Genomic DNA, 62,031 nt, shown 5'->3' with positions numbered 1-62,031 from the left:
ATTGCTTGTTTAGCTTTGCTTTTGGCTCATATTTAGGCAGGTTTAGTTCATATAAAATTCGTGGCTTTACGTAGCGAGACAACTATTGTCATTATTGACGCCATAGTGCTCGCTCTGTAGATTCATTTCGCTCAACTGGGCTCTCTGCTGTGTGCTGAAATTTAGCTGATGACTTTAGCTGTGCTTAGCTGATATGTTTACATTGCTTGTTTAGCTTTGCTTTTAGCTCATACTTAGGCAGGTTTAGTTCATATAAAATTCGTGGCTTTACATAGCGAGACAACTATTGTCATTATTGACGCCATAGTGCTCGCTCTGTGGATTCATTTCGCTCACCTGGGGCTCTCTGCTGTGTGCTGAAATTTAGCTGATGACTTTAGCTGTGCTTAGCTGATATGTTTACATTGCTTGTTTAGCTTTGCTTTTAGCTCATACTTAGGCAGGTTTAGTTCATATAAAATTCGTGGCTTTACATAGCGAGACAACTATTGTCATTATTGACGCCATAGTGCTCGCTCTGTGGATTCATTTCGCTCACCTGGGGCTCTCTGCTGTGTGCTGAAATTTAGCTGATGACTTTAGCTGTGCTTAGCTGATATGTTTACATTGCTTGTTTAGCTTTGCTTTTAGCTCATACTTAGGCAGGTTTAGTTCATATAAAATTCGTGGCTTTACATAGCGAGACAACTATTGTCATTATTGACGCCATAGTGCTCGCTCTGTGGATTCATTTCGCTCACCTGGGGCTCTCTGCTGTGTGCTGAAATTTAGCTGATGACTTTAGCTGTGCTTAGCTGATATGTTTACATTGCTTGTTTAGCTTTGCTTTTAGCTCATACTTAGGCAGGTTTAGTTCATATAAAATTCGTGGCTTTACATAGCGAGACAACTATTGTCATTATTGACGCCATAGTGCTCGCTCTGTAGATTCATTTCGCTCACCTGGGTCTCTCTGCTGTGTGCTGAAATTTAGCTGATGACTTTAGCTGTGCTTAGCTGATATGTTTACATTGCTTGTTTAGCTTTGCTTTTGGCTCATATTTAGGCAGGTTTAGTTCATATAAAATTCGTGGCTTTACGTAGCGAGACAACTATTGTCATTATTGACGCCATAGTGCTCGCTCTGTAGATTCATTTCGCTCACCTTGGGCTCTCTGCTGTGTGCTGAAATTTAGCTGATGACTTTAGCTGTGCTTAGCTGATATGTTTACATTGCTTGTTTAGCTTTGCTTTTGGCTCATATTTAGGCAGGCTTAGTTCATATAAAATTCGTGGCTTTACGTAGCGAGACAACTATTGTCATTATTGACGCCATAGTGCTCGCTCTGTAGATTCATTTCGCTCACCTGGGGCTCTCTGCTGTGTACTGAAATTTAGCTGATGACTTTAGCTATGTTTAGCTCATATGTTTACATTCCATGTTTAGCTTTGGTTTTGGCTCATATTTAGGAAGGTGTAGTTCATATAAAATGTGTGCCTTTATGTAGCGAGACAACTATTGTCATGATGGACGCCACAGTGCTCGGTCTGTCGATTAATTTTGCTAACATAGTGCTCTTTGTTGTGTGCTGAAATTTAGCTGATAGCTTTAGCTATGTTTAGCTGATATGTTTACATTACATGTTTAGCTTTGGTTTTGGCTCATATTTAGGCAGATTTAGTTCATATAAAATTCGTGGCTTTACATAGCGAGACATCTATTGTCATTATTGACGCCACAGTGCTCGGATCGCAGGAAGGTGTTGGTGCGGAGAGCGGAAGGTTGCATTAGACGATTCGAATACGTACATACATTGACACATATCTCTTCTCATGAATGAAGCAGCAGAAATATGTATACACAGTTTGTGCACTACTTTTTGAGTCGTTCTCTCTAGTCACGTTTTATTTTGGGTTTTGGGGCAGTTAGATTTTAACACTTTCACAAAGAGACATTCTTGCAGTCCGTGTCGACTTGTTGTAATAAGAAGACAGGCACGTAAAATTTATCGATGTGATCTGTGCTGATAAATTTCGAGCACAGTTGACTGCCTGTACTGTCAGTGTGTAAGTCTTGATTTGGTTCAGTCTGGACAAGTTATAATATAGCTTTCAAAGTTGTGTGACCGTTCCGTGGTGCAACTGCTGATAAGAAACCGGATCACGCTCTTGTGTGGAGTTGGTCACGCCGTCGACGTCACCGCGGCTGGAGGCTTGTTGTTTTTGGCTTTGGGAAAGCATAGAGTGCGGAGCGCAGTAACGTACAGGAAGACGTGCGGATTCCCTGTACCTGCATGTAAGCAAACAAACTTATTATCTGTTGTTAGTTGACCAGCGGGGTGTGTTCATCGGGGTTAGGGTTGTTGTCGGCGGGTCGTAGTTCGAACCACCCGCGGTTTCTGGGTCGTAATTTCCACAAAACTGGAGCCCAACAGTGATGGTTTCTACAAGTCACGCCCCTTCCCCAGACAGCACAGCATATAGTTGTAGGGATTTTGCGTTTGTCTGTTTGCTTCCCCATGTTTGTTTTTCGCTCTCCCGCAGACAGCGTTTCGGTAGCGCAGACACTTATGACGGTGATGCCTCCAAGAAGACGCCTGAACGTGGCCCTGACGAGGACGAACCTGAGGCTCTGGCTGAGGACTCGCCTCGGCAGATGGCATTCCTCTGTAGGTACCGACGCACCAGCTTTGTCTCAGCACACCCGCCGCCCAGTCATCCCCGGCACATTGCTGTGCCTGAATTTGTGGGTACCGACATTTTCAGGAAAAGGCGATACCAAGTCAGCGGAAGATTTACTCGACGACGTGGATGCCTAGCAGACGGTCGTTGGGGTAACCGAAGACGTCATCTTGCGTCGAGTACTTCATGCAGCACTGGCAGACTTGTACGTATTTAGAGTACTGTATTTAAAATACTGTATTTTAAATACAATTTGCCGTATTTTGGTACTCTACTCAATACTTTTTGTTTTGTGTATTTGTACTCTATTTAAAATACATTTTATGGTATTTTCTACTCAGTACTCTAATTACATATTTTGGATCTCCCTCTCAACCTTTCTGTGTCTCGTATTTCCATTATCTTGCTTGTTCAGTGGAAATTTCCTGAGTCCCTCGGACTTGAACCGGACATTGGCCCTTCTTGGAAGTCTCCATTTAGAGATCTTGCCCCGTGTCTACTAATCCTTGGCGAGTGAGGGTTCTATTATGTGTGCCCTGACGCGGTAACGCCATGTTCTGACCTCGCCGAGCAGGGACCTGCTAGAAGTTTGCTTTGTTCTGGGTCACACATACTTAATGGAGTTATGCGGTATCACTTTGTCATCTTTTTGGGACTTGTGTTTAGATGACTCCTATCACACAGGAACGACTTGTGTAGTACGCGGGGTTTAGGTGATTCATGTCACATAGCGGCGACTTGCCGCATTGACCAGTTACTGGTGACCTTTTGCATTCAAGGATAAATAGTATATTAATTGTATTTCAAACACTTTTTGAAGTATTTCGTACTCTATCTTAATTACTTTAATTTTCATGTATTTATACTCTATCTTAATTACATTCTAACGTCAGTATTTATTATCTTATCTTAAATAGATTTTTGAGTATCTTGTACATGTCTGAGTACTGGTAAGTGCAACTGCATTATGGTGCAAGTCTGGTGGTCAGGTATGGTGCATGTATGGTCAGGTATAGTGCAGGTGCACCTGTGTTTCTATGAGCGTATTCAAGCAACTGCTTCGAGAAGAGCTCCTCCACCCAGACTATGTAATGCGTTAGCGCGATTAGCTTACTGCTCGAAAGCATCATGGTGAGGAGGTTCTTTTAGAATGCACTCGAGCAATGCAGGAGTTGTCCTGGAGAGCGGAATTCCTCGCTGACGAAAAGGACAAGGTGGCACGAGCTTAGCCGCCAGTGTCAGCCTCGCTTCAAGCCATACTTACGTGGTGGAAGTTTTTATTCCCTGTCTGATTTAACCAAGGAAGCCCAGAGCGTCCGGACCATATAAGCATCCTTTTGGCGGAATTGCGGTACCACCCACCACATGGACCGGTGGAACTCCTGTGCCTATTTGCGCATGGCGTAGACCGGTAAAGGTGTCGGACCTGTAGCTCCGCTGGCCTGCAGGACTGAGTAGCGGAGTTGTCAGCAGGTCGTTATTACAGCGCATTAGACCATTTTCCGTAGGGGCAAACGAATCGGCGAGACTTGCTGAACATAATTGAAGCGACCGATAATGGGAATCGTGCAATGCCGAACCACCGAAGCGATTGGAGATCAACCTGAAGGAACAACCCCGCCGCGCTCGAATGGACGAAATGTTTGAGAGAATACGTTATTACGGATACGGGGAGCGCGGACACATCCTGCCCGCACCGTACTCCAGCCATCCCCCGGACAAACGCATCGTGGAAACTTGGAACGGCGAAAGTGGTAATCGTAAACTACGCTATCTCATCGCCGGCCGGAGCGAACATACATAAGAGGCAAGATACTTCTAGCTACCATGTATAATATACAGTAACCCAGAGAGTTCCGGCCCCACTTGCACGCCAATCGCAAGATGACATCTGCAACAGTGTACCCTTTAGTGTTGTGCGCGTTCTGGGCAAAGGCGATGCAGTTGGACACCGGAACAGCTGTTTCCTGATCGGTGACACCATGCACTGTTCGTGACCGCAACGGAAGATCTCGGTACGAAAGAGCAGGACTTACCAAGAGTTCGCCCGTGACGTGGTCGTACCTACTGGTGGAGCTGTACACATTACCTTGACCGTCGCTGAACGACGGGTTATTCAAGGCTTTGTTTACCCTCCTGGACTAACAGGAGCAATGATCCTGGGACGCGACTTTACCATCCGGATGGGATTCTTCGTGGACTTTCCAGCCGCGGTGACTTTCCGGCTTGCGTACAGTAGGACCTCCTATGCTAATTCATGGAGTGGACAACCACTGATACGGATCGACGGCGGACTGGTGTGGGAAACCCAGGACGTCCGCCCAAGGCGAGACCAGGGACCCGCTGGCAACAACGATGATCCGTTGCAGCATGCAGCTGGAATCCTTGGCAGCGCTGGGCAATCACTGTCCTGTGAAGAGGCATCACGGAACAAAATACAAAACACGTGTAGTTGTGTTGTAGGTGTTGCCTTACTCGAGGTTCTGACAGCATTTCCAGGTACCTCGGAGCAAAAAGAAATGCATGAACACGCATCGCCACCCTTTTCCAGGATGCTTCCGGAGAAGCCTGGTATGCCCGATATCTTAGGACACGGTATAGAAACCGGCGACGCAAGGCCTTGGAGATGCAATCCTTGGCTACTGTAGGGTTTGAAACCCTTTATTTAATTTTCAAGAATCCAATAAGAATCCTTAATTTAATTTTTAAAGAATCCAGCAATAAGGATACGTTCGCAGCTACTAAATTTCGTGAGCTGCTCGCGCTCCTCCTTTCTCGATTCCGCGAAATTTGCGTAAACGAAGGGCTCCCGAAATAAAAGCGTTTTGGAGCATGTCATCCGCAGGAGACTCCACCGTCGCTACCACATTTGCCGTCGTAACGTAGGTCCAAAGGTTTTGACTCTCCGGACCTTCAGCCACATCGCATTCAGTGTACATCAGGTGTTTCAAAGTTAGTGTACCGGGTGACCAATATTTCCACTACAATCCATGTAATTTCCATGTTTTGAACGTTATGAACCTTCTAAACACCGTGTGCCAGTGCATGAAAAGCGAACCAAACTTGGAGGAACCCACATAATCGCGGTGGCCTTTTCGAGCGCAGTGCCTTCTAGAGAGCGCTGAATGACGTCAGTTAATCAACTCTATTTTTAAGCGAAGACACTTGCAATCGAGGAAACAATATTTAAAAAACGAAGAAAGAGTGCCAGTATGACATCTTTAGACAGATGGTCAAGCCAAGTTCGCGTAAGCCGAAATCCCTGTGGGAACGCCTTATGCGATGGTGAGGGGAAAGAGAGACGGAAATTAACGAAGGCCGCGTAGTACGGGCTGCGTAAAACGGATGGGGAAAGTTCTCGAAGCCTGCACTTTGTGTTCACGCAGCTGGGAGCCAGGAAAATATATTGCCCTGCCAATTGAAAACGAATCGCACCTAAAAGCTGCCAGCAGCCAAACAAACCCCAGCCGTGTCTGTTGCGGGCATATGAATCACATAAATAGTTCCAACGCATTCGTATCTGTTTTGTGTTATTTGCTTGCGTCACGTACCTGGGGTCGCTCATGATCTCAGTTGTCTCGCGACGTAAACGCCCAATTATTATTAGTACCTGGGGCCCCGTATGTGTCAGGAAATATCCTTCGACTTCCTCGGTCCCCGATATGCGCTCTTTACACGAAAAGAGAATGTTGTAAAGCTGGGCAGGAGAGATGCGTCGCGCGGCCGCTGTGGTTTTACCTGCACTCGTCGCTGTTTTTTTCCTCGTTGTTCCGTCGTTGTAGATCACGCATCAGCGGGATCAGCGGAAAAAAAAAAGAGGGATCAGCTTTGCACACATTCGGGAGTGATGCCACATGGTACACTGTGTGTCTCAAACTCACCAGCCAGACAGCCTGAATTTGTTAGGCATCTCCAACTAGAGGAACGTTTATGGCGACGCTTTTGCTCTTCTCTCAATACAGTATAGTTTCTGCTCTTGTGCTTCACATAAAGGAACGTGCGCAAGACATGGACGGACAGGGACAGCGTTCGTCTAGCTGCTACAAGTGAAGCGCCAAGGGACAGCGACGGAGGAGACAGAAGACAACACAAGAGCAGTACTAGTGTGTACTAGTGAGCTCGAATCTCTGCCTCGTTCATCTAGCGGGTTTATTCAAATGGTGTACACAAGCACGAGACTAGCCTTAAATTTCCCGAGACACGATGCGACCTCTAGTGGAGCAATTCCACAGGTCTCCGGCCAATATTGTCGGAAGGCCTTTCAATGAGACCACCTTCTACGGTTTCGCGCCCTGACTAAACAGGCACATGCAGGTAGCATTCTCCCTGTTGAACAGGGGTAAACAATTAGGGCAAGCGCTCACTTGTGCTTCTATGCGTAAAGGAATATCACCCGAGAACAACCGAATTCTTGGTCTCCGCTGGCGAAGGCGATCATTTATGCCCTAAAATGTGATGCCGATATATTTTTGCCGCGCGTTAAGAGAATGATATACAGGATGTGCGCGTATAAACCTTAGTGGCCTTGGGGCAGTTAGCTTGTGTCTACTCAAGTGACGCACTTCCAGTGGCGCATGATGGCGCATTTATCCGTGTGAAAGCTATAGAAAGATCGTGTTAATCATACTCGGCGGAAAAAAAATAAATAGGGCGACGAAAACATAGGCTACCGTGTGGTATAATATAGGGACAACACGGCCGTCTCAGGCGAGTTGTATGGAGGTACCGCTAGGGGCACTACCGATGAACATCCATGTGGGACATCGTTTTTAGTTTCTGAACCGATAGCTCCCCTAGTGGTACATATAAGCACAACTCTGCAGAGGCCGCCATGTTACGCTAGTCTAATGCACGGGAACCGATGTCTTCGTCGCTCAGCTCATTTTATACGCCCAGTATGACTTCCACAATTTGTCTGTAGATTCCGTACGCATAAATGCGCCACCAGAAGTTCGTAGGGTAAGTAGGCAACAAGATAAGTGTGTAAATGCCACTTCGGCTTATCTGCACAAACCCCATATATACACCGTTTTCCAGACAGGGCACGTACATATTTTAGTGTTTAATCTCGCGCCTATGCTTGCACGTGACCGTCCGTGTCTTCTGTTCGTCCCATCGTTGAAGTACATTGCGCTGTTCGTGTACAAGTCGCATCTCAAGTCGCATGTCAGTAAAACTATCGTGGTATGCCGTCCAGTTTTAAGCTACCTGCTCTGCGCCCTCTAGCGCTTTCGATTTCATGCTACTAATCTTGAAATACTTGTTCTGAGAGCAAGCGTTCAAATCTGAATGAGATACGTTTGCCCTGCCAGGTTTCATTCTCATTTACTAAGTCCTCTAAGGTTCTTGAGTACATTACATGGGGGAAAGAGACGGTACAGTCATCTCAACGACACTCTCAAGAAACTACTTCTATCGGATTACACATCGGAGAGAAAAAAAAATGTAACTAATATCTAAGCCACGCAACTCTGCAGGAGACTCCAAAGTGTTTTCATGAGGAAAACCAGGTCCATATATAATCAGATCGGTGTCTGTTGTACGTATTATGACCTGTGATAACGGCGTTTCGCATGACAAGACAGGTCCAACAAACCATGCGGAGAACCAAAACGTTAACCTTATAAAAATATATACGGAATATAAAATAAAAAATATAATATTGTATAATATAATAATTCTAATAATCATAAAAATATAAAATGGAACCCGAAAAACCTGCGGTAAAACTTCTGCCGATCGTAAGGAGGAGGAGGAGGAGGAAACAGACAGGGAAGTTAGTGAAGGCTGCGTGAACAGAGGGTACGAGAAAGTTCTCGAAGCCGATACTTTGTGTTGCCGCAGCTGCAAACCAGCAGCATATATGACCCTGCCAACGGAAAAGGCGTCGGGTCTTAAAGCTGTCGAACGGCGAACAAACGTCAGCCCCAGTGAAATTTAGCTGATGACTTTAGCTGTGCTTAGCTGATATGTTTACATTGCTTGTTTAGCTTTGCTTTTGGCTCATATTTAGGCAGGTTTAGTTCATATAAAATCCGTGGCTTTACGTATCGAGACAACTATCGTCATTATTGACGTCATAGTGCTCGCTCTGTAGATTCATTACGCTCACCTGGGGCTCTCTGCTGTGTGCTGAAATTTAGCTGATGACTTTAGCTGTGCTTAGCTGATATGTTTACATTGCTTGTTTAGCTTTGCTTTTGGCTCATATTTAGGCAGGTTTAGTTCATATAAAATTCGTGGCTTTACGTAGCGAGACAACTATTGTCATTATTGACGCCATAGTGCTCGCTCTGTAGATTCATTTCGCTCACCTGGGGCTCTCTGCTGTGTGCTGAAATTTAGCTGATGACTTTAGCTGTGCTTAGCTGATATGTTTACATTGCTTGTTTAGCTTTGCTTTTGGCTCATATTTAGGCAGGTTTAGTTCATATAAAATTCGTGGCTTTACGTAGCGAGACAACTATTGTCATTATTGACGCCATAGTGCTCGCTCTGTAGATTCATTACGCTCACCTGGGGCTCTCTGCTGTGTGCTGAAATTTAGCTGATGACTTTAGCTGTGCTTAGCTGATATGTTTACATTGCTTGTTTAGCTTTGCTTTTGGCTCATATTTAGGCAGGTTTAGTTCATATAAAATTCGTGGCTTTACGTAGCGGGACAACTATTGTCATTATTGACGCCATAGTGCTCGCTCTGTAGATTCATTTCGCTCACCTGGGGCTCTCTGCTGTGTGCTGAAATTTAGCTGATGACTTTAGCTGTGCTTAGCTGATATGTTTACATTGCTTGATTAGCTTTGCTTTTGGCTCATATTTAGGCAGGTTTAGTTCATATAAAATTCGTGGCTTTACGTAGCGGGACAACTATTGTCATTATTGACGCCATAGTGCTTGCTCTGTAGATTCATTTCGCTCACCTGGGGCTCTCTGCTGTGTGCTGAAATTTAGCTAATGACTTTAGCTGTGCTTAGCTGATATGTTTACATTGCTTGATTAGCTTTGCTTTTGGCTCATATTTAGGCAGGTTTAGTTCATATAAAATTCGTGGCTTTACGTAGCGAGACAACTATTGTCATTATTGACGCCATAGTGCTCGCTCTGTAGATTCATTTCGCTCACCTTGGGCTCTGTGCTGTGTGCTGAAATTTAGCTGATGACTTTAGCTGTGCTTAGCTGATATGTTTACATTGCTTGTTTAGCTTTCCTTTTGGCTCATATTTAGGCAGGTTTAGTTCATATAAAATTCGTGGCTTTACGTAGCGGGACAACTATTGTCATTATTAACGCCATAGTGCTTGCTCTGTAGATTCATTTCGCTCACCTGGGGCTCTCTGCTGTGTGCTGAAATTTAGCTGATGACTTTAGCTGTGCGTAGCTGATATGTTTACATTGCTTGTTTAGCTTTGCTTTTGGCTAATATTTAGGCAGGTTTAGTTCATATAAAATTCGTGACTTTACGTAGCGAGACAACTATTGTCATTATTGACGCCATAGTGCTCGCTCTGTAGATTCATTTCGCTCAACTGGGGCTCTCTGCTGTGTGCTGAAATTTAGCTGATGACTTTAGCTGTGCTTAGCTGATATGTTTACATTGCTTGTTTAGCTTTGCTTTTGGCTCATATTTAGGCAGGTTTAGTTCATATAAAATTCGTGGCTTTACGTAGCGAGACAACTATTGTCATTATTGACGCCATAGTGCTCGCTCTGTAGATTCATCTCGCTCACCTGGGGCTCTCTGCTGTGTGCTGAAATTTAGCTGATGACTTTAGCTGTGCTTAGCTGATATGTTTACATTGCTTGTTTAGCTTTGCTTTTGGCTCATATTCAGGCAGGTTTAGTTCATATAAAATTCGTGGCTTTACGTAGCGAGACAACTATTGTCATTATTGACGCCATAGTGCTCGCTCTGTAGATTCATTTCGCTCACCTGGGGCTCTCTGCTGTGTGCTGAAATTTAGCTGATGACTTTAGCTGTGCTTAGCTGATATGTTTACATTGCTTGTTTAGCTTTGCTTTTGGCTCATATTTAGGCAGGTTTAGTTCATATAAAATTCGTGGCTTTACGTAGCGGGACAACTATTGTCATTATTGACGCCATAGTGCTCGCTCTGTAGATTCATTTCGCTCAACTGGGGCTCTCTGCTGTGTGCTGAAATTTAGCTGATGACTTTAGCTGTGCTTAGCTGATATGTTTACATTGCTTGTTTAGCTTTGCTTTTGGCTCATATTTAGGCAGGTTTAGTTCATATAAAATTCGTGGCTTTACGTAGCGAGACAACTATTGTCATTATTGACGCCATAGTGCTCGCTCTGTAGATTCATCTCGCTCACCTGGGGCTCTCTGCTGTGTGCTGAAATTTAGCTGATGACTTTAGCTGTGCTTAGCTGATATGTTTACATTGCTTGTTTAGCTTTGCTTTTGGCTCATATTTAGGCAGGTTTAGTTCATATAAAATTCGTGGCTTTACGTAGCGGGACAACTATTGTCATTATTGACGCCATAGTGCTCGCTCTGTAGATTCATTTCGCTCACCTGGGGCTCTCTGCTGTGTGCTGAAATTTAGCTGATGACTTTAGCTGTGCTTAGCTGATATGTTTACATTGCTCGTTTAGCTTTGCTTTTGGCTCATATTTAGGCAGGTTTAGTTCATATAAAATTCGTGGCTTTACGTAGCGGGACAACTATTGTCATTATTGACGCCATAGTGCTCGCTCTGTAGATTCATTTCGCTCACCTGGGGCTCTCTGCTGTGTGCTGAAATTTAGCTGATGACTTTAGCTGTGCTTAGCTGATATGTTTACATTGCTTGTTTAGCTTTGCTTTTGGCTCATATTTAGGCAGATTTAGTTCATATAAAATTCGTGGCTTTACGTAGCGAGACAACTATTGTCATTATTGACGCCATAGTGCTCGCTCTGTAGATTCATTTCGCTCACCTTGGGCTCTCTGCTGTGTGCTGAAATTTAGCTGATGACTTTAGCTGTGCTTAGCTGATATGTTTACATTGCTTGTTTAGCTTTGCTTTTGGCTCATATTTAGGCAGGTTTAGTTCATATAAAATTCGTGACTTTACGTAGCGAGACAACTATTGTCATTATTGACGCCATAGTGCTCGCTCTGTAGATTCATTTCGCTCAACTGGGGCTCTCTGCTGTGTGCTGAAATTTAGCTGATGACTTTAGCTGTGCTTAGCTGATATGTTTACATTGCTTGTTTAGCTTTGCTTTTGGCTCATATTAGGCAGGTTTAGTTCATATAAAATTCGTGGCTTTACGTAGCGAGACAACTATTGTCATTATTGACGCCATAGTGCTCGCTCTGTAGATTCATTTCGCTCACCTGGGGCTCTCTGCTGTGTGCTGAAATTTAGCTGATGACTTTAGCTGTGCTTAGCTGATATGTTTACATTGCTTGTTTAGCTTTGCTTTTGGCTCATACTTAGGCAGGTTTAGTTCATATAAAATTCGTGGCTTTACGTAGCGGGACAACTATTGTCATTATTGACGCCATAGTGCTCGCTCTGTAGATTCATTTCGCTCACCTGGGGCTCTCTGCTGTGTGCTGAAATTTAGCTGATGACTTTAGCTGTGCTTAGCTGATATGTTTACATTGCTCGTTTAGCTTTGCTTTTGGCTCATATTTAGGCAGGTTTAGTTCATATAAAATTCGTGGCTTTACGTAGCGGGACAACTATTGTCATTATTGACGCCATAGTGCTCGCTCTGTAGATTCATTTCGCTCACCTGGGGCTCTCTGCTGTGTGCTGAAATTTAGCTGATGACTTTAGCTGTGCTTAGCTGATATGTTTACATTGCTTGTTTAGCTTTGCTTTTGGCTCATATTTAGGCAGGTTTAGTTCATATAAAATTCGTGGCTTTACGTAGCGAGACAACTATTGTCATTATTGACGCCATAGTGCTCGCTCTGTAGATTCATCTCGCTCACCTGGGGCTCTCTGCTGTGTGCTGAAATTTAGCTGATGACTTTAGCTGTGCTTAGCTGATATGTTTACATTGCTTGTTTAGCTTTGCTTTTGGCTCATATTCAGGCAGGTTTAGTTCATATAAAATTCGTGGCTTTACGTAGCGAGACAACTATTGTCATTATTGACGCCATAGTGCTCGCTCTGTAGATTCATTTCGCTCGCCTGGGGCTCTCTGCTGTGTGCTGAAATTTAGCTGATGACTTTAGCTGTGCTTAGCTGATATGTTTACATTGCTTGTTTAGCTTTGCTTTTGGCTCATATTTAGGCAGGTTTAGTTCATATAAAATTCGTGGCTTTACGTAGCGGGACAACTATTGTCATTATTGACGCCATAGTGCTCGCTCTGTAGATTCATTTCGCTCACCTGGGGCTCTCTGCTGTGTGCTGAAATTTAGCTGATGACTTTAGCTGTGCTTAGCTGATATGTTTACATTGCTCGTTTAGCTTTGCTTTTGGCTCATATTTAGGCAGGTTTAGTTCATATAAAATTCGTGGCTTTACGTAGCGGGACAACTATTGTCATTATTGACGCCATAGTGCTCGCTCTGTAGATTCATTTCGCTCACCTGGGGCTCTCTGCTGTGTGCTGAAATTTAGCTGATGACTTTAGCTGTGCTTAGCTGATATGTTTACATTGCTTGTTTAGCTTTGCTTTTGGCTCATATTTAGGCAGGTTTAGTTCATATAAAATTCGTGGCTTTACGTAGCGAGACAACTATTGTCATTATTGACGCCATAGTGCTCGCTCTGTAGATTCATCTCGCTCACCTGGGGCTCTCTGCTGTGTGCTGAAATTTAGCTGATGACTTTAGCTGTGCTTAGCTGATATGTTTACATTGCTCGTTTAGCTTTGCTTTTGGCTCATATTTAGGCAGGTTTAGTTCATATAAAATTCGTGGCTTTACGTAGCGGGACAACTATTGTCATTATCGACGCCATAGTGCTCGCTCTGTAGATTCATTTCGCTCACCTGGGGCTCTCTGCTGTGTGCTGAAATTTAGCTGATGACTTTAGCTGTGCTTAGCTGATATGTTTACATTGCTCGTTTAGCTTTGCTTTTGGCTCATATTTAGGCAGGTTTAGTTGATATAAAATTCGTGGCTTTACGTAGCGAGACAACTATTGTCATTATTGACGCCATAGTGCTCGCTCTGTAGATTCATTTCGCTCACCTGGGGCTCTCTGCTGTGTGCTGAAATTTAGCTGATGACTTTAGCTGTGCTTAGCTGATATGTTTACATTGCTTGTTTAGCTTTGCTTTTGGCTCATATTTAGGCAGGTTTAGTTCATATAAAATTCGTGGCTTTACGTAGAGAGACAACTATTGTCATTATTGACGCCATAGTGCTCGCTCTGTAGATTCATTTCGCTCAACTGGGGCTCTCTGCTGTGTGCTGAAATTTAGCTGATGACTTTAGCTGTGCTTAGCTGATATGTTGACATTGCTTTTTTAGCTGTGCTTTTGGCTCATATTTAGGCAGGTTTAGTTCATATAAAATTCGTGGCTTTACGTAGCGAGACAACTATTGTCATTATTGACGCCATAGTGCTCGCTCTGTAGATTCATTTCGCTCACCTGGGGCTCTCTGCTGTGTGCTGAAATTTAGCTGATGACTTTAGCTGTGCTTAGCTGATATGTTTACATTGCATGTTTAGCTTTGCTTTTGGCTCATATTTAGGCAGGTTTAGTTCATTTAAAATTCGTGGCTTTACGTAGCGAGACAACTATTGCATTATTGACGCCATAGTGCTCGCTCTGTAGATTCATTTCGCTCAACTGGGCCTCTCTGCTGTGTGCTGAAATTTAGCTGATGACTTTAGCTGTGCTTAGCTGATATGTTTACATTGCTTGTTTAGCTTTGCTTTTGGCTCATATTTAGGCAGGTTTAGTTCATATAAAATTCGTGGCTTTACGTAGCGAGACAACTATTGTCATTATTGACGCCATAGTGCTCGCTCTGTAGATTCATTTCGCTCACCTGGGGCTCTCTGCTGTGTGCTGAAATTTAGCTAATGACTTTAGCTGTGCTTAGCTGATATGTTTACATTGCTTGTTTAGCTTTGCTTTTGGCTCATATTGAGGCAGATTTAGTTCATATAAAATTCGTGGCTTTACGTAGCGAGACAACTATTGTCATTATTGACGTCATAGTGCTCGGTCTGTCGATTAATTTTGCTAACATGGTGCTCTTTGTTGTGTGCTGAAATTTAGCTGATAGCTTTAGGTATGTTTAGCTGATATGTTTACATTACATGTTTAGCTTTGGTTTTGGCTCGTATTTAGGCAGGCTTAGTTCATATAAAATTCGTGGCTTTACATAGCGAGACAACTATTGCCATTATTGACGCCACAGTGCTCGGATCGCAGGAAGGTGTTGGTGCGGAGAGCGGAATGTTGCATTAGACGATTCGAATACGTACATACATTGACACATATCTCTTCTCATGAATGAAGCAGCAGAAATATGTATACACAGTTTGTGCACTACTTTTTGAGTCGTTCTCCCTAGTCACGTTTTATTTTGGGTTTTGGGGCAGGTAGATTTTAACACTTTCACAAAGAGACATTCTTGCAGTCCGTGTCGACTTGTTGTAATAAGAAGACAGGCACGTAAAATTTATCGATGTGATCTGTGCTGATACATTTGGAGCACAGTTGACTGCCTGTACTGTCAGTGTGTAAGTCTTGATTTGGTTCAGTCTGGACAAGTTATAATATAGCTTTCAAAGTTCTGTGACCGTTCCGTGGTGCAACTGCTGATAAGAAACCGGATCACGCTCTTGTGTGGAGTTGGTCACGCCCTCGACGTCACCGCGGCTGGAGGCTTTATTGTTTTTGGCTTTGGGAAAGCATAGAGTGCGGAGCGCAGTAACGTACAGGAAAACGTGCGGATTCCCTCTACCTGCATGTAAGCAAATAAACTTATTCTCTGTTGTTAGTTGACCAGCGGGGTGTGTTCATCGGGGTTAGGGTTGTTGTCGGCGGGTCGTAGTTCGAACCACCCGCGGTTTCTGGGTCGTAATTTCCACAAAACTGGAGCCCAACAGTGATGGTTTCTACAAGTCACGCCCCTTCCCCAGACAGCACAGCATATAGTTGTAGGGATTTTGCGTTTGTCTGTTTGCTTCCCCATGTTTTGTTTTTCGCTCTCCCGCAGACAGCGTTTGGGTAGCGCAGACACTTATGACGGTGATGCCTCCAAGAAGACGCCTGAACGTGGCACTGACGAGGACGAACCTGAGGCTCTGGCTGAGGACTCGCTTCGGCAGATGGCATTCCTCTATAGGTACCGACGCACCAGCTTTGTCGCAGCACACCCGCCGCCCAGCCATCCCCGGACACATTGCTGTGCCTGAATTTGTGGGTACCGACATTTTCAGGAAAAAGCGATACCAAGTCAGCGGAAGATTTACTCGACGACGTGGATGCCTAGCAGACGGTCGTTGGGGTAACCGAAGACGTCATCTTGCGTCGAGTACTTCATGCAGCACTGGTAAGTGCAGCTGCATTATGGTGCAAGTCTGGTGGTCAGGTATGGTGCATGTATGGTCAGGTATAGTGCAGGTGCACCTGTGTTTCTATGAGCGTATTCAAGCAACTGCTTCGAGAAGAGCTCCTCCACCCAGACTATGTAATGCGTTAGCGCGATTAGCTTACTGCTCGAAAGCATCATGGTGAGGAGGTTCTTTTAGAATACACTCGAGCAATGCAGGAGTTGTCGTGGAGAGCGGACTTCCTCGCTGACGAAAAGGACAAGGTGGCACGAGCTTAGCCGCCAGTGTCAGCCTCGCTTCAAGCCATACTTACGTGGTGGAAGTTTTTATTCCCTGTCTGATTTAACCAAGGAAGCCCAGAGCGTCCGGACCATATAAGCACCCTTTTGGCGGAATTGCGGTACCACCCACCACATGGACCGGTGGAACTCCTGTGCCTATTTGCGCATGGCGTAGACCGGTAAAGGTGTCGGACCTGTAGCTCCGCTGGCCTGCAGGACTGAGTAGCGGAGTTGTCAGCAGGTCGTTCGTACAGCGCATTAGACCATTTTCCGTAGGGGCAAACGAATCGGCGAGACTTGCTGAACATAATTGAAGCGACCGATAATGGGAATCGTGCAATGCCGAACCACCGAAGCGATTGGAGATCAACCTGAAGGAACAACCCCGCCGCGCTCGAATGGACGAAATGTTTGAGAGAATACGTTATTACGGATACGGGGAGCGCGGACACATCCTGCCCGCACCGTACTCCAGCCATCCCCCGGACAAACGCATCGTGGAAACTTGGAACGGCGAAAGTGGTAATCGTAAACTACGCTATCTCATCGCCGGCCGGAGCGAACATACACAAGAGGCAAGATACTTCTAGCTACCATGTATAATATACAGTAACCCAGAGAGTTTCGGCCCCACTTGCACGCCAATCGCAAGATGACATCTGCAACAGTGTACCCTTTAGTGTTGTGCGCGTTCTGGGCAAAGACGATGCAGTTGGACACCGGAACAGCTGTTTCCTGATCGGTGACACCATGCACTGTTCGTGACTGTAACGGAAGATCTCGGTACGAAAGAGCAGGACTTACCAAGAGTTCGCCCGTGATGTGGTCGTACCTACTGGTGGTGCTGCACACATTACCTTGACCGTCGCTGAACGACGGGTTATTCAAGGCTTTGTTTACCCTCCTGGACTAACAGGAGCAATGATCCTGGGACGCGACTTTACCATCCGATGGGATTCTTCGTGGACTTTCCAGCCGCGGTGACTTTCCGGCTTGCGTACAGTAGGACCTCATATGCTAATTCATGGAGTGGACAACCACTGATACGGATCGACGGCGGACTGGTGTGGGAAACCCAGGACGTCCGCCCAAGGCGAGACCAGGGACCCGCTGGCAACAACGATGATCCGTTGCAGCATGCAGCTGGAATCCTTGGCAGCGCTGGGCAATCACTGTCCTGTGAAGAGGCATCACGGAACAGAATACAAAACACGTGTAGTTGTGTTGTAGGTGTTGCCTTAGTCGAGGTTCTGACAGCATTTCCAGGTACCTCGGAGCAACAAGAAATGCATGAACACGCATCGCCACCCTTTTCCAGGATGCTTCCGGAGAAGCCTGGTATGCCCGATATCTTAGGACACGGTATAGAAACCGGCGACGCAAGGCCTTGGAGATGCAATCCTTGGCTACTGTAGGGTTCGAAACCCTTTATTTAATTTTCAAGAATCCAGGAAGAATCCTTAATTTAATTTTTAAAGAATCCAGGAATATAGGATTTGTTCGCAGCTACTAAATTTCGTGAGCTGCTCGCGCTCCTCCTTTCTCGATTCCGCGAAATTTGCGAAAATGAAGGGCTCCCGAAATAAAAGCGTTTTGGAGCATGTCATCCACAGGAGACTCCACCGTCGCTACCACATTTGCCGTCGTAACGTAGGTCCAAAGGTTTTCACTCTCCGGACCTTCACCCACATCGCATTCAGTGTACATCAGGTGTTTCAAAGTAAGTGTACCGGGTGGCCAATATTACCACCACAATCCATGTTTTGAACGTTATGAACCTTCTAAACACCAGTGATGGCCACTAACTACTTCTACAGTAGTTTAACTATAACTACTAACTACTTTGTGATTGAGTAGTTTAACTGGTAGTTCAACTACTTTTCAGGGGAGTAGTTAAAACTACTTTTTAACTACTGCAATGTAGTTTAACTACATCTATAACTACTTAACGTTGTCCACCAACACCGATCCCTTGTAGTGTTCTTGTCACCTAAATATGAATCAGAAGCAATAACAAACTTTGGCTCAAGCCACTGCTACGATCGTCAAATACAAAGCTTGCGGCGGGATTCTTTCTGTGCCTACTCGATAAACTAAGTTGCAGAATTATTTCACAGCAAATCAAATAAGGCTTCACTAGACAAGCATTAAGAGTGAAGATTTAGTACACATGCACGACACAATTGCTCTGCACCGCCGTTCTCATCAAACAAGTAGCTCAAGGTAAAAGTCAGTAACCTAACTACTGTAGTTAACTACTTAAAATAGTAGTTTAACTAGTAATTGCCACTACATTTCTGCCAGTAGTTGATAACTACTTTTTAACTACAACCAGGTAGTTTAACTAGTAGCTTAACTACATGTAGTTAACTACTGGCCATCACTGCTAAACACCGTGTGCCAGTGCATGAAAACCGAACCAAACTTGGAGGAACCCACATAATCGCGGTGGCCTTTTCGAGGGCAGTGCCTTCTAGAGAGCGCTGAATGACGTCAGTTAATAAACTCTATTTGTAAGCGAAGACACTTGCGATCAAGAAAACAATATTTAAAAACGAAGAAAGAGTGCCAGTATGACAGCTTTAGACAGATGGTCAAGCCAAGTTCGCGTAAGCCGAAATCCCTGTGGGAACGCCTTATGCGATGGTGAGGGGAAAGAGAGACGGAAATTAACGAAGGCCGCGTAGTACGGGCTGCGTAAAACGGATGGGGAAAGTTCTCGAAGCCTGCACTTTGTGTTCACGCAGCTCGGAGCCAGGAAAATATATTGCCCTGCCAATTGAAAACGAATCGCACCTAAAAGCTGCCAGCAGCCAAACAAACCCCAGCCGTGTCTGTTGCGGGCATATGAATCACATAAATAGTTCCAACGCATTCATATCTGTTTTGTGTTATTTGCTTGCGTCACGTACCCGGGGTCGCTCATGATCTCAGTTGTCTCGCGACGTAAACACCCAATTATTATTAGTACCTGGGGCCTCGTATGTGTCAGGAAATATCCTTCGTCTTCCTCGGTCACCGGTATGCGCTCTTTACACGAAAAGAGAATGTTGTAAAGCTGGGCAGGAGAGATGCGTCGCGCGGCCGCTGTGGTTTTACCTGCACTCGTCGCTGTTTTTTTCCCTCGTTGTTCCGTCGTTGTAGATCACGCATCAGCGAAAAAAGAAAGAAGAGCAAAAAAAAAAAAAAAGAGGGATCAGCTTTGCACACATTCGGGTGTGATGCCACATGGTACACTGTGTGTCTCAAACTCACCAGCCAGACAGCCTGAATTTGTTAGGCATCTCCAACTAGAGGAACGTTTATGGCAACGCTTTTGCTCTTCTCTCAATACAGTATAGTTTCTGTTCTTGTGCTTCACATAAAGGAACGTGCGCAAGACGTGGACGGACAGGGACAGCGTTCGTCTAGCTGCTACAAGTGAAGCGCCAAGGGACAGCGACGGAGGAGACAGAAGACAACAGAAGAGCAGTACTAGTGTGTACTAGTGAGCTCGAACCTCTGCCTCGTTCATCTAGCGGGTTTATTCAAATGGTGTACACAAGCACGAGACTAGTCTTAAATTTCTCGAGACACGATGCGACCTCTAGTGGAGCAATTTCACAGGTCTCCGGCCAATATTGTCGGAAGGGCTTTCAATGAGACCACCTTCTACGGTTTCGCGCCCTGACTAAACAGGCACATGCAGGAAGCATTCTCCCTGTTGAACAGGGGTAAACAATTAGGGCAAGCGCTCACTTGTGCTTCTATGCTTAAAGGAATATCACCCGAGAACAACCGAATTCTTGGGGTCCGCTGGCGAAGGCACTCATTTACATAGGTGGGGAAGTTATTTTTATTTTGTAGTGCGCTACCGTTACTCACTACTTTTTCGAAAAGTAACGCGTTACGTTATTCGTTACTGCTGCGGTAGTAGGTAACGCGTTACTAACGCCGTTACTTCTGATAAGTAATGCCGTTATTTTTGCATTACTTCACCAGTTGTCCATATAATATGTACAATTTTTGGTTGAGTCACATAAGTGCATTCCGCAAATCAATACAAGCAATGTTGGGCACAAACAAGGGTCACGCATGTACACAACTTACATGTACGATTTACTGCAACGCAGAAGTAGTTGATGTTCAAAATTTTCATCGGTGAGCTTCGCCGGTTGGGCTGAGAGGACGCCTAATGACCAGTGAGTGCTCCTTGTCAAAGTTGATAGAGACGGTGACCTTTTATCTCATACAGTACAAATCCAAACAGCCAATTCGTTGGTACTTTGTTACTTGTTCAGAGGGTAGAGGCTATTTTTCTGCCGCTTTTGCCCCATTCATCCGAAAAATACCACAGGGAGTGAAAAACAGAGGTGGTAAACAAAGGTGACACCTAAACCAGGGTAGGTCAACAACCCTTCTTTTGCGTTCTTCGTGGGTGTCGATGTGACCTTCTTGTCATTGTTGAAGATGAATAGAAAAAATCGGGGACTTTCCCAAATTCTGCAGGCACGGTCCTCGCTCAAGCTTTCAAGTTCCCGAACACGCAGTAACGCATAACGCCGTTACGCGTTAGTTGTCAAAAATGTAATGACGTTACGTTACTCATTACTTTTCTCCCAAATGTAATGCGTTACCATATTTCACTACTCGAATATAACGCGTTACCGGTAACGCACTACCTTGTAACGCACTACCTTGTAACGCGTTACTCCCCACCTATGCTCATTTATGCCCTAATATGTGATGCCGATATATTTTTGCCGCGCGGTAAGAGAATGATATACAGGATGTGCGCGTATAAACCTTAGTGGCCTTGGGGCAGTTAGCTTGTGTCTACTTAAGTGACGCACTTCCAGTGGCGCATGATGGCGCATTTATCCGTGTGAAAGCTATAGAAAGATCATGTTAATCATACTCAGCGGAAAAAGATAAACAGGGCGACGAAAACATAGGCTACCGTGTGGTATAATATAGGGACCACACGGCCGTCTCAGGCGAGTTGTATGGAGGTACCGCTAGGGGCACCACCGATGAACATCCATGTGGGACATCGTTTTTAGTTTCTGAACCGATAGCTCCCCTAGTGGTACATATAAGCACAACTCTGCAGAGGCCGCCGTGTTACGCTAGTCTAATGCACGGGAACCGATGTCTTCGTCGCTCAGCTCATTTTATACGCCCAGTATGACTTCCACAATGTGTCTGTAGATTCCGTACGCATAAATGCGCCACCGGAAGTTCGTAGGGTAAGTAGGCAGCAAGATAAGTGTGTAAATGCCACTTAGGCTTATCTGCACAAACCCCATATATACACCGTTTTCCAGACAGGGCACGTACATATTTTAGTGTTTAATCTCGCGCCAATGCTTGCACGTGACCGTCCGTGTCTTCTGTTCGTCCCATCGTTGAAGTACATTGCGCTGTTCGTGTACAAGTCGCATCTCAAGTCGCATGTCAGTAAAACTATCGTGGTATGCCGTCCAGTTTTAAGCTACCTGCTCTGCGCCCTCTAGCGCTTTCGATTTCATGCTACTAATTTTGAAATACTTGTTCTGAGAGCAAGCGTGCAAATCTGAATGAGATACGTTTGCCCTGCCAGGTTTCATTCTCATTTACTAAGTCCTCTAAGGTTCTTGAGTACATTACATGGGGGAAAGAGACGGTACAGTCATCTCAACGACACTCTCAAGAAACTACTTCTATCGGATTACACATCGGAGAGAAAAAAAAAATGTAACTAATATCTAAGCCACGCAACTCTGCAGGAGACTCCAAAGTGTTTTCATGAGGAAAACCAGGTCCATATATAATCAGATCGGTGTCTGTTGTACGTATTATGACCTGTGATAACGGCGTTTCGCATGACAAGACAGGTCCAACAAACCATGCGGAGAACCAAAACGTTAACCTTATAAAAATATATACGGAATATAAAATAAAAAATATAATATTGTATAATATAATAATTCTAATAATCATAAAAATATAAAATGGAACCCGAAAAACCTGCGGGAAAACTTCTGCCGATCGTAAGGAGGAGGAGGAGGAGGAGGAAACAGACAGGGAAGTTAGTGAAGGCTGCGTGAACAGAGGGTGCGAGAAAGTTCTCGAAGCCGATACTTTGTGTTGCCGCAGCTGCAAACCAGCAGCATATATGACCCTGCCAACGGAAAAGGCGTCGGGTCTTAAAGCTGTCGAACGGCGAACAAACGTCAGCCGTGTGGGCAGTGATGATATAGACCATATGTGTCGGTCGTTATAAGAAGCTCGTATCCTCTCTGCGCATTCATTTTCGCTCCAGTACTCTTCTCGTGAGGGGTCTACAAGAACAGAAACGCCATGTCCTACCCAATCCTCTCACCCAAAGACTACACCTTCAAGCAGATGGGTCTCATTGCGACCGCACGCAGCGAGCCCGGCATCCACATTCTCTACCCGGTATGCCCGTTGATATGTGTTTACATGCATATATAGATTGATGGGGTGGCAGGAGACGCTGTGGACCCTGGACTGCTGTGGACGCTGTGGACCCTGGACTGGTCGTAGCTTGTAGCTTCGTAGCTAGTTCCTCTTGATCAATATATAAACTGATGCTCTGAGGCTGGAACAGCATAGAAGGGACAGATACAAACAAAGCCTCAAATTGCCTAAGTTCTTATAAATTGCCTTCTTCTTAGGCAATTTGAGGCTTTGTTTGTATCTGTCCCTTCTATGTTGTTCCAGCCTCAGAGCATCAGTTTATCTCTTGTTCAACAGGTGCCGCTTGCGTCGATTTCCGTCGTATGAATGTGTGTATGAGTGAGCAAAAATGTAAGAGTGAAAGGAGGGTGAGTGAGAGTGAGTGGCTGGTTTGTCGTCCCTTCGGATGACGCACCCCGAAAGTCGCTGGAGAGGCGTGTTAGCTTAGCTCAATTGGTAGAGCCCTGGACCGGCAATCCAGAAGATGTGGGTTCGATCCCTACAGCTGGCTAACCTTTTCAGTGACTTTCATCTTCATCGTTAGTTCCTCTTTCCACGGAAGTCGCTAATTGGATTATCGCAGTTATAAAACGGGTCGCAGATTTCGAAGTATATACATACTTTTTATTTCCAGACATTGTGATAACAGTATATCGACGTAAAAATGTTGGTTCTTCCTGAAAGTTGTTGTTGTAGTGCTCGATCACGTGACGGCATTCTGCGCGCTGATTGCATGGGCGATTGACGTCATCCCAGTGGGATGGCCAGATGAGTTTTCTGTGTATGCGTACGTTTTCTTGGTTTGACACTAGGTGTGCCAGCGTCGGCGTGAACCGCGATGTTGAAAATTCGAGTTTACGAAAACTACGAGGTGTTGAGGCGTGCATTTTCGTATGTGAAGTTGCTTTTGTGTATTCTATCGGTAGCCACTGCAGAAAAGTCTCTCCAGCTTCTGGTCAGTGACCCTTTAAACTAAATTGTCCTAGCGGCCCCGGGGGTTGCTCTACTCGCGCTCGAGAACGAGACCGTATTTTTTGCAGTGTTCTTATTAAGGTTGAAGAGAGTTGTACCCGTAAATGTGTGTTGGTACAGCACTGAGAGCGTCCTTTGGCGAAGTTGTGCGTTTGCAGCGCAGAAGGGATTCAGAAAAAAATCGTGTTTTTTTCTCTGAACCCTCTCCTATGCTGTCACACTCGGGTGGCAGGAACGTATCCATGCCAAGGTTACTGTGTTATTGGGGACACAGAGGGTGGGTAATAAATTCTGGGTTTGGCGTCACATCAAGTGTGCCGTCGCACGTGGGGGGATAGATAATTAACATAAAGAGGCGGGTAACTAGACATTGGTGAGACTCTAATAGCCCGGTTCTACTGTACCCTTACTGCTGGGGGGGGGGGGGTCCCGAAATCCACCATTAAGAATAAACCGCTTAAGAATAAAATATTAAAGAATAAACCGCTTAAAAAATACACGGTTAAAAATATAGGTCCTAAAATAAACCGCTTACTATACCCGCTTATAGATCACTGTTTACTAATCCGGCATTAAAAATAAACTGTTTCAAAAGCCCCTCACCATCCAGCGCGGAGACAGATTTATTGCAATTTGCGCCGGGTTAGATCAGGTTATGTTAGGTTAGTTTAGTTTGGTTTCGGTTAGTTTTGGATAGTTTAGAATAGTTTGGTCCTGTGAGGTTAGTTTAAGCCCCTTCCTAGCAGTTGATTTGGGCCATACCACGTGATTCTAGCAACTGTAGGGTGGATTTTGGGGGATTCTGAAACTATTTATTTTTAACGATATATTATTAACCGTGCATTCCTTAGCGTTTTTATTTAAACGGGGATATTTCGGCGATTATTATTGTGCGTTGATTTTTAAGGGTATATTCTGGGAGATATATTTTTAACAGTGGGTATTTACGCGTTTATTTTTGAAAGATTATTTTTGATGGTTTCAAACGGGATACACCCCGTTTATTTGCATCATCACCTGATAAAGTGCAGGTCCCGCACGAAAGGTTGTGTGTATTAAAGTTTTATTTCAAAGAGTGCTTCATTCCGTGGACTTGTTGTGTTTCCACTACAGTCATAGAGTATAATATCTTAAGCGTGCCCCATTTTTTCCCCCAGAATGGGTTCACTCACGAACAGGAAGGGGACAGGGGTCAAGTGATCTTCCCGAAGGGTCTGTCAAAGTCAGTGAAATGGATGCACGTAATAAATTTCCCGGACGACAAAAAGATGTAAGTGAAAGTAGGCGAAAGCACACGGACATGAAGATGCTTGTGCGGGCGACACGGGTGCTAAGTGCCAAATGACGCATGTTTTAATGCCCTTCGTGCAGAACTATACGGACAGTTTCAGTCTGTGATGAGCAAAGTACATCAAGATTGTACTTACCGTGTATTCACACGAGGGACATCCTCGCGGAGTATCCTAGAAGAAGAGAAAGCGAAAACACTGCTCACAGAGCCGAAGTTCCGACCCGTGTTATGTTGAGCATTCACACGGCGAGGGATATCGGGGTGGCGAACTGCGCATTTAGCAAACGTCACTTAGCAGACGACATTTAGCAGACGACATTTAGCAGACGACACTTAGCAGACGACACTTATGCCCGGATTCTCGATTCACCCTGAGTGCTAGCGCACGCGAAGGGGCCCTTCTGTCCATGCTTCGTGAATGGACGCAAGGGCATTTGCGCGTGCACTTCACCCTCAGGGCGGAGCGAGAATCCGACCCTTAGCAGACGACACTTAGCAGACGACACCGTCAGCGTGTTTTCCTGTCGTCTGCTACGGAATATCTTGTGGCTGTGTAACAGGATATTCCCCGCGGTTAGCAGTGTATACGTGAAGACCACGACCTACTAGATTATGACGACCATGTCCTGGGCACCCCTTCCATCGCCGCATTTTTGGAAGCTAGCGGTGGCGCTACTCATCGTCCCAGTTATTGCTTCCTCAATTTCTACGATACTTTGTACTTCAGCTTACCTTTGTATTTCTGTACAAGCAGTGGACGTTCCACAGATGTTTTATTCTGCGGTTGATTATCATCATTGTACGCGTTTTCATAGGAGCTATCGCTGTCGTCTGCTACGGTAGTCGTACATATGCTTCTGCGCGTTCAGGATTCAAAGTTCCATCGTCCAATCGTGGCGTGCCGATGAGTGGTGCCCCTGGCGGATCGTGCGGACGGGCTCCTCATAGGGGTTTCTGATTGTGACATGGTCGTTATAGTCTAGTAGGTCGTGGCGAAGACACGACATTGAACGCTCACGCTCACGTGACAGCAGAGAGCTATGGCGGTTTTCGCATCTTCCGCTTCTGGGGGAATGTCGCTCGTGTGAATACACGGTTAAAGTACGACCCCGGAACAAAAACACCGTAAAGATTGTGACATAGCAGTAACTCTTGCGGTGTGAGGAACGTACATACGAAATACCGCATTCGCAAAGTGCGCAGAGTTTATTCGAACGAATTATTAGGAAGTGAGCGTTTCGCCTAAGTGAAGAAAGAGGGCGCTGAAAGCAACACTGCGGGCGTCATCTGGGATGGAAGAATGCAAGCTCCATAGCAGACGACAATGCTGGGTGACGTCGCAGTATCTCCTGCCGAACTGTTGTACGCCTTGCATTTTAGTTTAGGTTTGGTATTGTCACCATTTGCGAGTTAATTATTCGCACAAAGTGAATGCGAACGGCGTTTTCGGTATCGAGGGGGTCGTTCGTGTTCGGTATGATATAAACCTTTTTTTTTTTCGCCTTTCGAAGTCTTTTTTTAAAGTAAAGTACCAAGTACCTATCACCTGTAATAGAGGGTGTCCCAGAGAACGTGTCTATGAATTATAATAATAAAAAAAAACTACGCCACCTAGAATCATGCGGTTAACGGCATTTGTTTTTATTAGGATTTTGCCACCTCGTCATGTGATTGTCATGTATTATAAGTTTAATTATGTAAATATTTGCAAACTCAACTTGGAAATTCGCCAAGTGAAGGTCACTTTTTTACCTCACCAATGTGAAGAGCGAGCGGAATTCACTCAAATTCATGACAATTGACATTGATATTCATGAGCAATCTCATCGAAAAAAATCGCCGACCATCATGCTTTTGCGAGTACCGGACCATAACGCGCGGGGACATTTTGAGCGCAATCGCTCACAGTCCGACGAAAGGAGGTTTTCAAGTGATAGTGGAAAAAAAAAGCGGTTCCTAAAATTGGCAGAGGGCAAGTATTATCCCAGCGAAAGTCGGACGCGATAAGCCATGCTGGTGTTATCCCTTTCTGCGAAGCTGCGGTGGGCTCGGTTTCCAACCTCCTTTCGTCGACCGACAAAGATTGCTCTAAAAAATTCATCGTGCGCTATCTTGTGCGACCTCCGTAGAGCATGATGTTCGGCAATTTTTTTTTCTCGATGGGATAGCTCCTGAATATCTCTGTCAATTATCATTAATTTGAGTAAATGAGACACGATCTTCACATTGGTGGGGTAATAAAGTGACCTTTAGTTGGCAAATTTCAGACTTAAGCTCGGAAAAATTTACATAATTAAACTTAGGTTACGTGACATGCACATCATGAGGTGGGAAAAACCCAGTACGAACAAATATCGTTGACCGCATGACTCTAGGTGGTGTAGTTTTTTTTTTATTATAATTCAATCACACGTTTTCTGGGACACCCTGTATTTCCACTACACCGTACAAAGTGCAATATTACAAGTGTACTGAAAGCCAATGAGAAAGTGACTGGCAAAGTGCTTTCAAGCACTCATCAAGTGCTTAAGTAACCTGTACCGAATCGAGGGGACGTTTCAACAGCCGATAAAACGTTAGATAGTTATATTTCGATTGTTATCGATAGAATGTTTGAGCAAAGTGCTAGTTCAAAAACACGGACAGTTTACAGCAGACTCTTTAATATTAAACAAACAATGCATTTTCACGTGTACGGGAGAATCAGTGCCCCTTGTGCAACCTATTACTTCTCGGCTTATCCCCTCAGTAGCAGACATCGTCTCGCGCTGATATTTGAACAAAGGATATTTCCTTTTCACACAAACGAGAGGCAAGCCCGTTGGAACTAGACACCCCTTTTTAGAAATTATTCGGACGCTTTCCAAGTCCTGCGTTTGCATTGCTAACTCGGTATTTCAATGATATTCCAAGAAGAGTACCTAGAGTACAGTGCAACGTACACAAACTGAAATGTACTTCGAGAACAAGCACTGAGAAACGTACCTACAGTAGCACTTGAGAATATACGCGTGGTACTTGAACTTGAACAGAGCGCTAGCGTCCACTTCCCTCAGAGCCGTATATTAAAAGGGAGTCTGGCCATTAATGGGTCATGCCTATACCTGAAGCTCCACCCACTTTTTTCAGTTTTCCGACCAATGAGGTCTTGAAATATGGGGCGCTATCAATCAACCTATCCTCACTATTTCTCCCTGTATCCAACATGGGCAGCGCCATTTTGGGTGGCAAGTGGATTGGATGGGATTGGAATGGATACCTCTTGCAAATCTGCAAAACTAGTGGGGTTTTGGTGGAAAATGGATGAACGCCATCTAGAGAGCGTAAGACACGCCGGGAATTGTCATCTGCTTCCATCGTTATACGCATGGTTGTACCGCTGCCGGCAGAACCACCTGCTGGGACACATTCTGTTGTCGGCATGATTTTTAAATAAATCTACATAAATAGCTGGAATATAGAAGGCAAGAATGTTTATATACATGAAGTCCAGCAACTAAATATAAGATTGTACAGCACAGTGCCGTTTTTGTTATGACTTCGATATGACCCTGTTCACTAGGCCTAACACCGGCCGACAAAACGTATCATTTTCAGTTAGATATCGGTGGATGAGCATAAGTTGAAACTGATTTCCGAGAAACGTATATGATGATGTACGTTTGCAGCGTAAAATCAGAGTAGTCTGTGAAAATTTTTGGTCACGAAATCTCCGCTTCACTGCGATTGTTTACGTCGCCATTTCGGGTGGCGGTAAGGTGTCATGGCGACCCCCTTGGTAAAAAGCAAACCAATCAGAGGAGCGAAACTGTGATTGACAGGTCGAGCCCCCTTTTTGTGACTCCTCCCAATGGCCAGACTCCCTTTTAATATGCGGCTCTGACTTCCCTGACACACGCAAGCCCCCAGGCGACACCCTGACCACCCCTCCCGCGCGGAGGACTCACCCGCTTCCGCCGGGCACTAGGGTGTCTCACCGAAGAAAAAAAAAATTTTTTTGTCCAAACCTGTACTCGCTGGATCGTTTTCTTTTTTTTTGCTTGGAATTTTAGGTAGACTTTCGACGTGAATATCCGCACAGCTTCTCTTGAAGTCTCCCAACCGGCGCTTACTCACCTACTTCTTCCTCCCGCCATTTCTCTATTCTCTGTCGATGTGTCGTTTACAAAGGTGGTTAGAAAATGTATGACCGTGAGGGTACAAAATAAATAAGCGATATATTTAATGGCAGCATGGGGGACATAAATACCACGTGATACAGGTCTTACACTACCGGGAATGGCACGATAGAACGTAAAAATAAAATACAGCGTGAAATACTTGGGCGCCCACTGAAGTAGCCACGACTTCTCCACTGGCGGTAAAGGTTGACAATATGTTGAATGTACAGCGTGGTACCGACGCAAATATTTGCTGCGCGTATCCACAGTTGAGTGACACCATAGAAAACAGGTAGATAGGAAGTTCCACTAGCAGTCTGAAGTCCTCTAGTTTTTCTTCGCGTTTTTCTTGGTCTGCTGTTACCGTGTCCGTATCAGTGTTGCGGAATGGGCCGATCCATTCACAATTCCATTCCTTGTAATTCCTCGGAATGAAGACTCGAGGGACATTCTCATTCCACCCTATAGAAAAGGTCATTCCCATTCCTGGGCTAAAGTGTTGCTCTTTGAAAACGAAAAAAAAAAAAGAGAAAAAAAGAAAAGTGAAGGAAAAAAAAAAAGAAACATGTAACGGGATACTAGATATCTGACCAACAGCCAACGCTGAAAAAAAAAAATCGTATACTGCTTTATTTCGATAAATTTTACGTTCTTCTGTTTCCAACATGAACTTCCGAGAACAAGAACCAGCACCGCAGCGAGCGTTCACGAGCAAGATTGCCCGCACGTACAGCGTTGTAATCCGAAACTATAGACGACCTACGGTTGAATGGTTGCCAGACGCATATAGCTTGAGTAGTCTCCGCTCAAAACCCAGCGTGCTGGAGGCCAGCAATTTAACACCACTCGTTGGCCATTCCATTCCCGCCCCCAAACAGGTCTAATTCCATTGCAATTCCACTCCCAACCAGCTGGTGACTTAACTCCATTCCCATTCCGCTCCGGTGCGCTAAAAAATGGGGCATCACTCCGGAATCATTCCAATTCCGGAATTTGAATTCCCCAACTCTGGTCCGTATCACGGCAATGTTACTAGAAACCTACTTGTACCATGCCATGTTTACATGTACGTTTTATTTTCAGGAAAGAGTACCGCATTTTTTATGAAGGTGGAAAGGAGGAAAAACATTACGTAGACTACACAGTCGACGGCCCAGGGTACGGCCGCAACTTGGGTTTTTATCAAAACGACCCATCGAACAACTCTGAGTACGTCTACAAGGACAGCGGATTGATCAAGGAGAAAGACTTCAAGTACGGAGTTTCTGTAATCCAGCTGGATGTCGATCAGTCCAATGGGATTATGGTAAGCCTTTTTCTCTAACCTCCATCAACAAAGGAACAGCGTACCAGGTATACCTGTCCCTGTCCTTGTACCTGTCTCCTCCACAATATCGCCGAAATGAATATTATTATTACTATTATTATTATTACCTTGTATACTATCCCACGCTGCAAAAGGTTCAGAACGAGTTTTGCAAAACTTCACACCGTCACCCTGCTCTACAGGGTGTGTGCAGAAAAACGTGACCCTCATTTTTACATGTAACTGGTTGTCCACCTACCCGAGGAACTTCCGGTGGCGTACGATGGCGTATTTATGCGTGCGAAAGCTACAAAAATAAGATCCTGGAAGCCATACTCAGCGTAAAAAAATGAACAGAGCTCGAAAACATGCTTCCGTGCATTAGAATGGGGTGGTCATGACAGTGCATGATAGTGCATGGCGCTCTCAGGAGAGTTATGTGCAGGAACCCCTAGGGGTACTACCGATGAGCATCCACGTGGGACATAGTTTCGATTTATGCACAGATAGCTCCCCTAGCGGTACTTGAATACAATTCTCCTGCGTGCGCCGTGTTGCCCTATTCTGATGCACGGAGGCCGAAGTTTTCGTTGCTCTGTCTATTTTTTTAAGCTCAGTATGGCTTCCACGAGTTTTCTGCAGATTTCGCACGCATAAATGCACCATCGTGCGCCAACGGAAGTTTGTTATCTTGGTAGACAACAGGCTATGTGCCTAAATGCGAGTCACGTTTTTCCGCACACACCCTGTATGTGTAAACGCCATCTTAGCCTTCAGTATCTGTGTTGAGAACGTCAGGATGTCTCGCTAGGTCGTTTTCAATTCCGAATGCGCATTTCGAAACCTGAATAATTCTGAGGACTCGTGTCGTGTTTAAATACTGCATCCGGGCTTCTCTGGTGACACACAGTGGCAAAGCGGAACCCTTGATCTGGAACAACGCACGACCTACTACTATACTAGAGACCAGGACATCCGCAAAGCTCCCAGCACCGGGGTAGTAGTTCTGGCAATCGCCGCTTGCCTATGGGATTTGGCGCTAGCTCGCACTATACGTTATGACGTCACTTGCCGTTGCGTCACTTGCGTTGACAACGGGGAAGCAGTAAGAGAGGGATTAGCACGTGCTTAGCAACAGCCTGTGTAGCGTAGCACGAAAGAGGTGGCAAGGGTGACAGTGTCATTGCCTCTCCCCGACAATGTGGCGCTTGCGCTGGCCACTGGTGTGAACTAGTATCCCATGACCCGGCTCTCCCATAGGCGATTGCACAGGGGTGGCATCCAATGCATTGCTCCGTAGGCGAAAGCGTGCTGGGAGAACGCAATGCATCCTGGACAGGTCCTAGTCGAACGTCAAGGCACACGTGACCTTAAAGATGGCGGCAGTAATATGTGCAGATTTGAAAACATCCTGCGAATATCATAATATCCCGAAGATTTTTTCGTCTCTGGGACGTTCGTGGAATGTGAAAAAAAGTGGGACATAGTCGCCAGGACGTACATGCTACGTCTACTGGCTCTCTGCAATGATCGATGGGACATCCAAGTAGTCACTTTGGGATGTCGGGTGGACATCTCAAAGAGGTCCACTTTGAGGTTTACTGGGTTGAGCTAGACTTGTCTCCCACGCGGAGAGAAAAGATAGACCCCCAGAGGAACAACACTTGAACGTGTAGGCGCAGAATTTTGCCACTAACGGGGTGGAATTGTCTAGACGCTCAAGGGTAGAACAGTTCTACCCATGTGGTAGAAATGAAAGGATAGACTTGCTTCTCCCCCTCTTTTTCTACCCCGAAAGGGCTGAGAATCTGTAACAAAACACTTCTACCCCAAAAGCCAGCAAATTGCACCTTTTTTTCTTTCTTAGAGTGTTGACAGGTGTCGAAAAAGGGACACTGCTTACCTCTTGGAATTCTGTTGAGTACCCGTTGCGCGAAACTGTGTGGAGATTTCTTTGTTTCTTTTTTATCTGAGAAGCAGCACACGGCCGTCACAAGCACACGTACCGCGTGAAATCACATACCATATATTAGTTTTCATTACGATCTCCCTGAAATTCGAGTGTCCTGCTTGCCTCTGAGTCAGAGCGAAGGGTGAGGTGCGCCAGCTTAATTCCATTACACGTTCATCAACCAGTGGAGTGAGGAATTGCTTGGAGTCATGCATGAATCATTCACGACCAACATGACGCATGTGTTTACCTGGTTTCGGTTTGAGACATTGAGTATGTCCATTGAAAGTCAGTCTTGCGCGGTGGGTAATATGCCATGCAGGTTCACGTTGAATGCAGATGGCTGTCTCGCTGCACAGGTTTATCTTTCGATTGACATACTGGGTGTCTCAAAGACGCATAGCAGTTAGCAGACACAGGCGTTATCTTTGCCGTGAGTTAATGCTCCAAGCAATTCCTCACTGCAGTGTTGGGCGCAAGTGTAGTCTAATTAATCTGGGGCACCTCGCCCTTCATATTGACTCAGAGGCGAGCGGGACACTCAAATATCGCGGAAGCACGCAAGACTAGTAATATATGGTTATTGCGGTTTCAGTTTTATACTGAGGAGGGAAACTCTAGTGCTTGCTGCGTGCTCATGAAAGCGCTAGCAAGTTACGGTATGGACTCACTTCACAGCGTGACATCACGGCGATGCGTTAGCGCAGCTGCCTTATTTGTACAGATCCGCGTTTTCCGTTTTAATCGGAAACCACCGAAAAACATACGCCGGTTAAATTTTTCCTCGTTCGGCTTTAATCGAAAAACACCGAACACAGAGGAAGATTGCAGGAAAGATGGCAGAGGTATATTGCTGCACATGCCTGGCAAGTTGTTGATGCAGGTCAGAAAACCATACGGAAATATTATGGTTGGGAAAAATGTCCGTTTTATTTTTTCGTTAACGGTAAAACGGCATGGTTAGACGCACAGCGCCGAAAGTACATTGTGGTTTTCATCGCCGATAGCTGTCCGGTAAACGATGTTCAACGCAGGAAACATACCGAAAAACGCCAATTTTGTGCATGTCAGTAAACTGTGAAAAACATACGCCGAATAGGCCCTACCTATTTGGTATGGCCAAAAATCATCCGCGATTGTCATTGAGTGATTTGAGCTTTTTTCTTTTTTTTTAAAGGACAATGCCGCAAGATGTGGCACGCTATACAGAAAGTCCAAATACTCCCTAGACACCCTGCAGTTACACTTCCACCTCTAGATTTTTTTTCTTTTCTTTGAACGCTTTTTCCTTTCTTTCTTCTTTTTTTTTTTTTTTTGTCGTTCTTTGAACCAGCTATAGACTGTTTTCTTGTGAAAATAAAGGGCGGTCAACGCCAAAAGCAGTCAATATACATTTCCTTCTGCGTGACCTCTTTAGACATTCAGGAAAAAGAAAGGGCAAGTTCCGTCTTCAGCCTGTGTCTCTAGGAAATTGGGCACGGGAAATGAAATTCAAAATAAAAACCAAATAATGAGAGAACTGATGTTCTGAGGCTGGAACAACATAGAAAAGACAAATATACATGCAAAGCCTCAAAATGCCTAAGAAACAATGTCCAAACAACGTCCAAAATATGTCAACAGACAGGCGAATTTCATTTTTATTCTATTTGTTTATTTCAAAATACTGCTGGCTCTTCTGGTGCCATTTTCATAGGGATTGAGGCTTTGTTTCTCCTTCGTCAAATGAAGTATTCCCTCTCTCTCAAGGGTCAATACACTTCCGACAATCAGTTTCGATGGTAGAGCACGACGGGCCTTCTACACTCTAACTAAGAAAACTCCTTTTTAGGTGTAATTGGGGTGAATTTGGGGTGTATCAGTTGCTTTACTCCCTTATTACACCTTAAAGATTTTTTTTTTCAAGGCACAGGCAGGACTTGTCTTGGCCTCACTGTAATACCTGATACCTTCATCTTCGTCGCTATGTTGGTGGACACTCTTACGTTTTGTATTGTCCGGTGACCATGTGGTTCTTATTGCAGTGCATGCAGTGTATTATAGGTAATCCAAATAAATGTTACGCCTGTTATTTTAACCGCTGTGTTTCCGTTGCCCCCGGCATAACACCGTTACTGAAGGGTGTTGTCTTGCCTGGGGGTGTAGACATACACCAAAAAAGGGAGTCAGTTAGGGTATCGTCAAATTACACCCAAAAAGGAGTTTTAGAGTGTATGATTTCGCTCCACTACATACGTTCTTACGTGCAACGAGGACCTCTTCATTTAAGGTGAAATGGAACGGACAAGACATGTGGTCGAAACGCGCCAACCTCACCCTGGACATCAGCAAGCTCACTTATCACCAATTTGGAATGGCAACTGAACATACTGTCTTTAACGCCACCCTCCTGGAAATTCATGTCACCTACAAGGGAGATGCAAGTGGTGATGTGTTCAATCACGTGAGTATGACGCGTGGAAATGCATTTAAAAAGAAAGAGAATCCATAATGAAACTCCAGACCAGGGGAAAACTAAATAAGAAAGGACGCACACTTGAATCTTTTTTTTTTTGTTACCTTTATCAAAACACAAATAGACGAGACTTCGTTGAAAGCAACACGATCGAGCCCTCTATTTTCCAAAACATTTCCGATATATCGCAGCATTGTTAAACAAGAAATATATAGCAAGCCGGCAACATTTTCCTCTCCGACGCGCATGGGTTTGGGGTGGAAGAATATCACAATATTTTTTTTTTTTAAATTATGTTCTATGCCAGCTGACGAAACTAGCTGTTGAAGACCCCGAAGGCCTTGAAACTAGCCCTTTGTTACGTGATTGGAAAGGGTACCAAGAGTTTTCCAGAATGGGGACCTCCCTCCCCAAAGGGAAGAGATGCGAAGCCCCGGAAAAAAAACCCGGAAATTTGGAAAAAAAAAGTTTTTTTTCGTTTATTTTTCTCGTCTCCGGCAAAAAACTGACAAAATTTCCAGGCCACATAATTGAAAAATTTAAATTTCTGTGCTTCGATGCGTTCCAACCCGCCAACAGTGCCTTAGGTGCCTCTAATCCGCCAACAACCACCAACTTAGAGCTCCGTCTGGCTGCTCCAAGCGATCGCCATCGCGTTCACATAATGTCGGAGTTCTGGTCGGAGTAGACGGGTTGTTAAAATTACCTACCGCTGAGTAGACAGCAATCTAATGGGATGCTCTGCTCTGCATTTATGCCTAGAGGGTGAACACTACTAAGGTTTCTAGCTCATTGTATGCTGTGGCTTGGCCGGCAGTGCTTCGACTCAGCAGTAACCGCGTTTGTTTCCATTTTTTACAATTTTTCGCAAAAAAAAAACGAAAGAAAACATTTTTTTTTTTTTCGAGCGATCTAAAATTTCCGGAAATTTTGCACCTCTAGTCCTTGCGGGGCAATTGCTATAGGTACCTCCGTTTCCCATATATGCGTGTTGCAGATACGTTCTCTAGTGACAGAAGACAAAGTTAAGCACAGCAGCAGAGCAGCTGCCGACATGTATGCAATTATGTGCTGCAGCTGTGCATTTAGGGCGCAAGGCATGACAATGGGATAATTCTGTGTCGGAAATACACCGTAAAAGGTTTCACTCAAGTTCACCATGCAGTCATTCAGCGCTCGATGTGTTAAGGTGCGTCGCATGATTTGGGGGATGAGCAGGAGCGTACGCCGTTTTCCTAACACATCCAGTCAAGTCACTGTCAAGTGTTACTGAGAAGGGGTACAACGAGAAGGACGTGGTAGGCGCTGCTCCGCGTTCAAGTTTCGTTTTCAGAATAGACACTATGCGTTCTAAGCCTAATGCATGCCCTTGGACAAATATCTGTTTCCCGGAGCTTTTCAGAGTGACCAGTTAGATGGAAATGTATACAACCTGTTATCAGTCCCAGCCGGCGTTCACACGGGGCAACTTTTCCCAGCAACTCGAAGCAACTCAAACCAACGTCTTTCGAGCAATTTCGAGTCCGCGCTCACACGTAGCAACTCGGTAGCTCCATCCACAAGCAACCTTATCGCGGCCGGAGAATGTGGGTTCGAATCGAACTGGTGGAATCGTTTCTTTAGCTGCTGTTTATGAAATTTCAGTCAGTTTTGTTGCGCGAATAGATCATTATTACCTTCCAGTAATGGCAACTGATACGTTTTCGTGACATTAGTAAGAAAAAGGAAAACTTATTTTTCAGCTGCATCTTAGGGAATTGAACCAATGAATCTGCGCACGAAATCCACAACGCCCTCGGGAGTCACGTGGCAATGCTCCCCTCGCTGATTGGCCGGTGCGCGAGCAACTTGTCAAGTTTTCGGTCGGGGAGCGGTTCGCAGCAACTCGAGCTGCTGGAGGTTGCCGACTGTCAGCAACTCTAAGATTGCTCATAGTTACTGAAAAAAAAGTTGCCCCGTGTGAACGCTGCCTCAACAATTGCAACAATTCCTCAACAATTTCAGGGACAAGATTTCACAGCGCTGAAGTATGTGGATGAAGGCACTGTCATAATGCTGAGTCCCGGAGCTTTGCTAATATGGGAGGGCAAGGCAGAAACCGAGTAAGTTCAAGCCCGTATTATTACCACAATTCTCGACCTAGCCACACTGGTAGTACCACACCCGAACACGAATTTTGCTGCAGGACGTGCAGGACATGCTGCAGGACCAACTTCCAGTGGCACGACGACCCATTTACGCAATCGAAACCAAGGGGGGGAAAATCGTCCAAGAAACCGAAGCTCTGCGGCACAACAGCAGAGACGGAAATTTTGAACTTAGTGAATCTTGAACGGGCTGCACTAATGTGAACGCGGAGGTATCTGCAGGGTTGTCAGCGGGTTCCGCTACGGGCACTAACGGTGCGTAACGCAAAATAAGACAAATAAGCATCCTCGTGGTTCTGAACGTCGGTGTAAACACGTAATGCTCCCCTAGCGGCAGCTGAGAGCAACTGTACAAAGACCGCCACGTCTCATTCGAAACGCACGGAGGGCAATGTTTCCGTGGCTACACTTTTTGTGAGGCGGTGTTTGCTCACCGCGGATCTTCGTTGATGCATGGGTGAGGCCTCGTCGCGTGAGTTTGAGGGAGAGGAGGTACCGAAGAGGGGCGCAAAAGTTGCAAGCCGACCAGTTGCTGATGCCTATAGTTCATACCGTTGAAGATAGACGAGAAACCAGGGGACATCACGAGGAAAGCTTACATACACACTGGCTTAACGCGACAATGACACAAATTGTAATATGACGTTTCGATATGCCTGTTCGTGCATCATCATCAGAATGAAACAAAAAAGGGTACGCCGTTTGAGTTCTACTTATTTATTTATTTACATACGTTGAGGACCCCCAAAGCAGGGTTCGGAAAAACCCGTTTTTTTTTTTTTTTAAAAGCCCGCCCCAGTGGGTTTTTCGGGTGGGTTTTTCGGGTGGGTTTTTCGGGTGCTGGGATTTTTTTTTTCGAACTGCTGCATATGACACGCAACAGCCGTCCTCCACCTATTTTTCATGTTTCTGGAAGAAATAATTGTTTGCCGCTGTAGAATTTACGGTAAAGTAACCTCCGAAGCAGTCGTCCCTTTTCCTTCTTTTCTTTTTTTCCCTTCGTTTCTGTATTTCACCCGCGTGTGGGCTTTATTGGGTTTTTCAGCCCGGGTGGACCCAAAAAAACCCGGGTGGGTCTTTTTAAAATGGGTCGATTCGGCGAACCCTGCCCCAAAGGGGTAGTACAAACGGAGGGGCAAGGAAAAAAACAAGGAAACCAAGCATGTAAAAAAAAAAAAAACAAGCAAATAGCAAAAATATTGCAACAGATGTACAACCAATATGAAATAGATTCGCAGTGCTGACTAGAAATGACATTGGATGAATGCAAAAGGAAAAGACGGTCGAGGTGAGAAAATGAAAGAAAAGAGGTGGCGGAAAGTGACGCTGGAGCGATAATGAGATGTAGGCTATGTTTTGTAGTGTTGGGTGATGGCAGCCCTAAAGTGGGCGGAGTCTTGCATAAAAACGATCGACTCTGGCAGGTGATTCCAGTCCCGAATTGTTTTAGGAATGAAGGAGTACATGAAAGAATTAGTATGACATTGTGGGGTTCTAATCTTGTGAGCGTGGTCGTGACGTGAAGAGATGTATGCCGCAGGGGGGAGAAGACGATCACGAGCGTTTCTGTTATAGAATAGCTTATGGAAAAGACACAGACGGAAGACCTTTCGTCTGAATGTGAGATGGTCCATGCAAAGGTCTTCTTTTAGTCCCGAGACGCTACGATCCGATGAATAATTGGAGGTGATGAAGCGTGCGGCCCTGTTCTGAACTGATTCCAGGGCATGTATCAAATATTCCTGGTGTGGATCCCAAACAGCAGAGGCGTATTCTAATTTGGATAGTACGAATGCTCGATAAGAGCATTCGTGGCTTATGGCTTATGGTTGGTGGCTTATCGCACTTATGGCTTAGTAACGAGCTTAGCTTTCCTCGTCCAGTTAATTTCTCCCACGTAGCAGGCACTGCATTCTTCACGTTCCAACCTGTATACAACACCACACTCTTCCATGCGGGGCAACCTCTGCACCTCCTCTGTGGCGCACCGTTCTTCTTTCTGATTCTGATGATGATGATGATGATGCCCGAACAGGCATTGAAACGTCGTATTACATTTTGTTGCATTGTTGTTTGCGTTAAGCCAGTGTGTGTGTAAGCTTTCCTCAGTTCATATGCCGTTGTTAATTTCACGCGTTATACTGTCACCAGCTCCCGTGGCATAGTGGTTAGTATGATCGCTTTCCACGCCGAGGTGAGGTTCCACTGGGAGGTGACACGGGTTCGAATCCTGTCACCTGTTTTCCCTGGGTTTTCCGAAGACTTTCCAGACGAATGTTGGCACAGTTCCCCCTGAAGTCGGCCCAGGACGCATACTAACCCCCTCTATTCCCCACTCCTTCCTGCTGTACTCTCTCCATCTGTCCACCTCTGTACGCCGCTCATGGCCACAGTTGCTTCGCGGCGCTAACACGAAATTTAATAAAAAAGGAACACGTTAAGGATGGTTCACACTGCCATGTTCGCGCTTACGGGCTACGGGTTGCGCTTACGTAGTACCCATCTCGTTGCCGGATACGTTCCTCCATCGTCCACATTACTACGTTTCGGCGCTCCGTTCCTGCAATGAGCAGCCACTGATCTCTATCTATAAAGGCTGGATGGCGCATGGGAGAGGGGCTCGCGGGGGAGAGGCGTGCATTCGGGCCGCCATGTTGGGAGGCCCTAAAGCGCAGTGTGCGCCCATAGAAAACAATGGGAGGCAACGGAGATTGTGAGTATTTATAGCGCTGCAGGCGTTGATCGTTGCTTGTCATCACACAATTTTGTAAGGTGCCAGTATACCGATGTATCCTAACAGTGTTTCACAGGTGTCCTGCCGTTCGATTCTTAATTACGTTATGTTTTGCATTCCGAAACTAGACCGTCACAGCAGTGCAGCGCTGGGGATTGTACTACAGTACGTTTCCCAGCCAATATTTCAACAAGAAACGATGTGAGGTTAACAACCACCATGTATGTAATATCCCGTGCTGCGTTCTGGACAAAAATTGTCCCATAAAGAACGGTCCGGGAAAGGATATACTCGCATGGTAGAAAGAGATCGTTCTGTAGAATCACAGCCGTTGTTTTAGCCGTGTATCGGTTTCGTATGATTTATATCAAGCACCGCCGCAGAAAGTGTCTTTTAGTGAACGACTGCGGTGCTTTGCCTCGCACATATGGACACACCGAAGCAGCCCAAAAACGTTGTGAGCGTGATCTAATTGCTTCACGCAATTAGAACACGCTCGTTAGGACAGTTAATCAGGTAGTGATGTAAGCTTAATCAATTAAGTTACTTAAAAGTGGTAACACCTCCTTGAGACGCAAGATTTACCTTTTTTTGAAGTACAGCCCTTCTATGTATGTTTGTTTCTTCCTTCATTTGTTCTGATTATTTGCAGGCGCGGTTGTGCCAAACTGAATGTCCTTCTCGAGTACTCACATGCTTTTGCTGAATACAACTGCAGCGTGAGCAAAGCTGCTTAGGAACGGGGGCCTGCTATCCAGTGCTCACTTTGTCATGCTTGTTATGTGGAGCACGTATGGTCTGCAACAGGATAATTGCAGCAGGACGATTTGGAGCTTGAAATAGTTGTGATTTTGTCATATTGGCCCTCGTGTACCCCGTCTGTGAAACGTAAACAAAAAAAATCTAACACGATATGCTTTTGTAAAGAAGGTCACTGATGGTGAGTAAAGAGAATATACAAGTTCAAGTTTATTCAACATTTTATATCAAGTTTATACAACATCAAGTTTATTAAAGTTATTTCTTGCACTTATGCGTTTCAGGATACAATGAACGTGCAGGGAGGTCACAAAAGACTACATTTATTGTTTTATGACCTTGCTACAATGACAATATATATTTTAGGAATGACAATGGACAGGTACTCTCTCTAAATTTGTAGCACTCAATTTTAGGTTAGAATGAGCAATGAATAGCAACTTCCCTCCTGGTATTTTCTTATATATGATGAATTTTGAATTTAATGTGATCAAATATGTGTTAATATAATAGTATATATAAGAATATAATACGTGATAAATGAATGTGATCAACAGTAGATGTAAACAACACCAGTAGCCAGAGAAGTGCATTCTCAATAAATAATTTTCTTCTTATAGCATATATGTGCATGCCTATTAACTGAAACAATTATCACGGTTCTCACGGTTTTAATTTCTGAGAGTGTACTGTAGAGACGGCTTAGATCTACAACAGTTAATACAAGGTATTATATACTGTGAATACATTTAAAAATCCCATGTGACACATACTTTCTGGAGGTGCTGTGGTAATCAAAGTTTGTGGGCATTACGCAGGTTCTGCACCCATTTCTTGAGTATGTCGAGGCAGCTGTGAAGTAACCTGCATTGATGATGATTATTCCAATTTTTATGGTGCATCGACAACAAAGGAAATAATACATTAGAACATTGGTTTGGGTGCAACCAGTTAAAAATGAATATGTTGTTTAATAAATGCATTGGACAAATGTTAAAACATCAGTTTAAAACATGGTTTACAATCCCTGTATCTTCTAAAAATTAAAAAGATGAAAAACTATTCTAAAAAGAATATCGGGAACTCTTCTAAAAAGAATTATAATCTCTAATTATTATATTGCTGGGTGAAGGAGCCTAAAGTGTAAGGTGTGTTTCTGATGTGAACATGTAAGAAAATATGCAAAACTGAGAGAGGCTAACCACAGTGCGTGCACTGAGGTTGTTCCTTCCTGTAAAGTAGAAACCAGTGGATGAGGAACGTGATACTTACCTGTACACCCAGCCGTATCACACTACACAGATTATTCACTGGGTAGCCCTCATGACGAAACCTGTATTGAGAGACCACTTTTGCCTTAAAAACTGCTTCAAATAGCACGACACGCTACAAATTATTACTATCGTAACAAGCTGACGATACAGCTCAGACAAAGGCGTTATTCAAGTCGCGCCACACCATCGTTACGTAGGATTCTTTGTCACAAATCAAACCAAGGCACAAAACAATACCAATACATGAAAAAAGGTGACAATCGTGGTCTCATTATGACGTAATACCGAACTTGTGCGTGAAGGTAATTCAAAGAAATGAATGTGGCACTTGCTTCCGCAGAGAACACCGTGTACCATGCTAGCAATGCATGCAAAAAAGCGCTCGAGTGCTCGCACATATATTGATGACAACATTACCTGTGTAGTGTAACGTGTTCTTTCAAGCATATTATGCACTCGAACTGTATTTGCCGCCGGGTAAAATGCAAGTGTGCTCGATTGAACGTCGGAAGACCGATCAAGCAACCTGCATCCAGTGCTCGTTTTGGACAAAAAAACACTTCATAATGGTCAACTAAATATACAGAATGGACGCCTATTTATTCTTTGATGAAGAGTGACTCACCTGTATAAATTTAGGCCCTGTAACCTTGCCAGTACGGTTGGTACGACCGTAATTGCAAGAAGTTGCCATGATCGCTGCGGCGACTGTTGTGAGCACCGTAAGATGGCGGCCGGTTTCTTCACGCTCGCGCTCCCTATCCGCGATCCAGCCTTTTACAATCGAGATCAGTGTGAGCAGCGGCCTCCTAGAGCGCCATCCTTCGGAAGAAAAGTGAAATAGAGCCACAGAGTAGCATATGGCGTCCAGCACCATGGTGCCAGCTGCTTTGGAAGACAATCAGACATTCCTTGACGATGTTCTTAACTGTTGATGCTCTTAACTTAACGCCATCGTCGACAGTGCAACGTACAACTCGCTACTTCGGACAGATTCATTGAGTGAAGATATCACCTGACAGACCCATTGCTATGCTAACTGTCATCCATGAGTTTTCTTTTTTCGTGGCATCCCTGTAGTCGCTTCTTTTGCCATTGTATAGCCAGGGAGACTTCTCAACTTGGAGAATAAGAACTTCTAAGGCATCCAATGTTTCCGCCATCTTTGCAAGGAGACGCGCGAGACAAAACGCTCGCGCGGCATCCGAAATTTTCTGCCATCGTATTGGCCAGTGCGCTTACGGTTACGGAGCTTGCGGGAGAAAAGTTGCAGTTGCCTCAACTCCTTGCGGAAACGATCTTGGGGGCGCCGTCTCTTCGTCGTCATGGCAACCCCCCCCGTAAGCGCCCGTAACCCGTAGACGCAAGCGTAAACGTGACAGTGTGAACCAGCCTTTACTGTTCCCACGGCAACCGACTACGGCAGAACGAAAAGCACATGCAGCGGGAAAAAGTGGACCCGACCGTACCCCACGCGGTACGGTTACCTCCGCCTACGCAGTTGACCAATGAGCGAATGATCATCCCTGCTCGTTTATGGCACACTCGTCTGTTATTGGCCAAACACGACCGCCTTCGGTATCAAGAAAGCATGCACCTGCGCAGTGTGACGAACGACAACCTCACTCACATTTCGCCTCCACACCGCGCCCGCAATGAAGACAAGTTGTAGTGGGGACTAGGCTTAAGCACTGCACGTGGCTACATTGGCGGTGCGATTAATTACTATCACCAATGTACTTGTTAGCTTATATGTCAGGGACAATGTCATCTCGTTTGACGTTTTACAGCGATGAGATCACCATCAAGGATAAGGGCGTTCAATTGTTCAGCCACAAGGGAAAGACCGACTCCCTGCGTGTCATCATGAAGGTCATGCGCGGCCAAATCGTGACTGGGGAAGCAGGGAAGCCTCCCACGCTGGTGACTTCCACCAGATACGATATACAGGCCATTTTTTTACCGAACCTTTCGGAAGTCGCAGTGAGCAAACATTTCAAGCTCACCAACTGCGTTGTGGTAAGTAATCGCTTTATCCTGTGTGACTTTTCAGTTTTAGTTTTGTCTTCTTCCTTTCCTTATATCCTTTGTTTTGTTTTGTTTTCTTCTTTCCCTTTCTTTTCTTCTTTTCCTTTCCTTCCCTTTTCTTTACTCCCCCTTTTCTTCGTCCTCTTTTCTTTCCTTCTTCCCTTCTTTATCTCTTTTTGTTTGGAGTAGCAAGCCGACCTTCGTCTCGCTGACCTTTCCTTTCTTCTTAATAAACATATCCCCCCAACCCCCGTCTACCGATTGGTACGAACCGTGGAGGAAAGAAGTAAAGGAGGCGGCTCTTCGACAGAAGAGAGCAGCGTGGGGCAAGTGACCAGAGGATAGGAGGTGAACTGTAGCTTCTTTGGAGCCATGCGAGGATGGCGTCACCTGAATAGCCCAATGAGGTCGCTTTGCACACGCCACTTTCTGGGGTGGGTCACTTCGGCGCACTGCCGCCACACCTATCCATGCTTTCCGAGACTATGCGTTGTTGGGGGCTCCCGTAGAGATGTATATGTAACCGAAACCGGAAGGCGAGGGGTGACGTCACTGGAGTGCCCCCCCCAATCTCGGCTTCACTTCTCAGAGCCATAGGGCTCCTCCTCTCTCTTTCTTTCCTCCATGGTACGAACGGTAACGCTTCTTCTTTACAGTAGGCTGTTTCAGTGAATCGTTCTTGCTGAAATGGGTCGACGAACGGTTCCGCTGCCGCGCAATTAAAGGTACTGTAAAGCAGTAGACAAGCATGATATGACGGTGATGTGACTAGAGACTTTGTTGCTTCTAAATACCATATGCGGAACCATACGACCGACAACGCGCTATAAATATTTTTAATTTGCCATGAAAGATGCGGCGTAGTGGAGCGGTGCGACGCCTGGTGTCAAACAACCCCCTGTACAGCGGGCAACACTGAAAATTGGTATTACACACTATGACATCGGAACTTTGTTATTTTAGTAACTATATTATTAGTTTTCCTGTTTACATATGCATCCTGAAACCCCTGTTAACAGTTTAACCTGTTAACCCCTGTTTTTGCGAAGTAACCCAGTGCTGGCCGCTGTTCGATGGGGGCTCTCCCTACTTCTCTGCTGCGCCTGCGCGCTCCTTTTGTTCGCGGCCTCTTTCGAACGAACAAACTCTCTCTGTGAACCTCTGTGAACAAACAAGTCCCGACGCTGTCTGGCTTCTTGAACGTCTGACACATTTTTTTCAACGGCTCAGCATTTCATTTCAGTTCGCTTATCCGTTTATTACTAGCCACTGTACGTTTATCCTCAGATGTGGATCGTTGTGTGGATTGCAGGGGTGGATTTTATGGTGGATTGTTATGTCGGGCCCAGTGTTATACGCATGCAATGTGGTTGCCGCCGTATGTGTCAGAAGTACGGATTCATTTCGAATACCTAGCACACTGTTGCCCCTAATCTTTAATTATAATTTTCTAATTAACTGCACCGTCGATTGGAATGAAACTTGCACAGTTTTTGTCCTGGTGGCTTCGACTATCGAATAGCCACACTAAATGACATTTGATCGGTGCTGCTTTACAGTACCTTTAAAGCATTGCATTCCAAGTCCTTCAATCTCCTCATTGGCTCGACTAAAAAGCTGACTGTTTGCTGCGGTCATATAGTGCGTCTATTTATCGATTACCACATACGCGTCACGCATACGCATATACGCGTCAAAAGAAGGCGTTCGCCCGATATTTTCAATAGATCAGAGGAGAGAACCGCGAAGACAGAGAAAGAAAACGTCCTCTTACCACTTCCTCTTCTTGCGGTCTTTCGTAAAAGTGCGTTGTATCTCGCAGAGGTATGTTGCCAGTTCTTCTCCTGGTAAGCACTTCGATCCCAGGGACCTATATTTTTATTGCCAGCTTTGTGGAAACCCATCGGACATTCATAGAAGCCGCCTCACCAGAGGGCTCTTTTCACTATCAGGGGTGGATATATTTATTAAGAAAACGAAGGAAAGGAAAAAGTTAGCCAGGCAAAGAGCCGGCTCGCTATTCTAAAATAGCAAAAAGTGGGGGAAACGGAAAAGAAGAACATGGAAAAAGAAAGAAAGAAGGAATAAAAGAGACACCAGAACACTGTCACATGCAGTTCACGAGTCCTGAGGCTTGGGGAAAACCGATGAGAGCGGAAGTGACAGCTTCGGGTTCACTATGAATTTTCGCTGGATCCTTCGGGTAGCAATTTGGGCTTCTGCCATAGTACAAGTACCGAAATCATTAAGGTGGAGCCAGACATCTACAAGATACTCAAAAATGTATTTAAGCTAAGATAATAAATACTAACGCTATAATGTAATTAAGATAACAGTATAAATACACGAACATTTAAGTAATTAAGATAGAGTACAAAATACTTCGAAAAGCATTTCAAACACAATTATGATAGTATTTATCCTTGAACGCAAAAAGTCGCCCGTCATTGGTCAATGCGGCAAGTCGCCGCTACATGAATCACCTGAACCCCGCGCACTACGCTAGCCGCCGCTGTGTGATAGGAGTCATCTAAACGCAAGTCCCAAAAAGATGACAAAGAGATACCACACAACTCCACTAAGTACATATGTGACCCAGAACAAAGCAAACTTCTAGTAGGTCCCTTCTCGGCGAGGTCAGAATTCGGCGTCACCGCGTCAGGGCACACGTAACAGAACCCTGGCACGCCAAGGATTAGAACACACGGGGCAAGATCTCCAAATGGAGACTTCCAAGAAGGGCCAATGTCCGGGTCTAAAGTCACTATCCGTGTCAAGCCCGAGGGACTCAGGAAATTTCCACTGAACAAACGAGATAATGGAAAGACGAGACACAGAAAGTTTGAGAGGGAGATTCAAAATATGTAATTAGAGTATTGAGTAGAAAATACCAGAAAATGTATTTTAAATAGCGTATAAATACACAAAAGAAAAAAAAAATTGAGTAGAGTACCAAAATACCGCAAATTGTATTTAAAATACAGTATACAATACAATACTCCAAATACGCACAAATCTGGGTGGAGCAGATGGAGCAGCTTACCTTCAAGAGGCACGACCGCAGGCAGTAGGCTCCATCCGTGGTTGATGAACCCCAAGAAAAGGTTGATCCTTGCGACGTCCTTAGAAAATAGCTTCGTGCTGAGAGTGTTAAACCGTTGCAGGTGCAGATGGAAGATGCGGCTTGAGATATCTATACAATCAATCTGGTGTGGCCCACCAATGTAGTCACGGGAGCAGAATCAACATACACAACCGACCAGTCCAAAGAACACAAGATTAATCCACGTGAATTCCTCACGCCCCAAATTGCCCCTCCCCAAACCATTTTTGTCATCCTTCTATCGCACCTTTCCCATTCGAGACTGTTGACAATTGAGACTGTTGACAATTGAGCCTCTGTATGCAATAAGGGGATAAGTCGAAAAATCCCGAACCGAGAAAACTGCAAGTGCATACTTGGTAAAGTGATTGCAGATGAGTTTCCTCAAGTAACCCAAATCCAAAATATGTAACATATATCCATGTGTCTACGCTACATGCATGTCCTGTTAGCACCGCTTCTGGGTGTGTGACTTAGCAGAAATTGAACAAAACACAGCAGCATGACATATCCCCTTTTCCCATAAACACCACACGGACAGAGTTTTCGTGCAGGAAAAAAAACAAAAAAAAACAGTTTTCACGAGTCGGACTTTCATGGTGATGGCAGGATGGCCGAAGTTACTTCTGTGCAGTGGAGCAGCCTTCATCGTGATTATCGTGGTGCTGAACAAGCACAATATTGAAGATAATGTTCCGTATGGCCAGCAAAATATGATTTATTAGCGTAGTGCACACGTTTTTCCGATTACAACGCTCAGTAGCAGTGCTGACACGGTCACGTGAGGTAGGAAGAACGCGTTTTTCGAGTGGAAGTCGAAGTTGATTTCGGCATCGTAGCAAAATTTAAGTTACATCATTTGTATGCATGTGTCGAAACGGGACCGGATCTGTCTGTCCATCCCATTGACACACATACATTTCCCGTTTCTTATCCTCCTACACTCTAAGAAAAAAAAGAAGTGCTTGTACTCCTTTTGGGGACTCAATGCCTTGCCACCAAAAATAGTCCCTTTTGGGAGTAAATGCACGGGAGTAAATGAGTGTCACAGAGTGTAAACTGCGTTTCCCGCGCAGTTGTAAGAGTCCCAAGTACATAATTCGTGTTCATGCGTGAAAATACTTTGAAGCAAACCGTCAACCGTAATATATCGCGTGATATAAAATATTGCGCCGTGCATAGGGCACAATTTGCGGAGAAAGATGCGCTAACTGTTTCTTACTCTGTGTGGTTGGAATAATGCTACATGGTCTGAGTCATACAGCCTGATGCCGCACAAATTGACCAAGGGCACATATTTACGTAGAATGTTGCATTCGGGAGACCATGCGCGAAGTTTAGTGACGATTTGCAGTCCTGGGGAGTAAATGTCGGGACTTAATGTCGGGGTAGGGGACTAAAATGGGGAGTAATCCCAGACTAGGGGAGTAGAATCTGCAATTACTCCCCGTTTTACTCATTTTTTTTTTCTTAGAGTGTATAGTGAGTCAATAAATTGCAATGCGGCCCTAAACTGTCTTTGGCAGGTACATACTGGTATGCAGATGTCATTGCAACAAAAATACTAGAAAGGGGATAATCCGACTTATGCCCTTATTGCATACCTAGGTTCAATTAGTGTTCGTGAAGTCCGTTTCGCATCGGCTGTGTCAACCAGCGACCTCATTACGTTTGCCCGAGTCAACATCTCCGGTGTGTTCGAGTGCCGTGCCTGGAACTCCCAACTCGGCGACCTACAGCTGACCACATTCCGCGTAGGCTCTTTCTTTGAGATAACCGCTGGTTCGGCGCTTCGCTTCCTCTTGGGCATCCACCAAGTATCGGACCTCAGGATGTCGGTTCTCCGAAGGATCACACCTTGTGTATATAGCGGCATCTGCGTAGATTTGTCGCGAGGGCTTGGCGTACCGTGTCGAATCCCACAATCCTTTGCGAAGTTTCGGAACTGGGCGAGAAGTGCGAGTCGTGATCTGACGGGATCTCGTTCGGGTATAGACCGAATCGAGAAAATGTCAACTTCATTTTGCTAGCGAACTGCTCTGGATATCGTAGTCTTGAGTACAGAGGGCCATTACAAAAATCATATTAAGACGTCTGATGAATGTGTGTGTGTGTCATTTTACCGAATAGCGCGAAAGGTTTTGATGTGCGCAATTGGTTCGCTCCGAAAGAAAAAAAAAACTAACATAAACATGCCTCCGTGCGTTCACCCTTAACTCGCCAATCCGGGTATAACGAGAAAGAGAATGTATGATGCTATGTAACCGATGAGGTTCGCTGGTCAGTGAGGGTCAGCGCCTTTTTGCCTTTGCCGCCGTAGACCAGTTTTGCCAGTTCTCCGGGAGAATTGTGGATAGAAGGAGCAGCCCAACCATAACAGAGCCAGGAGCAATGCTTTGTGCAGAACCCCGAACAGCCTTGTAGCAGACGACAGCTGAGTAGCAGACAACATTTTTCTGGACCAATCAGCGAGCGTGATCCTTGTAGCGTCAGCGCCAAGTTCCAGGCAGATGAGAGGCTTGTACTGCTCTCCACCGCCGTTCCGCCATGTGGCGCATTTTCTGCGGCGTGCTTTAAATTCAATTTCTGCGATAATTATGACCCTGTGGTGTGAATTACTTCGCATGGCGGAGCTTACTGGCCTACTTAGCAGCTTTATACGAAGAAAACACGGCGTTAAAAATTACTTCTGTGCTACTCTAAGCCTCCCCTAGACTGGAAAATCGTTCTGGTAGAGTGAGAGGCAGGAAAATGGCGAAGTTCCCGTTTCACAAAGGGACAAGAGTTGCGTCGGTATTCATGAAACGAAATATTTCCAATAGGTGACCGGAATCCTCGGAGCACCGTGAACCACGAGCAGACCGCACCGACCATTGCCTACAGTAATGTGAGTTATCGCCACAATCACACTACCTTTTTTTTATTAGGGGGCAGGCAAGGTAAATCTAAACTGGTAGCAAAAGCCAGCGGGACATACCAAATCGAACCCATCGGCACGGCTATCATCATAAGGCGCGAGCGGTCCTTGATGTTGCTTGTAGGGGTACGATTGTAAACACACAAAAAATATATATATTTGGGACATGCGTATGGACTTTGTGTGCATTAGTAACTTAGTCATGACTGTTTCAATGCAGGAAAAAGCTTCCTGCTACCTCACTAAGGTGCCCCAGAAAACGTGTAATTGAATTAAACTAAAATAGTTACGTCACCTGGAATAATGCGGACAACGACATTTGCTCTTAATAGGTTTTTGCCACTTCCTGAGGTGAATGTCGTGTAAGGTAAATTTCATTATGTAAATTTTTGTCAGAAACTTGCCAAGTAAAGGTCACTTTTTTTTACCCCACCAATATGAAGAACGTGTCTAACTTACCCAAACTAATGATAATTGACAGGAACATTCAGGGGCTATCCCATCAGAAAAAAATAGCCGAACATCATGCTCTACGGAGCTAGCGCGCGACGAAGTTTCCAGCGCAATCCTTGTCAGTCCGACGAAAGGTGGTGGGAAACCCAGCCCATACCTGCAACGCAGAAAGAGATAACACAGGTATGGCTTATCGCGCCCAACTTTCTCTGGGATGGCACTTTCCCTCTCCCAATTTCAGAAACTGTCACTTTTTCTACTATCACTATGTGAGCTGGGTTTGGAACCTCCATTCGTCGGTCTGAGAGTATCCTAAGTATAATTATGTAGACATTTTGCGATCTGAGCTCGGAAATTTGCCTAGTATAGGTCACTTTTTACCCCACCAATGTGAAGAGCATGTCGAATTTACTCAAATTCATGATACTCAACTGATTCATTATTCATGATAATCAACTGATTCATTCATGATAGTCAACATCACTGCCAATATGGCAGTGATGTTGACGAGCTCATCGTGTCAGCGGAAAAAAATAATCGGACATCATGCTTTCATGCTTTTCGGAGCCCCGGATCGTAACGTGTGACGACTTTTTGAACGCAATCGCTGCCAGACCGACGAAAGGAGGCTACAAGCCCGATTGACGGTAGAAAAAGTCACAGTTTCTGAAACTGAGGCAGGGAAAGCATGATCCCAGCGAAAACTGGACGCCGTAAGCCATGCCTGTGTAATCTCTGTCTGCGATGCCAGCGTGGGCTAGGTTTCCAACCTCCGTTCCTCGTACTGACAACGACTGCGGTGAAAAATTCGTCGCGCGCTATCCTCTGGCACCTGGGTTGTGCATTGATGTTGAGGGATAGTTCCAATGGGATAGTTCCTAAATATTCCTGTCCATTATCATTAATTTGCTTAAATTAGACACGCTGTTTACGTTGGTAGGGTTAAAATCGTAACCTGTGCCTCGCAAATTTCCGACTGGGGTTCACGAAACTTATGTTACACGACATTCTTATGAGCAGTTGGCAAAAGCCTAGTAAGAACAAGTGACGTTGATCGCACGATCTATGTGGTGCAGGTTTTCTAATTATCATTATTGTAATTGAATGACACGTGTTCTGGGACACCCTGCATAGGAAATCATCAGTCTCCACGAGCAAGTTTTCGCATTCTGCTCGCTTGCGCATCTGTGGGCTGTTTATATCGGTTATATCTCCCTGAGTATGGTTCCCTCAAGTTTGGTTATGTTGGTGAGCCGAAGGCTTTGGGAATTTTCGCTACAGCTGTTCGGAATACAAGCGGCAACGCAGTACGCCGATGTAAAAGCGCCATGCACTGCCTATTATTCATACCGCTGACGTCAGGTGTTAAGGCATTCGTGCATAGTTTGGATAGACGGCGCCGATGGTCTCCATCATGGCACCACGATGAAGACGAGGCGGTTGGAGGCGGGGGGTTTGCTACCTGTTTAGGTAAACCTATTACCTTTCTTTAGGATTTTTTTAGAAGCAGTGGGGGAGGGCGAGGGGGGCAGGGCTTCTGCGAGTCAAGTGACGCCCGCAGTTACATTGCCTGGGTTCACAAAAGCTACGTTTCTGGAACGTAGAGAGCTAAAATAATTCATAATTTGTGTTGCAACGGCAATGTTAACTTGCTGAAGCCAGTGCGTACGGCAACGTAATCCCCTTGCCCCCCCCCCCCACCTGTGACGGCACGCCTTCGCATGGCTTGACTAATATTGGATTGTTATTACAGGGGAAAGTAGTCATTAACTGTAAAGGTCTTCTAACATCGGCAGTCCAGGACATTTTCGTTTTTTATTGTCTTAAGTTTTCTTTCTATTTATTATGTTGATTAAATTTTCTTACCGCTAAAATTATGCAGTCTCCTTTCAGTTAATGCACGTGGGCCTATAGAGGAACTTGGGTGTCCTGTTCCATTGATAATTGGAAGCCAGGGAAAGGAATATGATGCCAACGACAATTTTGTGTCTCTAGCATCCGCGTAGCCGTTTGGAACGGAGTTTCTCAATTCCTGGACAGACGCCGTACTGTAGCGCATCAAAATGGATCCCAAACTGGTGCTTTACTCATTGTACTGCCTGGTACTGTACACTGTGCTGTACGACTGCTGCTGCGAAACTAATTCGCTATCTCAAATCACGTGTTCGATTCGAAGCTTCCAACGGGATGAAATTGGGCCCTTATTCGTTCGTCACTTGTCCTGCGCTTTGGGGTGCCTCCTTTTCTTCTTTTCCATAGGTCTTAAAAGACCACGCGTGCTGTGTCTATGTAAATACTCGATACGTAGAACACACACACACAGCACCTGATTTCGCAATAATGTTTTTTTTTCTTTTTTCTTGCAGTAGCGAAGACTGGAAGGCAACTTTCTCCGCACCGACGCACGACAGTCCATGACGTCAAAAATGTGTTTGAAATAAACTCACATTCGCTCTGCAGCGCGTGTTGTCACATTATTTGAATTAATCCCGTTTTATTTGCACGAGGAAGTTGGGCTGTGACAAACGGTGGAGAGAAGAAAAAAGGAAGGTCTGTATGCACTCCGGGCTGTCTTCAAGAGGAAGCAAGTTCTATCTGAGCTAGGATAAAGGTAACGCCGTTTATTCGCCTTCATTCGACAAGGGAAAGTATGTTGTATAGTTTTAGGGCCACTTTAGCAGTGCTAAGCAGCTCGTCTGAAACCTTTGCAATTTCGTGTCACAAAACGGCTAAATGTCTAAGATGCTCCGTTGGCGCATCCTGGAACACAACAGCGGGGGCAGTAGAACCGCAACTGAGACCACAAACACCGCAATCTATTCTTACGCGTGGAGCAGCTGAAAACGAAAGTTTGCAAACAGTGGCGACGGAACGGGTGCTTTCACTGTCTTGTTAGTTAAACCACGCCGAGTACCACGGGTGGTGGCAGTAAGAGGACACGATGGAGAAAGACAGGGAAAAATAGAAGGCGTCTCAACAAAGCAAGCATTTCAACTAGAGTCGCGCGCCTGCTTTGTTTAATGCTGGGGTACTTGATGCAAAGTAGGTTATCCGTGATAGTGAAACATGTTACATAGTATTTGTTTGACGTTCGACGTCCGTATGAGCAAAAAAAAAAAGCTTTATAGCACCGTTCTCCTGCAGGACCTAACGGTTGACTGTTCCTGCCACCAAGGGTAACCAAAACGATCGTCTGCAGCAATCACTAAGAGTCACCCAGCAGTCGTCTGCAAATGTCAATAAGAGCCACCTAGCGGTCAGTAGTAGTGTATCAGCTCAACTAGCCGGCAAGTCACATCTTCGTCTGGACGCCATTAATTAGCAATTAGAGCTAATTGGGACCCCCCACATTAATCGGGACCCACCAGGGAGTCATTGCACTAATTGGGGACCATCTAAGACACGTCCAGACCACTGTGTGAGTTGCCGGCTACTTGAGCTGATAAAAAATAAAAAAATAGGTAGAAAATAAAATAAAAAGATAGAGATAGAGTGGAGAGAAGGAGTTTAGTTGAAGATCAACGACGCCATCTTGCAGAAAGCGGTCCGGAACGGCCGCTGACTGTCGCTGGGCGACGGAGCACGGAGGCAGGTTGCAAAGCATCGCAGCACAAGTTCCGGACATCCTGTGACGTCAGCTGTGACGTCATCATGGCATGTCTGGGCAAGTTAGGACAGCTCTGGACATGCAAGGAGAAAAACACTCGTAATACAGAGGCTGGGAAAGCAAGAGTATGCAAACCATCAATAGCTAACAAGAAAATAGAACTAGTTACACAACAAATGATCCCACCACAACAGGAGCGCAGAACCATGCGACTGCTCCATCCGAGAGGCAGGCAGAAACTGACTCGTAATGCTTTTTTGTCCTGTATAAAGCCCCGCAGCTGCACCCCCTAGCGGTTACTTTCTCAACTAATCTCACAACAAAATTATTAAGAATCACGCCAGCGCTACTGCCGTTCCCAAGGCAGAAGATGATAGAAAATGCCGGGGATGCCCGGACAACAGCAACCAGCACTGGCACGAAAATCGCAAACAAAGCGGGAACAAAGTTGACGAAAGCATTAGTTACGCAACAAATCACCTCACCACAGCAGGAGCGCAGACCGATGCGACTGCTCTCCGTGACAACCAGCCAGAAACTGAGCGAGCGCGGGGAGCGCACGTCTGCTTTCTGCGACAGACGGAGAGAAACTGACTGGGGCGCCGCTCCGCGGCCGCTACGCATACGCGCTCCTAGCGCCCTCTGGGGCGACCACCTCCGAGAGGCTAAGAGTGAACAGCATTCCTGCACCCTCTTCTCTCGTTGCTCATTGGTCGTGAGGCTAAGTGAGAAGAGCATTCCTGCGCCCCCTGCTGGCCGTTCTCATTGGTCGTGACATCATCCTATTGTCTCAGGACTACCCTGTTTTTTTTCCACTAATGCTCCTTTGGTCAATCTACAATGAAGCCACAGTATGACGTCATCATGCACCTGCGTGGCTCAAGGACGCGTACGCTCTAGACAGGGGACCTATTATTTATTGAATCACTATCCCATGATTATTTCCTTTATTCTTCTATAACGATTGCATAGGAAACTATTGCAGAAGAGCACCATGCATGAAAGCTGATCGTAGGAATTCCAAAGTCTTACTAAATGAGACTTGCAAAAGAACAAAATATCCTAACACGTAACTCCATCAACGACAAATAAGAGGACTAGGCACTCAACAAATCAGCACAGAGTACGGGTAACCAGGAGCGCAGAACTCAGGGCAGCACTATCGTCAAGACAACAATGTTCCTTGTCAAAAGAGAAAAAAATACTAAGCGTCAACAAAGGAAAGCATGCATATCGGGGCATGTCAGGACACGTCAGGACAAATCGTACGACTGCTGGGCAACAGAGGAAAACAAACACTTGAACAGAGTGAAAAAGGCACTCACCATCATTTTTCCTGTTCACAGCATTCCGTCATTGTAAATCCGCTCATCACAAAATCCACCTGCATCGTCGAACACCATTCACCAGTGACGAACCACACATCCGCACCCCATCAGAGGCAGACAGAACCCCACCGAAGCTACGCTCTTCCACTGACGGCCAACGCCAGGAGCAGAATTTGCGTGTCGAGACCCGTCAGTGTCCAAGAGAGAAGTGAATCCTTGCGCCCCCTGCTGGCGGTTCTCATTGGTCGTGACGTCATCCTATTGTCTCAGGGCTACCCTGTTTTTTTCCACTAATGCTCCTTTGGTCAATCTGCAGTGAAGCCACGGTATGACGTCATCATGCACCTGCATGGCTCAAGGACGCGTGCGCTCTAGACAGGGGACCTATTATTTATTGAATCACTATCCCAAGATTATTTCTTTTATTCTTCTATAACGATTGCATAGGAAACTATTGCAGAAGAGCACCATAGACAAGAGGAGATTGTAGCATTTCATTCCCAAAGTCTTACTGTACAGGAAAAAAAATGGTTCAGCAAGACATAAAGTCACACACCTGTCCCCCTCGCGGTTACTCTCTGAACTAAATGAATCGCAAAATTATTAAGAATAGCTCTACTCCCATTCAAGGCAGCACTATCGTCAAGAATATGCCTTGTACAAAAAGAAAAAAACTACATGTAGAAGGAAGGCATGTCAGAACAAGCCCAGGCATGTCAGCACATGTTTGTCAGACAAGGGGGGAAAAAGCGAAAAGAAACAAAGAAGGAAACCAGCATCAAACTATTTCTAAGCATACGCACTCCTCTTATTCAAAAACAGTGCTCATCATAAATCTGCCCAGGACAATACACACTATTTTTCTATTGCCACACTTTTTTCCAGTAACGGTCAATGCATTGCTACAGACTGCGTGACGTCATCACATCCTGTCTGAAGAAGACACTGACAAAGATTCCTATTATTTATTGAATCGCAAGATTATTTCCTTTGTCCTACTCTTAATGACATTGATTCTCTCATTAAAATTCAACAAAAAAGCACCCCGCATATTAACGATTTTCACCCCAAAGGCTCATCATGGTCATTAGAATTACAGTAAACTGCCACTGCTCTTTTAAAATAATAAGTGAGACCACTCAACATCACCTCCAGGCTTATGTAATACATGACCCTTTCTATGCTCATACATTCGTTGTCTGAGGCTACACCTGCGAGCAAAAAAGGCGCGGAAGCCGGGTGGGCAAAGTTCCATTCGCGCATTGCGAGCATAAAGGCGGGAAAGCCTGGGAGCAAAGTTCTATTCGCACATTCCAAAGCACAAGACAGAACGCCTTTACGGGAACACGATAGCATTCCTATACTATATTAATGATTATTGCATTGCAGTTTAGAAAAACTACAACTAAACTATAATTTTAGGAGCCCATTAAAATTCTACTTTCTATGGAAACTATAATTGCCCTATTACTTGGATCGCTACTAGCTGCGGAACTCTATGCCATCCTTTTCTTTCTACAACACATCGCTGCTTTTCCACCCCGGGAATGGGCAGTCTTTACAGACTCCAAATCTGCACTTCAAGCAATTGAAACTTCCGGCATACGAGGCCCATCCGCACCCCTAGTCACCGACGTGTTAATGGCTTATCTACACTATCTACGCCGCAGGCCACAGGCTAGTTCTCTAGTGGGTTCCAGCCCATTGTGGTGTCGTGGGGAACGAGCAGGCCGACAGCGCCGCAGAAGCAGCACTCTCGTCTCGGAACCGTATTGTTCTGCTCAGAGGAGACCGCCGTTCAATTCTGTGACGTCTAGTGACACCCCTGGCTTCCCGCCAACGGACAACCGACATTCTTCCCCCCTCTATGTTGAACAGAGTTGATCCCATGCTCGCTTTCCGCATGCCACGAAACACATCTCGTCAGGATGCTGCATTAATCCACCGCATGCGCCTCGATGTGGCCTTTACAGCTCAGTGGCGTTACCGCTTGAGACAAATTGATTCTCCCACCTGTTGCCACTGTGGTGCTCTTGAGGATGTTTAAGTGATAAAACAGTGCGCTTACTCGGGCAATCGCGCGCGTCCAAACCGCGAGAACGGGTCCGCGTTGCGCTCGCGCCGCGGGGAATCGCACGCGTCGCGAGTCCAAACCGCGAGACCGGGCCCGCGCGCGCGCTTCGCGGTTCGGGCACACTGTTTTATCACTTAAACAGCAACAGAGCTGACATCGTAGTACCCTCGCGATAAATCTTTTATTCCAGCGCCGGCAGAATGTATTCAGAAAAGGCTTCGGGTGTGTAAGGTCAGCCCAAGGCGTGTTGATAGGAGCGCGCTGCTCTGTTGGGTACCCAAGCTTGCAGTCAGCGATGATGGAATGATTATTTTATTTTATTTTATTTTGAGTCATTATCGGCTCACCTATTTAGTGAAGACCTATGAACACGGTTTGGTTTGGTTTAAAAATGATTAGAGCTACAGTGTGTAGCGAATGATGTTCACATTTACGCGTCTGTATAATGATCGCTGCGTAGAAGCACGGCACCGTTTTCTTCGTAGCGAACATGCATTCCTTTCTTTCTTTATTGGTTCGCGCCGGCCGAGTGGCGATATCCTATTACATCCGGAACGAGGACCGATTGTCTTGCGTAAGCATACATGTCTGTGCCGTCTTTTGGCGATGGCAGGATAATTATTGACCTGAGGAATAATATGGATTTATGTGGTTGTGAAAATAGACTTTGTGTTTGTGAGTGTCAAAATGTTAGTGTGTGTGTGTGTGCGCGCGCGCACGCGCTGGGACCCCACTTGACAGGTAAGTGTTTGCCTTTTCGTGTGACACGAGTGATACATTTATGTACTATTGCGTGAAATAGTGGTTTTAAAAAATAAGGGCAGTCGCGTTTGCATTGCTATCTGTAGGATAGGACGAGCGTTTTTAATGGAATTGCCTCGCGAACCTGGTGAAGTCTTTGTTTTGGGCAGGGTATTTTATGAGTGCCCGACGCCGGTCCTGCTGTTGTTTGTTTGTTTGTTTGTTAGTATGTATCTGTCACGTTCGTAGCGCTGTTCAAGCGCTATCCGCCTAGCGATAAGCGGCGATTCTCCGATTATTCCTGAGCGGTACGACTTAAGCCTTTTCCCTGCTCACTTAAGGAAATTTGTGTATCCCTGTCCTGTGACACAAATGCGTGTAATTTTTCGCGGTTCTTTTCTTCTTTCACTGCTTTTACTCAGAATGTTGGTGAGGGGGGAAAAGTCAGCATCCAGGTAGAGCAGGAGAAAGCCGCTCGGCAGAGGAGAGTTCATCAGAATGGGATTTGTCTGTTTGTTTTTTGTTATATGTTGATGAGTGTCAGTATTCACTAGAGGTGTACGAATATTCGAAATTTCGGATATCGTTGGAATATTGTTGATATTCGAACCCTATTCGTATTCGAAAATTTGATAATCGAGAAATTCGAATATTCGAAAATTTCGAATAATAGAGCACAAGCGCCAGCATTCCCGCTAAAATGAACAGAATTCCAGGTATTGTGATTAATTTTGCGAAAATTCCACGTTTGGCACGTCCTTAGCGCGATTTCCAATTGGAATCTGACTTCATGTGCATCCAGCAAAACCGCAAGTTGGCTTCACAGCATGCTTCCGCGCATTGCATGCAGCCAACTTTAAGGCACAACGTCTGGTAGGCTACCTAGCCGATTTGATTTTTTTTGTGTGCTTTTGTTATTTTTTAAAGATAATACAGACTCGAAGAAGTGTTTGTTTGTTTGTTAGTATGTGCCTGTCACGTTCGTAGCGCTGTTCAAGCTTTATTTGCTTTGCAAAAATTCAGACTTTATGGTATTAAGCTGTTCGAGTAGATGTGACTTTCCCTGCTCGCTTAAGATAAATTGTGTATCCCTGTCCTGTGCTTTCTTCACGAAGGGACAATGCAAATGAGTATTTAGCATTATGCAATAATTATCTGATAGCAGAAATGGGTGTCTTTGTCACAGTTTATTAGCGTGTGTGTCGATATTTTATTTTATTTTTCTCTCTTATAGCTATGCGAGCAAAACTGCGTGTAATTTTTCGCTGCTCTTTTATTATTTTCTCTACTTTTATGTAGAAGAAAGCCTCCTGCGTAAAAGCTGAATAGTGTTCTATCAGTGGAAGTGGAGTTGTTTGTTTGATTTTGTTGGGTGTTCGATATCTTGACGAAGTAAGCAGTGCTTAATTTTGCAGGTTTTTGAGCAGAAATGCTGGTATCTGAGCACGGAGTAGATATATTTCTCTGCTCCTTAAGAAAATTTGTACGTCGTTTTCCAAGCAGACCGCGTTTAGTTTACGCGAAATAGAAAAATGAAGTTGTGTATGCTCTATGATGATCCGCCGCAGGCTTAGGCCTTTTCCCCGATCACCAGTGTTTTCGCATTCGATGTCGCATGTCTAGACTTGTTCAGTAGTGTTGCAATTTTTACCCTTCGCTAATATCTTGTTGCTGGCGTCTTGTGTTAGACGTTGAGCTTCGTAGCGATGTGCGGTAACGCTACGATTATTCCAGAGCGCTCCGTGTGTTTAATGCGTTGTCCTCTGTGCGTGCGTGCGTGTGCTTTTTCCCCTGATTTGTGACGTCATCGTGGCATGTCTGGTCTTGTTTAGCAGTGTTGCAGTTCTTCCCGCTGCTAGTATGTTGTTGGTGTCATGCTGTGCTAGCCGCGTGGCGATGTGTGGTGACCTGAGGTCTTAAGCCTTTTCCCTGCTCACCTAAGGAAATTTGTGTATCCCTGTCCTGTGTTTTCTTTACGCAAGGGTAATGCGACTGTGTATGTGGCATTATGCAAGAATTATCTGGTGGCAGAAATAGGTGTCTTTTTCTCAGTGTATTGGCGTGCGCTACGGTTTCTTGCAGTTACAGCTATTGGAGCACACATGCGTGTAATTTTTCGCGGTTCTTTTCTCCTTTCACGGCTTTTACTCAGAATGTAGATGAGGGGAAACAGTCAGCATCCAGGTAGAGCAGGAGAAAGCCGATCGGAAGAGGAGAGAGTTCATGAGAATGGAATTTGTTTGTTTTTTGTTATATGTTGAGTGTCAGTATTCGCTTTCCTCGATATGTTGAGGAAGTCAGCCGTTATAGGTATCTGTGCAGAAATGCTGGTATCTGAGTGTGTGGAGTAGAAATTCCTATAAAGCACCTCTCCTTGTGCATTCCTGAGCTGCTGTGTGCGCGCGCGTGCTTCTTTTTCCTGGTTTGCGACGTCATGATGGCACGTTGGGGCTTGTTTAGCAGTGTTGCAATTTTACCCGCCGCTATTATCTTGTTGTTGTTATCTTGTGTTAGCCGCGTAGCGATGTCCAGTGACTCTGCTATTATTCCTGAGGTCTTAAGCCTTTTCCCTGCTCACCTAAGGAAATTTGTGTATCCCCGTCCTGTGCTTTCTTTGCGACAATGCGTCTGTGTATGTGGCACTATCAGATACCAGACATGAGTGTCTTTTTCTTGGTTTATTGGAATACGCTTCAGGTTTTTTTAAGTCAAGCACAAGTGCGCGCAATTTTTCGCTGCTCTCTTCCTCAGATCACCGATTTTACGAAGAAGACAGTCGCATGGTACAGCTGAGAAGAGGGTTTCTCTGATTGTTTGTTTGATTTTGTTGGGTGTTCGATATGTTGAGGAAGTCAGCTGTTAAAGGTATCCGTGAAGAAATGCTTGCATCTGAGCGCAGGATAGGAATTCCTGAAGCACGGCACCCTCAGTGTAAATTAATTATTTTGGATATGAGTCTGCTTCCCTGCATGACAAGGCTGAAATGGGAAGAGAGAAAAAATTGGAGCGCTTCATTAGTAGCGATCCAAGTAATAGGGCAATTATAGTTTCCATAGAAAGTAGAATTTTAATGGGCTCCTAAAATTATAGTTTAGTTGTAGTTTTTCTAAACTGCAATGCAATAATCATTAATATAGTATAGGAATGCTATCGTGTTCCCGTAAAGGCGTTCTGTCTTGTGCTTTGGAATGTGCGAATAGAACTTTGCTCCCAGGCTTTCCCGCCTTTATGCTCGCAATGCGCGAATGGAACTTTGCCCACCTGGCTTCCGCGCCTTTTTTGCTCGCAGGTGTAGCCTCAGACAACGAATGTATGAGCATAGAAAGGGTCATGTATTACATAAGCCTGGAGGTGATGTTGAGTGGTCTCACTTATTATTTTAAAAGAGCAGTGGCAGTTTACTGTAATTCTAATGACCATGATGAGCCTTTGGGGTGAAAATCGTTAATATGCGGGGTGCTTTTTTGTTGAATTTTAATGAGAGAATCAATGTCATTAAGAGTAGGACAAAGGAAATAATCTTGCGATTCAATAAATAATAGGAATCTTTGTCAGTGTCTTCTTCAGACAGGATGTGATGACGTCACGCAGTCTGTAGCAATGCATTGACCGTTACTGGAAAAAAGTGTGGCAATAGAAAAATAGTGTGTATTGTCCTGGGCAGATTTATGATGAGCACTGTTTTTGAATAAGAGGAGTGCGTATGCTTAGAAATAGTTTGATGCTGGTTTCCTTCTTTGTTTCTTTTCGCTTTTTCCCCCCTTGTCTGACAAACATGTGCTGACATGCCTGGGCTTGTTCTGACATGCCTTCCTTCTACATGTAGTTTTTTTCTTTTTGTACAAGGCATATTCTTGACGATAG

The 62,031-nt window shown here is 45.1% G+C and overlaps 1 protein-coding gene across 1 annotated transcript; it reads left to right on the top strand.

Annotated features, from left to right (window-relative positions):
* Positions 1-22,677: 22,677 nt before the first annotated feature.
* On the top strand, positions 22,678-52,876 carry LOC135379081 (uncharacterized). The gene is made up of 8 exons (XM_064612329.1): positions 22,678-22,846; positions 24,997-25,109; positions 30,374-30,596; positions 34,817-34,990; positions 37,007-37,104; positions 43,707-43,935; positions 49,870-49,934; positions 52,784-52,876. Exons 1-7 carry the CDS (start codon positions 22,748-22,750, stop codon positions 49,894-49,896), a joined length of 963 nt encoding a protein of 320 aa, XP_064468399.1. The 5' UTR covers positions 22,678-22,747; the 3' UTR covers positions 49,897-49,934; positions 52,784-52,876.
* Positions 52,877-62,031: the final 9,155 nt, after the last annotated feature.

Source organism: Ornithodoros turicata, chromosome 1 (genome assembly GCF_037126465.1).
Source record: "Ornithodoros turicata isolate Travis chromosome 1, ASM3712646v1, whole genome shotgun sequence".
Taxonomy (NCBI): domain Eukaryota; kingdom Metazoa; phylum Arthropoda; class Arachnida; order Ixodida; family Argasidae; genus Ornithodoros; species Ornithodoros turicata.
The sequence above is the reverse complement of the archived record's forward strand: the minus strand, read 5'-3'. Positions and strand labels throughout refer to the sequence as shown.

What these genes read in the sequence shown, in the direction of transcription:
- LOC135379081 (XM_064612329.1), top strand. Translation starts at nt 22,748, where the DNA reads ATGTCCTACCCAATCCTCTCACCCAAAGACTACACCTTCAAGCAGATG. An exon ending in GCATCCACATTCTCTACCCG is followed by an intron (nt 22,847 to 24,996) that starts GTATGCCCGTTG and finishes TTTTTCCCCCAG; the next exon opens with AATGGGTTCACTCACGAACA. An exon ending in GAGGGCAAGGCAGAAACCGA is followed by an intron (nt 37,105 to 43,706) that starts GTAAGTTCAAGC and finishes GACGTTTTACAG; the next exon opens with CGATGAGATCACCATCAAGG.